Source organism: Struthio camelus, chromosome 5, assembly GCF_040807025.1.
Source record: "Struthio camelus isolate bStrCam1 chromosome 5, bStrCam1.hap1, whole genome shotgun sequence".
In the NCBI taxonomy this organism is placed as follows: Eukaryota; Metazoa; Chordata; class Aves; order Struthioniformes; family Struthionidae; genus Struthio; species Struthio camelus.
In genome coordinates, this window is record NC_090946.1 from 58,844,731 (window position 1) to 58,916,819 (window position 72,089).

A 72,089-nucleotide genomic window follows, 5' to 3' on the forward strand; every position below is an offset into this window, starting at 1 on the left:
GCGAGGACAGGGCAGAGCTAAGAGATGGGACCTGCAGATCTGAGCCCGCAGGAGCCACAGGAAAAGAAACCATCTGCTAAACAAAGCTTGGGAAGCACAGTTTTAGGGTGAAAGGGCAGTAACGGTAAGAAATGAAGATTTCTGGAGGCAGTTTTTAACCACTGGTTTGAGAACCAGCTGTGATTTCAACAGCAATATCAACTAAACTGGACTGAACCACCTCCAGCATAGGAAAAGCCTCCGGGAGAAGATGAAAGGTTTAATTAATTAATGCTTGTAAAATACTTTGAGACCTCAGATGGAACACACTAGAGAAGTAAAAAGACTTAATTATTTTTACCATTGATGTTATGGAGGAGTTAACTGCTTGTTATTGAGATACCATAATCTTTTTTTTCTTTTTGAGTTGGATCTGCTCTACATATGGCCTTTTAGACCAAAAAGCAGCTGCAAAGAATGGTGAAATTATCATCTCAAGGATTTGTCTGGGATCTTTTCAGGGACATATTTGCTTGGACCTGCCATTAAACAGGGATCAAGCTATGGCACCAGCACACTTTAAACTAACCACTGCATTGTGCCTTTGTCTCCTGCCACAGCAGTTCTTTTTCTCTTCATTTTCCTTTACATTATTTTCCAACAGAAAATAAATGCAGCTATTAGCTAAATGGCAGCAAAACATTCATATTGACATTATCGGAGCTAACCCCCTGAATGAGCACAAAGACATCTCGGCTAGCTTAGCAGGACAGGAAAACAGGCTCCAGAGCCTTTCGTCTCCATGTCACTAGGCCCAGCCCAGTCTAGATTGCTAGTTACAAAAATGCCATCTGACAGTTTTTTGGCAGTCTGGACAAAATGAACTGGGCAAGGAAAGGATGGAAAAGTCTCAACCCGAATCCCACTGGGACAAGTATCAACACTACAAATGGCATTGCTTGCCAGCTCAGAAAAGAGGCCATCGCATTCCTCAGACACATTACTTCCAGGATGGCAGGAGGAATAATGTCAGGGCTATGTTAAAGAAATTTGCCCTATCCTGCATGTACCTTTCAGACTCCAAAATTAACTTAGTGTCTTCCATCAGAAAAACATCCACTTTAAAGAACGTAGGACAGTGGAAATCGGACAGAAAAGGAGAGTGTTCTCTACAGGCAGCCTCCTGAGAGCAGCTACTTTTAGGACTGTGCATCAAGAAAGAAATGTGAACTACTGCTAGTAAAAATCTGTCCTAACTCAGCTTAGCTAAAATACTTCTGCACCCTGGCACTGTATCCATCCTGTTTGTTTCCTGTGTGAAACATAGCTCATTTGGGAGAAAAAATGGCTAGACAGAAGCTGAACTCTCAGCGTTACGGTATGTTAGATACCTGTGTGACCTCCCTAAGACACCTCAGCACCACTTTGTGTTTGACATATTTTCCTTACGATATCCTGAGGAGGTGACCCTTCAGTGGCTCTCTCAAATGCTGCAACCACTGTGGATCTTGCTCTAATTGCACATGTACTTTGTATGACAAGCCTGATGTTCTGAACAACTGTTTGCCAAGGTTGTGCATGAACCATGGGTTTCTGGTACTCTGAAGCCAGAGCAAAAAAGCAGAGCAGCCAAAATTCTCTCTGTTCTCTCGTAGTTTGGTGCCTGAGTTAGCAGGGCATTCTGGCAATGCAGTCACAAAGCTCATGTGAAGTATAACATCTCAAAGAATGACAGTTATCACAGGGTATATCATTTTTCTCGTGTTTATGGCGGGTATGCAGGACCTGCTCAGGACAATGAGAATAAGTAGTATTGCTGATATCACTCAAAGACAGATTGGGATACTTCTGTCCCAAAGGTGGAATTGGCCCTAGCAGCTAGACCCAGAGCAAAATGCTGTGCAAAGGTGAGCACGTTTCTCATGAAGCAGCCTGCAAGAATTGAGCTAGTGGCATGTCCTGGAAGCACAGTTTGATGTCCTTCTCCTGTTCCCTCCTGCCATCCCTCCTGTGTTTACCTGTGGGAACAGCCTGTTAGGCAGCCCTGTTTTTTTCCACAAGGTGTAGGACCACAGCAGGAAGACCTTTGTGAAGTTTCTTGGTACCGCAAAAGTCCAAACCCAAACCATTCATGAATCACTGTTTCCTTGCATTTGTAATACTCTGAATCCTGGATGAACTGGAATTACTTTTTGTAGGCTGAGAGGTTGAAAAAAATCACAGTTTAACATTTCAAAGCTCAGACGTGCCAGCAATGGTCAGGCATAGCCAAAATACTGTCTAATCACCACAGTGTCCAATGGAGCAGAAGGGGGTCCACAGCCACATTTCTGTACAGGAGTGCGTGTGCAGCCGGGGCACTGCAGCTTCTCAGCAGCCATGTTCACGAATGGAGCACATGAGGGCGTACCACAGAGCCCATGCTGACATTAGCTCAAACTATAGTTAGACCCTTTTATAGATGAAGAAGTGAAGCATGGAGGAAGAGAGGGCCAGATTCAAAAGCTATTTAGACACCTAATGATGCAGATAAATGCCAGCTGGAATTTTCAAAAATCCTGCAAGGGAGCTAAGAGATCAGTAAAACTCTGCCCTAAATCTGTCTACAACCAAGCAGAAGGTCTGAGGGGTTGAAGACAGGGACAGGTCACTGTGGAAACAGCAAGCTACTGTGTGTCAGCTGCAGTACCTTGGTACACGCCCCTGTCCTTTGGTAAATGTGAGATAGTTTGAGGCAGCTTGTCCCTTAATGAAATGGGAATAAGCTGCCTCAAGTTTAGCATGGGATAAAGGAGTGTAGATGGATGTGTCTCTGCTGGTCTCTGCCTATGAAGAAGACTTACAGACTGAGCAATGCAATGTATGGAAAGAAGTGCAGTAAATCTGGAAAATAAAACATTCTGACCTATTTTCACGTTCATTAACTTACTCCTCCTTTAAAAGCTTAAGTAGGTACCTTCACTTGTTGCTGGGCTCTCAGCAGCAGGTTTTGAGGTTCAGGGAGTTCAGTTACATTTAGCAAAGAAGTATGTTGTGGTGTCCTGGATATAAAGACTGTGTTTCTCACCCCCACCCATGTAAATGGGAGGACTGATAGCTTGAATGCTTCTGCTGCTCTCAGCTGAGCTCAACTTTTGTGAAATCCTGTAATCAGACAGGCAGGTCTCTGAGCACCCGGGACAAAGCCCACTAAATCTTTCTAGCGCAAAGCTAGGCCTTGCAGAGCTGGAGCCACAGCTAAATTTCAGCTAAATCATAGAGTGACCAACTCATTGGGAGTGAGGATGATAATAAGGTAGTGTCTGACTTACCAGGGAGACAGATATGCAGTGGGTGAAGGGGAGTCTAAAAAAGCTGCTGTACTTGACCTCTCTTCCAGGGTCTCTTGACTATTTTCAAATCACAGCCTGTCTGAGAGAACTGATGACCTGGCTCCAAAGATTGGGAAGGCAAGAAGAGATTCACAGGATCTTAAGAACAAAGTGTGTTTGCAGTTCCACTAGAGCTGATGCAGGAAATGTCATTGTTCACAGAACAGGCCATGACCCCAGCAACCTGCTTTGGAGGCAGTGACCTCTGCCAAACGGTGACAGAATTCAGATCTTAGGTTTAGCTTAATCCTGACCTGCAGCCCCACCTTTCAGCCCTTGGCTTCCCAAATAGCTTGAGAAGACACTGAACTCCTGACCTACAGAATCCCCTTTTATTCCAGTCCTGATCTCCCTTCATCTCTACCCACCATTTCATCACTTTGAACTCCATCAAAGTCCACTCATTTTGGATCTGTGGCACCCTTCTTACTCTAATTCTGAATATTAGTTTTAGCAATACCATCCCCACCAGTAACTCCTGTACCCGACCACTGCAAATACTCCTCAACCCTAGCACTCCCCGGTTTTGTGATTCTGTTACCCCCTGCTCATCTAGACCGCCTCTGCTACCGCAGTCCAGGGCTCACCCCTCCTCCAGCTATGTTGATGCACCTCCCTCCTAAGAGGCTCTCACATACTTTATTCATAACAGCTACAGCCTGCAAAGATGCTGAAACAGGAAGCCAAAGGACTGCTGTGCGACCTTGGGAATGCAAATTCCATGTGTTTGTGAAGTCAAAGCAAGCCATTTCCTTCCCTGCGCCCTCCTCCCTCCGCAGGCGTGCAAGCCACAGCTAATAGGAAAACACAGAGGCGCACACAAAGCTCTGTCGCTGCTAATTGCCAGGAGCTGAGGCCCAGCCATCCTGTTGACTAATCTGTCAGCCGCTGCTGACTCAGCACTCTGGGGGAACAGTTTCTCTCAAGCACTCAAGTGCACTGGGAAGTAAATGGCTCTTATTGTTCTTCCCTTCCCTTGGTGCTGGTGTCTGTATTTGTGGACAATTCCTGCCCTGGGCTTGACCTTGGCTTCAGCAGTGACTCAGGGCTCTGCTTGCCATGGCTGGTGGGCCTCTCATTCAGCCCTAACGGGAGGAACAGGCTCCAGAGTAGCGGGGAGACAGGGGGAAAAGTGTGGCCTGGCCTGGGAAGAGAATATGTCCGAGCAGGCCGGAGATGAGGGGAAAGGGCTGACCTGAATTATGCGTGCTGCGTGGAATAAAGACGAGAACAACAAGGAGGCTCTGTCTGGAACAAACGTCCCTAAATCTGTCTGAAACATGCAGGACTTCCTCACTTAGCACTGCCTCTGTTCTCTGCTTAAACAACAGATCTGGGTGTGTGCCCAGGCAGAAGTCCTCTAGCCAAAGGGAGAAAATATTGCGGTGAGCTGCAGATGACATGGCGAGGAGACACGCACATCCCTGGGCTGATGCTGTGTGCAGGAACACCAACACCTGCACCCACTCCATGCAGCGACATGTAGCACTATAGAGTTGTACAACAGAGATGCCACGTGTGCACCTACATTCATACAGATGCACAACCCAGCAACACAGGGATCTGGAGCAGAAAGAGAGGTTTCAGATCTGTCAGCTTAAAGGGGAGCTGAATTTGTGTTTGTGGAAAATGTTTCCTGAAAATAAAAGAAAAAGATGAGAAAAAGAGACCAAAGACAGAGTCCTTTGGAATTCCCTTTTCCGCACACCGTAACTGGCAAACTGTACTCAAAAGGGCACAGGTGGGACAGCCAATACAGCACACACACCTATTCCAATACACACCTGCCAAAAACGCGCACGTTGGCCCCTCACTGCATCACACCCACATGGGCCTGTGCCAGCATCCCAGGAGCACACCTACCCTGAGGACAAACACTGTCACACACTCACCGGTAGCCCCTGTGCACTGATTTCATCTGTACATGGGGCGCCTGTATGGGCATAGCTGTGCTGCGTAGCTGTGTCACGTCCAGCTCTACCCACATCCCTGACCCAGTACATCCCTGCCTCTGCAGACACATCAGGACTTCCAAACTTTGACTCAGCTGATAGCGGCAGAGCCGAATCATTCCTCGGAGAGTGGCTGGCAGAGAGGATTTCTGCAGTCACTGTGGAGGGAGTGCTTGGGTGTGCAGAATACTTGCTGGCAGAAGAGTACAGCCAGGGATTCTGCTGGAGTTTTGTCTAGAGCCAATTAAATAATTCATTATCAATAGGATTTGAATTTTGGCAATATTTTCACTGAACAAATATTCGCAAATACATTTCCATTATTTAGCCAGCTTTGGCTCTGTCTCATTCAATTTAATATGCAGCTCCCAGGTATGAAAATAATCTGGATTCCATAAGACACCTGGATTCCAGTAAGTTTTAGCCAATTTCACAGTCAGTAGGTGGCATTTATACAATTGTCTCTCTATGAGAAAGAGCTTTGCTATGCAATATTTTCCTAATCAGTCTGGGAATCCCAAAGGTGTTTATTAAGAGACCTAGGCAATATGTACAGCACATACAATTTCTGTCTGCACATTTTCTTAAATTCCTTATGTTGTAGCTTTTTCTCAAAAGTAAAGATTTTGGTCTCTTTAATCAAGTCTGCTTGACCTGTGTGCCCTATTGGCTTTGCACAGGCTATTTTGAACGCACATCTCTTCTTTTGGAGAGTATTCTGCATGTGAATAACATGAGTGAGTCCTCTGAAGATAGCAGCCATTTTTCTGCCAGGGTCATTGTTATGACAATACCTTAGAAAACAACCCTTCCAGACTTCTCCTGCTGACTTTTAAAGCCCTTCAAACCAGTTATAAAACTCTGCAGGATAGACCTGTGCTTTCTTCTAAACTTCCTCAGTATAGACTGCTCTGCTCTTGACTTGCAGGAGCATAGATAGCTGTTAGGCTCTTAAAGAATTTGCTTTTATTCCAGGATTTCTTCAGTTTACCTTCTCCAGCTCTTTCTATCCATTCCAGTGCAGTTCCAAATTTCTCTTCTCCTGGAAATTTCTCAGCTATGCTAGTGAGTCTGCATGCTTTTATATGGCTCATAAAGAGCTCAGGGACTCCAGAGAGATTCAGAAGTCCACAATGAATAACTCAAAATCTAATCATTCAGCCTCATAAAAATACTGAGAGGCACTAATTTCTATTGAGGACAAATCAAACAAATGTGGCACTTCTAAGCTAAAGCCATTTTGAAATAGGATGTTCTGACAGATCACTGGAAGACTTTTTTGGAGATATAAACTTTCTCATTTTCCAGACCTCTCCTTTATTAAATGTCTTGTCCAGTTCATTGCAATCTCTCCATATTAGGCATGATACCAAACACTAAAAAATGCCAAACAGGCAGGAAGATGGGCGTGATGATGCTGGGATCTGAATTGTTACAGAAAATTACTTGATGTTAACTTGGATTCATGGCCATTGTCCCATAAAAGTGAATATTTATTACAGAAAAAGACAGACCTTTAGTCTTGGCTATGCTCTATGTATGAATTAAGTCCAAGGGCAGAGGTGGCCTTAAACCACCTTCGGTGTCACTAGTCACAGGGCTGCTTTTGCCATTCTGTTCTCTGGCGTACATTAAAGCGGCCAAATGAATCTCACTGCAGGGGCTAGATTCTTTCCCGAGATGTCGTGATAATCATCACACACAGGGATACAGTCTCAAGCCTCTCTACCTTTTTTCCTCTCCCTGGCAGACAAGAGGATGGGTTTACTTTGCCTGGCAGCAGGCATGTGCCACTGAAGAATTTCCCTCTGTCCCACAGAGATGCTCCAGGAGTCAGCTCAAACTAGTCTAGGGCCTAGTCCAGGGACTTGTACATCCACCACCACAGCATTGCAACCTGCACTTGCTCGGCCAGCTTCGAGGAGTGAAAGCTATAAACCCCTTGTATTGCTCTGTAAGTCAAGGGTTAGAGACGATCAGGCCGTATCTTATTCCTACTGCAAAATTTCTTCCAGTTTTTCCAAACAAATGTTAGCTTTTGTTTCCTTTCCTGAGAGCTGAGAATGTTTCTCTAATGCATGAGGAACTCACAGGAAAGGGTTTCCCTTTTATTTTAATGTGAGTCCTTTCAGGTTATCTATAAATGAAAATAGCTTCTTTGACCATCAGTTTCTCATGTGGAAATTATGATTGCTGTAAAAAGTTGGAGCCTAGCAGAGAGAGATGAGGGCATAACCCTGAAAATCACCAGCCTCTCTCCTCTCTCCCTCTCTGTTTTTTCTTCCTTTTTCTCCCCTTTGCTCTCCAGCTTCGTCCCATATTCTCTCAGCTTTCTCTTTAAGAGGAATCAAGGATTCCAGTTACAAGCATTTTAGCACCAAAGACATCTACTCTAAAAGCTGGCTAGTTTGGACACAGGGCTCTATACCACCCACTTAGCTTCTATTTTACTTACTGCTGACATATCCTTCAGTCTCTGCATGGGATTAAGCACACAGGTTACCAGATGGTTCTGTCCACTCAGTACAAAACTGCATCTCTGGACTCCCACCCCTTTTCTTCCACTTGAGAGAGCTGCAGGCTTCCCCTCCTCCCATTTCCACTTGTGACAGCTTATCCCAAAAGACTTAAGTAGTGCATTGTCCCCTACCCCTGGGCTGAGGAGTTGCTAAACTATATTCATAGGTCCCATTCTGCTCTGAGATGAGTGAAATTAAAGGCCTTTCCTGTCTGAACAGGCTTTTACCAAATCAAGGCGTTCTGCTTCTGTTGTTGCAGTTTCTAGGAAAGCCTTGGGAAGCACAGGCAGAAGGACACAAGGCTCCAGCTCTGCATAATGAACTTTTCTGAAAGAGGGGAGAGAAAAGTGCAACTTCTGCAGCTTGAGGAGATAAGAAAGCAGCTTCCCATCACAGAAAACAAGCAGTTTCACTGGAAACTGCATGGGCACAGGGCTTTATGGTGCCCTTTTCCTTGCCTCACCTGCTCTCTTATTACCTTGACCTGAACACAGAATCCACCAGTCTCTCCTGTCACTTCCCAAAGGCGCCCTAATGAATCACTAAGAGCAACACAAGCTATTTCTCCTTCGGGTGGCTGTGCTTCTGGTAGTGCAACATGGGGGAAGGATGAAAGGTTGGGCTGAAGCTCCCACACAGCCCCCCTTCTGCAAGGCAGTGCAGGAGCAGGGGGCAGCCGAGCTGCACTGCAGAATTGCCTCATTTCTTCTCTGCCGCACATCAGCAGCATTCTGAAGGAAATCACTAGGAACAGCAGCTAGGCACCAAAACAACATTAAAAGGTGGGTTACATTGGTCCTCGGTGCCTCTTCTCCTCTCAGTTCAGTTTTATCCATGCTGTTCTGGAGCGATAGCTTTCTCCTCCTATTTCTTTGCCCCTTGCTACCTTTCTTCTGTCCATCTGCCCTGCTCTCTGTGCAATCTTGGATAACCTCCCAATGCCTCAGGTTTCCCAGCTGGGACTAGTTACACTGACCTACATCCCAAAGGGATGGGCTTGTGCGGGGTGATATTTGGTGATTTTACGTTTACGAGCCCTCTGAGATCCTCTTACGGGCTTGCTAGAGAATAGCAGAAGACTATTTGATTGCTGCTCTTTCTCCTGCAGGCCACCTCTTTGTCTCGGGTCAGTGTGATGGCCCTGCCTAAGCCTCTTGTGTCCTTTACACAGGGACTTGATCGTCCCTGAGCAGAGCCTTCCTCACACAGGTTATTTTTGTATGGCAGTTGCTGTATGCTAGGCTCTCTAAACCCATTGCAATCCAGGAAGAGGTGATTCCTCCTCGGCCTGCCCTGCCCGGAGCAGGTTATCACCTACTCAGTGAACTGGGGCAGACACCTTGCTGCAGCTTTGCTTTTACTTGGGGAATTACATGCTAAGATGGTTCCTCCTTCCCTTCCCCCATATCTCTAGCCATGAAAACAAGCAAGTGCTTGTGAGCTAATCCTGTGCGGAGACTTTATTAAATAAACACAACTGGTACTGGTGGCTTGTTTGTTTGGGGTTGCTTTTTTTTGCATTTGCTATCTTTGGAAAGCTAATCCCCTGGAGTTCACCCAGCGATTTCAGTCACCTCCAAATAACACTTACTAATAATCTTAATAAATCCATCTCCTAAGCATCAGCCACTACTGCTTGGCACTGTAGTATACAGAGCACCTCAGCAGCTCTGCTTCAGCTGACACTCCTCTTTATCTTCATCATAAATGAAAACTCGCACTTGCTCAATACATTCCCAAATCTCCCAGAATGGCTCCTTTGGGTAGTGTGACTGAATATACACAGTGAAAGGGAAGGTGGTCAGGGGGATGTGACTTGCAGGCTTCCTCTCTGCCTCTGCCCCTCTCCCAAACCAGCTGCTGAGTATTTTTCACAAGGCTGCACATTCATATCTGGTATGAGAGCTACGTTAGATGAATCTGTAGCCATAAACCACAGAGAAACTTTTTGATTCCTTTTGAAAAATGAAAGCTCCATCTCGCTAATAAAACAATGCTCCTAGCCAAAGCAGGCAAATCTGGGGGTATATTCTGCACAGTTCTGGTGCCTGGTCTAGTAATTGTTGCAAGTGCCTTGGTGTCAGGACATAAAGAGTCTGTTCTCACCTATTTCATTGACTGGCTCTGTGACATTGGGACAAGCAACAAAAACAGAGATTCATTAGGCACCCAAAATGAATCACAAGCGTAACGCATGTGTCTCAGTCCAAAATTGCAAACCTAACACTCTTCTGAGGTTCAGCAGCCTGAAATCTATGCAGGGCTCTTGTTTTCAACATTACATTTCCCCAGGTGCTTGCAGACCCTCAGGCCTGATAGAGCTGAACAGTTCAGTGCTGATCTCATGCGGAACATGCTTCCTCCACATTGCTCCTGAAATGCCTCAAACTAGCAGGCAGATTCCTACCAAATGAGTCTTTGCACAGAGACTCCTTCAGTAAGAGCCTCAATTCCCTCCAAAACAACTCTGTAAGAGGCACTGCACTGCCTAAGTTTTATTAACCCCTGGTGTCACCGATGGGGAAATTAAAGAACAGTGTGAAGTGACTAGTTTGAAGCAGATGACACACTATGGGATACACCAGGAACCGAGGCAGAAAAAGTAGTGGAGATTTCTTGCGTGTAGATCATCAGTCTGCACACCCCCTTTTGAAGTTCTTTAGTTTAATGATTTAATTGCAGCTTATTATACGCTCTGAGATATTTGGATGATAGACATTATGCATATTACTACTTTAGCTTGTCTATATCCTCATTTAAAATGGCTGACACTAAGGACAGCTCATTGTGCCACCAGTGAAACACAACCCTTGCTACAGTCTGGCTCCACTTTTCCTGACTGTTTTTCAATATTCTCTGTTTCACGGGGGAATGATTGCACAACAGAGCATGGCAGAAATTCATCTTAGCACAAATAAAGAGGGGAAAAAGCTTTTGGGAGAGATGCCAAGGTCTTGGCCTCGAATACACTAATTGAGAAGTGAGACAGTTCGGACCCTCCACCAACAGGAATTGATAGAGGAGGTTTGCACTGCTCATGCCCTGCAACACTGGAACTGGCACAGCAAGGGCTGGGCAGAAAGAGAGAATCCTATTTCTAATACAAGCTCATCCTTACTTACTGCCATCTCTTCGGAGTCAAGGCAAGGTTAAGCCAAACACTAAGAGAATTAAGAGGTTTGCAGTTTTTATCCTACATTAACCATTTGGCCTCACCCTTTCAAGCACCCGATTAGGATTTTACCAGCTAAACCTTCTTCCAAGACCCTTATGAGGCACTGGGGAACTATAGCTGCATGTTGGGGGGGTTGTTTTTGCCTTCATCTCCTGTGTTGTGCTTTCTGAGATTTTGAGTGTTATAGGCAGGGGCAAAATGAAGGGGAGACACACTAACCCAGGCTGTCCACAGGAATTCGCGGTGTTGAGGTCTGCTCTGTGTCAGAAAAAAAACGGAGGAAAAGAAAGAGAAGACTGTGCAAGAATCACACTATGAAAAGGGGCCTGGCTCTATGTATAGGTAGGATAGATTTTATCTGAAACATTTTTTGTTGGAGCAAGAGTTTACAATCTTGTAGGAGAAAAGGTAGGGAAAAGAAAAGAGAAGACAGGAGAAGGCTGCAGACAACAAAGAGAGGAAGAAAGAGAAATATTCTCATTTTCTTCTTCATTCGTATTTGTGAATTGCAAAGCCTCTTGCTGAGCAAGACGTAAATGAAATGTGAGCTACCCTTACATTTCTTTTCCCCTTAGCGTATAGTAAAGGAAAATTCATGCGTGCAGAGAAGGAAACACAACCCATTCACTTAAAAGGAAAAAGACTGAGCAACACAGACGCAGAATGGCAGATAAATATGAAGACATACAGACACATGTGGGCATACAGCCACAGGCGCACAGTGCACACAGATGAGAAGAGAAACAACACGATACACATGTGCATGCAACAGAGCTCCCACAGGCATCATGAAGAAAAGCAGCAATAAAATCCTTCTAATAGTAGTGTTTTGTGCTACTAGTTGGTGTTCACTATAAATTGAACAAAAAGCTTCTCCCGTCAGAGATGTGCTCTGTGTCTCGGCCACCCCAGCATAGCAGCGGGTAAAGGCTGCCGCACGCTCCTTCTCTCCGATCAGCCATGAGTGCACACTCCCAACCCGGCCAAGGTCTGTCTTTGCCGTGAGAACTTGTTAAGTGCAGCACTAACAACTCAGCAGATTTTGCACAGTTAAAAGGCTACCGACCTAATCTTCATGTTCCATTTCAGCTTTCATTCTCCCACTGTTTCTGATTGTGTGCTGATTACATACGGTATTGCAACGCACAGAAGAGAACTATATTTTAGCTATGTGTGCATGACTGTATGTTCTCCCAACATGTGTTTTTCTCAATGACTATGTTGACACAGATCCTGAGTGTCGGGTGGCAAAAGCTGCAAACAGTTTCCCATAAGTCTATTTTTGGTGCAATGCAAGTGCATGAGCATCAGGCTGGATGTATATTTAACTCCACATGTTTTAATCCAAAGAGGTCAGGAAATAGGAGCATGAATGCTCTTGTTGTGGCAGATGGGAATGTGTTGGATTGCCCACATTGTCAGGCAAGGGGCCCTGGGTGATGGAGGTAGTGCTGACATCATTGTCTCTCTCTGGGTTTTGCCTGGAGCTGCAGACAGAGAAAGCTGTGCAGTCAGTAACCCTTTCCTGCCTGAGCTCAAAGCTAGCAGGCTTTTCCACAATCTCTTCTTTGTCAGCGTTTCTGCAGACCCAGCCAACACAGCCATCAAAGAAAATTGCTTTGGGCCTGTTCAGGCTCTGATATTTCCTTTCCAAAAGAAATAAATTGTATCAGCTGCTGCAGGAGAAGGTTAATTGCAATGGTAGTGCATCTCCTCAGCTACAGAAAAACACAAGTCCCAAAAGAAATCCTTGGCATTTATCATGCAAATACACAGATAGGGGTGCACAAGGACACTAACCTTCTGCTATAAACACTCAAGCCTAAGTCAATTTAGGAACTCTATACTGCTTGACATCTTCAAACTCTTGTCTCAAGGCAACCGTACAGACCCAGGGAAAGGAACAGGCTTTAACCTCTGCATCCAGAGCTTCAAGTGGTTCTTGGACCTTCAGGTTATGGCTGGGGCACAAATGGCCCAGTTATGGCGGACATGAACCCGTTGACCTCTGCTCTGCCTCACAGGTACCGCTGTTTCTGACCTCCCCAGGCCCCCCATCCCCACCTACACAACCCCACCCCACCTGAATAGGTACCACAATGTCAGGGGCATCCTGACGTGTCCGTTAGATACCCAGCAACCCAGGGACCTCAGCAGAACTGAGAAGCAAGTGTTAGGTCTGAGAAGTGATGCTGGCAATGTCAGAGGAGTTCAAGGGGTTCATCTAACAGCCATTATAGAGCCCAAAAAGTCAGAGCACATTTAAATGTCGCTGTGTATCCATGCATTGTTCCATGGGTTTTAGGCTCTGTGACAGCTCATCTTCTCAATCCAGACTGATATTAACAGCAACTGGGAGATCCTGAACCAGCAACACCCGTTTAGTAGCTCTTGGGAATCTTTAAAAGCCCCTTTTCCTTGTATATCAGCCTCTTTCTTCACCATTCTTCTCCAAGGTGGCTAGAAACAAGCCACGAAAAAAAGAAAAAAAAAAGATTTTGCAGGAAGCGATTTGATTCTGTGTTTGCGCTGTTCTACAGACAGCAGTCCCCTAATGATTTGGGGTCATTTTCTCTTATCTTTTCCTTTTTATTTTAGCAATCTTAAAAGAACCTAAAACAATACTTGCTCACTGTTCAAATAACAGAGCAGGACAAACTCCTCTTGCCCCAGTAATGCCAGAGAATCCCACAAAGGACGCTGACGTCTCCTTCACTCCCCCATTTTGCCCAGGGATTACAGCAGTCTCAATACAGGCTTGTCCACACATGGGCTGTGATTCCCAATCATCGCAAGATCTTTTATGAATGCAGTTTCAGCCTTAACCAAGTTTCCTGATTTTTCTGCATTCCAGTCAGACCTCTGATGCAAAAGTAGTTGACATGATTAACTCTTTGGAGTAGGAACTTTGCCTTTTTACCTTGTAGATAGGTAAAACTTGTGCTATATGGTGTTCTAAAAGAAATGATAATTTGGTGGTGTGTATGTGTGTGCACTGAACTGCAGGGGAGTGCAGGAGGAGGACAAGAATGGTTTAAAATACAACATATTATCTTATAACAGGAGTCATGAAAATGGGAAATGAGACAGATCCTCAGTGTCACCTGCAGCTCCTCTGCAATACGAATTAACCGCTGCCTCAACTCAGGACTATGTATTTACTCCCTACACACATACACTCAACTCCATATGGGAAAAAGGGCAAAGGCAGAGCATATGGCAGCGCTGCCGCTGGGACTGCAGCAACAAGCACTGTTCAAATTCAGTACATCACTTCAGCTCCTTCAGTTCTGCTGGGATCCACATTAGCTCACAGCTAGATCAGAATCAGAGGAGTAAAAAAGTAAATTTGCAGTCACTTCCTGCCCCTGTTCTCCTAAGCTGCAGCAAATGCACATTTAGCTCACCTTGGACTCTGTTCCCATCTGTTAAATTTGATGTCAAGTGACATTTATACGATGCTTATCCAGTGTGTTCTCTGTAACATACAATTTAGTGACACAAATGCATTTCTGCAGTGTTTATGTCAGGTGCACTTATGAGATGCTTGTATGGATAGTTACACCTAGGTGATATATGTGCATTCATCATGGTTTTGGTTTGGACATATAACAGAGGAATGTACAGACCCCTCAGGTGTCTTCTCCAGTGCATGACACAGATCCAAGGCCTGCAACAGGGACAGAACACATAATGTAGGAGGGACTGTAGCACTAGGCTAGGACCAAGGTATCTGCCTCTTAGCAGGACTTTCTGAGTACAAGGTGCCACTAGATTGCACCTACTCTGGCGGAAGCACAGCGTCCGGTACCTGGTCTCTCTAGGTACCAGACATAGCCCATGAAGGCACCTACTGCCCGTCCACATCCAGTGCCTCAGGTGATGGAGTAGAAGACAGGCCGTTAGGAGGTGGTAAGAGAGCCTTGGCTGCGGAATAACGTGAGGCAGGAAGCCGCAATGTCAGTTTTACACCCAGTGTATGAGTTGGTAGGTCTCCATTATGTGCTGCTGACAAAACCTTGTGAACCTAGTGATCCCCAATCAGGTATAGAAAAAGCTATGGTGACTGTGAAATCAAAAAATTGCCAGTTTGATTATGTTCCCTCCCTTTATCTGCTTCCACCAGAGGAGTTTCACCAGCCCCAGGGACCGAGGGAGAGTGCAGGGAGCCCCGAGTCCCAGCCTCAGTGAGGCAGCAGGCGCTGGGACACCGCACCCTGCCAGGTTCAATGCCTCCCCAGCTCAGGGGGCAGGAGAAGAAATCTGCCACTCCCCCAAAGTGGATGTGTGTGCGCATGGGGCTCATGTGAGGGGCTAGGTAGTTTGCCTAATTTATATGGTGTGGCTTTATGCGTGTGTAAGTATACACGCGTGAGACTGAAGAGCAGCTCAGTTTGTTCTTGCTGGAATCAGCAGAGGGTTTTTTGGCTAGGAAGGGGTTAACTGGAGCGCCCTTGCTGAGCTTCATGTCTCCTTGCATTCCAGGGTAAATGGTGTTTTGCAGAGCCTGGTTACCTATGGCAACAGCAGAGGGGAATATTGCAGGCGAATCTTCTGAATCACAGGATTTACAGCCCATATGTTTATTCTGCAGTGAAACACTTCCAGCTCTCGCTTCTGATGTGAGCTGGGAACCGCGAGAGGGCTTTGCAGAGCCATTTAAAAGGCATTGTGAGCTGGAAGCAAGGCATTTTTAATCAAAGGACTGGTTCAAAAAAAAAAGGAACAGAGCAGAATCAGAGGAGCCTTCAGGATGAGCTATACTACCATGAAGCATACCTGTATTCGTGCTCTACCTTCCATTAATAATCCCCATACAATTTCATGGCTATATAATAACTCCCTGCATCTCCAGCCTCAGACCTCAGCTGTTCTGCAGCCACTTTGGACCGATCGGCAATCTGAAGCGGCTCCGAGGCTGGCACAGCCACCTTTTAATCCCGCCCGGCTGCAGGGATCTCTCAGGGGCCTGAAGGAACCTTATTGTTTGGAGCACTACCTGGGCTAGGTACTGCCCTATAGGCAGCAAGCATAAGTTAGAGCAGCCTGCTTTTAATGTGCACATGGACTCCTGACACACATATCATTCAATGTATTGATGCTTTTCATTGCGGCTCTGCAACACTTTGAATTGGATTTTTTTAAATGATCACGCCTGGAGAGGGTGCTTTAAGTCAGCGAAGGATAAGGCATATTCGGGGCATCGTTTGTAAAGCAAGCATACAAATAAATGTTTTTGTGTATAAGTATGAAATGTCAATGGCGTCACTGGACTAACTGCCTCTCATCTCACCAGTTCTGAGAAAACAAGCAGTTCTAGGCCCGGCTAAAATGTGGAGGGGAGCTCATCTGGGAATTCAGGAAGCTAAAGGCACAAGCCAAGCAGCTGTGGTTGAATGCTTGAGCAAAGACTCATTTCACCTAACTGTAACCCACTAAAAGTTAGGAATCTAGTCTAGGCTCCCTCTATAGTCAGCAGAGATAAATTCAATCATACAAAGACAATTCATCACACCTAAAAGAAATACCTGCATGTCTGAGCGCGTGTATGCAGGTGCACCTTACAGTATCCAAGGCAATAATGCTCTCCCGGTAAAGGCTGAGGGCAGCTCGTTCCAAACGCAGCCAAACAGACACTCATTGAACTCACATGGAAATGTCCAATTTATTCTTTGCTCTCTGGAACTTGAATGCTCCCATATGTTGCCACTTCTTTACTAAGAAATGTGCAGTGTATGCTACATATTAATCTTGCTCTCTGGAAGCTTGAGAGGAAAACACTGTTGTAGCTGAATGAGAAGCTGGACATTTTAAAGGAATGTGCTACTCATTTTTAAAAGAGCAGAGGCAGGTCACTGCAAACTGTACTTGCTGTAACCTAGGAGGGATTTGCCTTGCTGATAAATATTTAACAGTCACGAAGGGCTGGTCTGCGATGCCTTCTGTGGATACCCTTTCAATGGATCCGAGGCAATAACATGCCATTTTTCAGGGCTGTAATTCCAGTTATGCACTTTTTCAGAAAGGGAAAGGAAAGGAAAAAATAAAATACAAAATGCTTGAATCACTGGGCTTCTGTGCGAGCCCTCAGAATTCAGAAATGGGCACATCTGTTTAACTCAGATTTTGGTTCCAATTGGCTAAAAGGAAAACATTTACTTTTTCTTATTATTTTCCTTTCCCTCAATTTAGAAAGGAAAACAGAATCTGAGTTTATTGATCCAGTGAAATTTAGCTGGGAAATTCCTTTGAAGCTGTGAACTAAGATAAACAGTAATTCATGATGTATGCAGCAAATGATCATGCACATCTCAGAAAAGGAGACAGAGGAGGGGAGTGGGAGGAAGAATTCAACCCTTAGATGGAAAATGAATGGTTCTTTAAAATAGGAGACCTGGCAGGCTACCTGTCTGCCTATCTATGCGTGGCTTTTTTAATGCAGCCATCAGTATTGTATACAAGCATCAAATACAAAATTAAAACTGGAATTCGGTTTGCCTATTCGTCATTCCTAGGTTCAGCTACTTTATTTGTTTGGTGGGTTGCATTTGTTTTTTAGCCTTCATTACCGTAAGGCGAATTTCATGAAGCAGCGGGGTTTGCATTATGCAGTGAAAACAGCCTGACTTCAGACGATTTTGGTCAGATGGAGGGAGGGGTCTTTTTCCCTACAAATAAATCATGGCATTTGCCTTGTTGCTGGCTGAGATTGTAAGGTTTTAGGAAAAGAAACAGAGCGGTTGTGCTAGCATGAGGAATTTTGTGTGGTTGCAGAACGGAGAGTAAAAACGATCCTTGGTTCAAACGTGTGTGCGTGTGCGCGCGTGTTAGCTTCTCATTCTCCACCATTTCCTGCAAACAGGGCTTGGGGAAAAAGCACACAGACACATAACATTTTTCCATTAGCAGCGCAAGGAAAGCGGGGGGAGGTAATGGGTTGGGGGAGGGGGTGGTAATCAGAGATCTGCTTAGTCTTCAGAGCAAGAAAAATGCTTGGGCGCCTGCTTTGCCATAAATTGCATCTGGTGGTTGGAGCTACAGCAAGTTATTAAAGCGACTGCATTAAAGTCATAATTCAGCAGGTCAGCAGCACGCTCCGCAGCCCCTCCTCCATCAGGCCTCCCAGCCCCGTTTTCCGACAGGGCTGAGCACCGGCGGCCCGGAGCAGCGCTCACTGCGGCACTTGGGGACTCTCTCCCCTCGCAGGGGCCGCGGCGGGTGGAGGGAGAGCAGGGCAGCGCACGGCGCGGAGGCAATTTGCTTTGCAGAGCCACAGGGAGACGGTGCTGCCCATCCGGGCCTGGCGACACAGAAAGGAGAAATCTCGCTTCCCAAATTTAGCATAGCGCACGAAGCCGCAGCGGCGCATTAACTCCCCGACTCCAGGCCCCCTCACGCGGCTCTCCCGGCTCTCTTACCCAGCGGTGAGAGAGGTGGGCAAAAAGCAACATGTCCGCATATCTCAGGGGGAAAGTGGGGGGGATTGGCGGGGGTGGAAGCCAGAGGAATACGCGCTGCTGTTGCTCGATCTGAGGGAGAGGCAGCAATGGAAACGCAACTGCACACGCACCCAGATGGACGCCGGAGCAGTCGGCTCAAGGGCTGTAAACAGCTAAGTTAGCAGCAAGCTCTCACCACCAAGGTCAGGAGCTGGCATGGAGGAGGCAACGTTTGCCTCTCGTTATGTGCTAGCAGCTGAACAGTTGTCCCCCTCGCTCCTGCGATGATAGCTCTCTTCAGATGAAAGCTGCAATTTCATTTTCTTTTCTAAAAAATCAGGCACATAAAACATTGCTGCTAAATGGTTCGGGAGCCTCAGACAGCCCTTATGATAACAGACTTGCGCACGTGTGATTAACAAGAGAACGACAGAAAGAAAAAATCCAGAAAACTAAGGAGAAAGTGGGTTTTAACCTCGGCATTCCAGAATCCTCTCCAAGCTGTGGCTTCTTAAAAATCCAGCCTCTTTCCTCAGTGCATCACCTTGCAAAGATCCTTCTAAGCATACTTTTGTGGAACTCAACTGCAGAAGGTCACCGCGATTTGATTTTCATCAGTTTTTGTAGATGTGACCATTTCCCTCCATTTCTAGGGGGGCCAGAAGTGCCCTGGAATCAGCCTGGGGCTGGCAGAGTACGAGCTCCGCAGGAAGGTGCTTCGGGGCTCTGTTTTTATTGGCCTGGCTGTGGGGAGAACAGCAGGACGGGCCGCTCAGGCCGCGGGGCGCTTTCCTTTCTTCGGATGTTAAATATTTGCTTAATGAATCTAAGGAGGAACAGTGACGCTGAAACTGCTGAGATGACAAGTAGGTGCATGAGGTCACCCAGCGATGCCAGTTCAAGGAGGATTCCAGGTTTTCAATGCATGTCTGCGGATGTGGGCCTGGAAAACAGCAAGCAAAACAGGGCAAAAGCATGCGCACCACTAGTCTCATAGCAGGGAAAGATCTCTTGCTTAAAATAGGCATACAAGTATCTCTTTTTTCCCCAGATTACATGTATTACAGATACTCTCCTTTTTCCTTCTGTTTTTCACTAGCAGTAAAAATATATACAGCAAACCATGGGGGGGGGGGCATTTTTTCCACTACCAAGGCTTCACAAAATTGTCACACAGTTTCCTTACTGCACAACCACACTTACAGTCACGACTATGGCGGACAAGGAGAACATCCCACCGCCTCCTGGGTCAGGGGAGTTTATTCCCAGTGAGATTTTAGCATAAGCTTGAGATCCTCAGGGAATTAAATCTGCTGCTTGTCTACAGGATAGATAATGGCAGGGCAAGCTTCCCACATCACTGCCTCCTGCCAGTGCAGCTCAGCCTTGACCTGGCTACCATTCACGGCTGGATGGGGTAGAGTTCATTCTCTGTATCCCATTCATAGTCACTGGCCTTTGCAAACAAGGGAGAATTTAAAATCCAATTTGATTATTTTTTTCAGAAGAGAAACCAACCAACAAAGCAACCAGGAATTGAGTTGTGATCCACTAAAATAATTTCAACTAGACCCCCTGTATACAATGTGGATGGCAGCAACTTCTGAGCACGGTTGATCCAAGGAGAGCGTAGAATGAATAACACAAAATTGAAACGCAGCATATCCTGTACCCACCCTGAGCTGCTCCAGGCGTTGTGTGCGTTTAGCATTCTGCAGAGCCACTTCGGAAGGGAAACACTGTGTCATTGCAGCCTTTCTCTCTAGGATTTACTGTAGCAGTAGATTTTTGTAGCTGTGATGGCCTAAGCCTGTAAGAAAAGTAAGCTTTTGAAGAGAGAGCTTGTATGTTTGAGAGCTCATCTGTGTTTTTACGAGAATCAAAAGTCGAAAAAAGGTATTGCCCCTGCCTACAAGCCTTGCCTCCCTAGAGCTTGCCCTTCATTCACGTTTGCAAAGCGCTTTGGAGAGTGCAGCACTTCAGACAAACGCTAGGCATTACAGCTGTGATTGCTGCATTTTTTATTCTGGATACCACAGCAATGAGACAGACACTCCTGTGAGAGGTCTACGATTTTCCCCCAAATGTGAGGATGTAAGTCAAGCTCACATCACAATATGAAGACAGGAGTCTGTGTTATTTCCACTGTTATTTCCAGCGGCAAGGGGGCAGCAGGGAGCCTCGATTAGAGTTTGGACTCGAGCAAGAGCTGACAGGGCACCAACACGGGGTTTAGTTCCTTATGTGCAGCCTCCTTTGGGCAATGATGGAGGAAACCCCATTCCTTGAGGAGTCTGACACTGCCAAAGCCCAGGAGAGTACACGGAATCCTACTCTACTGCGCAAGCAGACAGACCGGAAGTGACCTACTAGGTCTCTTCAGTCTATCTCGTATTAGTTTCTAAATTTTTTTTTGACACACATCATCTTTCTTCATCTAGCATTCATTAGTGTTTCCGGGGCTAGCTCAATTCCACAGGATTTAGACTGCCAAGAAGTCAACTGCTGACCTTTCCTATACAGGGATCTGCTTTGTAAATATACTGGCTCTCACAATTCAAGTGGGTTTTGGGGTAGAAACCACTGTTTCAGACACGCAGGTGCACCTGGACCAGCGGTACAGCATAGCCACTAATGACATTTCATTTTTTATGGGATTTGCTACAGGAAGTATCCTTAGCAAATTTTCATCCCTCTAGCTGTAGAGGTGCTGGCTCTTCACCATCCTCACAACCAATTCGACAGGGAGCCCACAGAGCAAAGCACTGGTGGCAGTCTCTCCACAACCTTCCCTGAAAAGCCATGCACACAAACTACTCGTGAAATGGCCCTGGCATTTTGTAAGCATTTAGTGTCTGCATCTGCAAAGACCACTTGCAGGGCTATTACAGACATGCTTGGGAAAGGCACTAATGAAATGCAGCTGAAATGCAGCAAATTCCTGCTATTTAGGCAAAAATGTAGATTAACATTGGAGGAAACTCTAAAGGTAGCTTCAGTTTAGCCTGATCTAGCGCTGCTGTCCTTCCCTACAACAGGGCTTCTCACTAAATCACAGCAGCTGTCTCTCCAGCTCCAGGAGCAACGGGGAACACAAGGAACCATTTTTTCTCTCTTTCTAGCGTGGAAGCAACACAGGAAAGTCACAGAGCAGCACTGAGTCAGGGCTCTGCGGCACAGTAAATTTCTGAGGCTGCCTGGTATTCTAGGCACATCCTTACAGCAATAAACTCCTCAGCATCATATCCCAGCCATGAGAGAATCTGGAGCAGCTAAAAATACAGCCCCTGCTTCTCAAAAGCTTGCACACAGCAGACGACTGCTTGTGACCTCTGCACCCTCTCCTAGCACACACACTGAAGGCAGGTGCTGGGGAGCCTCAGCCCTCGAGGCAAGGACGAAAGAGAGCACTATACACAGTGACGGGCATTAAACACAAATGCAGGAGTAAACCTTCTGGGTGTCTAGCAAAAAGACGCAGAATTTCCTTTTGCCTACCAGTTTAGCCTGGCAAGTGAGAAAAGGCAGGTGGGGTCCGCGTTGCATTGTTGTTTGAGGGGCGATCATTTCTCATTTTGCTTTACGTAGTGAAATACCCCAAAGATTGTGGCATTAGCAGGCACTATAAATCTCCAGGACACCACAGCTGTGACTGGATTATTTATAGCTCTGCTCTTACACTGCCAGCTCCAAAACATCGCACAAAGAGGAAGGTAATGAAATCTCCACCTCTCCAGCCGTCGCTCTCTAATCTGAAACGGCATTTCCAGGAGCCATTTTCACTCAACCAGGGAGTCTAGGAACAAACACGTTCTCACCCTCCCACTCACTGTCAGACAACCCCACAACTGGCATGCACGTCCACAATCACACATGCCTTCTTTCTCTACCTTTCTCACCGGGAGATGCAGAAAGTCTCATGTATTTGCAGTTTATCACATGCAAACCTGCACATCTCTTCCCTTTCAGTCGCGCAAACACACAAGCACAAACACATTCTGGGCTAAATTCTATTTTCACTTATGGTATGCAAATATAAAAGCTGAATATTTCCATTAAGACAACAGATTTACAACCATGTAACAGAGATCGGAATATGGTGCTGACTCTCTCATACATAAATTTCCATAGTTGCTCCTGAATTTGTCTTTCCTCAGCCGCCTCTCCACGCATTAATCATTCAACATTTAAATCAGCCATCCACTTGCTTCTTTTTGCTTTGTCAATGAAAATTGTTCAGCATTAATTATAACATTCATTCTCCACTGAGGTTTTCTTGGCTTTTTTTCATTAGTGGGTGGAAGTGTCAATTTACAGTCATCTTGTTCTGTCTTCAAAAATACCCTGTGTACCATCTATATCACAGAACACTTTCTCTGGGTGAGCGAGCCTGCGAATGTGTGTGTGAGCTTGCGAATGTGTGAGCTGGTGAATGTATATGCAAGATTGGGAATGCATGTGCATGCATGTGCATATGTAGAAAAGATATGGAGATTGTGTTTGAATTAGAAAGGCTAAATGTTTCTCAGGATTTATTTTACAGTTTGAGTTTTAACCTCTTACTGAATCGGAATCTTTTCATCCTAGTGATACAGATGATTCCAGGCTACAGAGCAAAGAGTTTATGGCAACTGTAAATGTGTTCTGTGCTGTATATCTTCGGTGACAACAATACAATAAGGATCTAGGTTTACATAGCAGTAAAACCTCTCAGATTTGCTCTCATTGTTCATAATCAAAAGGATTGGACATTCCTGGTCCAGCACCCTGTGCAATCCTGCAGCACAAAACTACTGTGAATACCCCAGTGCACACGGTAATAAACCAATGTGCTGTAACCAACAGCAAATCACAGGGCAATAAAATCCATAGGCTGGAGGGTTTGCTTCATAAGGGAAATATTTTAGTGTATGGACTGAATACAGCAAGGAGGAGGCTGACTGAAAATATAGATTCATTAACCAGAAACTCACTGAACTCCTTTTTGCAGGTATAATTTTTGCAATGGTGAATGTTTTACCCAACTATTACAAAGCATGAACTATTCCAGCATGTAAATGTTTTCCAGTCTTTTCATTATATCGCAGTGCTGCAACCTATATTTAATCCAAGGGGAGGGATGTACTCAAGAAACAACTCTCTCCTTGGCAATCATTTCTGTTATCAGTTATATGGAAATGTTGGACCACTTTAGCTGCCAACCTAGGATTACAAAAAGGAAAAAAGGAAGGCAATCAGCAGATAGCTGTACTCCCTTGCAAAAATATATCATGAGACAATGTAAGATCTGAATCTAGATACTAAAGTAATCTCCAGAGTACAACAGAAAGATTAACAATGCAAATGCTTTTCCTCTTCTGGAATTTGGGTACAAGTTGGTCCAGTCCTCGTACACTTAGGGTGTCATCCCCTTCACTAGGCCTTTGCTCTGCCGAGAGCGATGGCTCAGGGAATCAGGTACGTGATGTGCAGACACTCTCCCCTCCCCTCCGATCCGATTTCTGCCCGGGCTGACGGCCACCGAAATACACTGCCCGTTGTGCGTGCTCTGCGCTGGTGAGATGGCCTGGTGGTTTCAGTTCAGTTTCACAGAACTGCTGCCCACCACAAAAACCTGCATTGCAACAGGCAGGAATTGCCTAAACTGTAGAAAATACCCTCAGTAAAGGCTCAGAAAAGATACCGAGAATGAAGTGAACACTAAATCGGGGAGAAACGGGAAGCTGTAGAGAGTAGGAAGTTAATGTTACCCAAGCTATATGCATTCTGTAACAAGTAAGAAATCTTCAATCTCCACAGCTATCAGGCAGTGTTTTTTACTCCTACTGAAAAACTGGAAAATAGAAAGCATCTTTTTACTCTGTGATGGAATAAAAATAAGTAGAAATAACAGAATTTAGTCAAATAATGGATCATCTCTCCAATATAACAGAAGTCGCACTTTAGCTAAACACTCAGCTACTGAGTCGAGAACATAGCGCAGGGTTTTGGTTTATTTACTTGGCACAGGACGCTGCATGTGCCACTCGGATGAAGTTAGCACACAAACAAAGGAGCAAGACACTGTGTTATTTAAGCAGTAGTAACCCTCCCAGTGATAGGACAGCACACAAAAAAAAAAAAAGAGAGAGAGAGAGAGAGTTTGATTCTCACTTACATTAAAACCCTTTTGTACCCCTAGGAGCGAAAAAGGAGCTCAAAGACAATGCGTGAGGGAGCACTTCTCTAGGGTAGGTACACTGGTAAAGCACTGCAGAGGCGGTCAGAGCCTGTACACTCAAGCCCTGCTTTGGCCAGTATCAGGAGCAGGCTCACTAGGAGAGGACACGAAAGGACGTGTAGCCCCTGGTCACCCGTTGCTCCCCATGCAGAGCGCAGCCTTCCTTTCACGGGATGCAAAAGGGATAAGCGACCCTCTTTACCTTCCCCTCCCCACTGGCGGCTGTATCTTCCTACAGAAAGCAAAATTTATTCCAGCTTGTCCCCTTGGCCGTTAAGTGAAATAACGTATTCCAATAAAAGCACAGGTTTGCCATTATAAATACATCTACACTAGAAATTCTTGCTAGCAAAGCTGTGCTGGTCAGAAATCATCTGACATCACACCCATACCAGCAGAGCTATGATGCTGTAGTACAGACCTTGCCTTAGATGGACAAAAGTGTATTTTGTGCCAAATTCTAATTTACACCCATATCTCTTTACAGTTCTTGCCAGCGTAAAGGAACCTTGGAAAGAGCATACATTATATTTATTTTGACTCTGCTTGTGCTTCATCCTAGTGTAAATGAGAATTTGAAATTGTGTTCAAGTGTGCCTCCAAGTTGCTTCTAATTTCTCTGTGGGCTTATTTTAGCAATATTTGTCACCTATCTGTATGCAAATAAAACTTGAAGAGGAGTCTGAGTGATAGGGAGAGAACAGCCTACCACTGTTTGTTAGGCTGCAGCTGATGCCACAGTAAAAATTCCTGAGTTTTAGTGGACGTTAGTTGACTTCCTCACGGACATTTCCTGTCCTTCCACATCATTATGAAAACTGGTAGTGACAATACATCTGATCCCACTATTGGGAACTCGTCAGAGAGACCAATAATGAAGTAGGCCCTTAAGCCTCAATTTTTTTTTTTCTGCTAATCTTCCAGGTCCAGATCTTCCTTCCTTTCCAGATCAGAGCTGAAGCACATGACATGGCAGCACAAATGAAGCTTTTATGTCCCCTGTCCATGATCTCCTTCTCCTCAGGACAGATACCTTCATTCACAAGAACTGTCAGTCCAACTCCTTTTATTGCCATGAAATTAGCTGAAAGAATTTTTAATGCATTCAGTTTTCAGTATTGTACTTTTACTCTTTTCATCTTAGGTTTCACTGTCTGTTAAACCCACCTTAGACTTTAAAACCCACATTTCTTTCTGAGTGATTCTGTCCTTTTCCTTTTAGCAAGTGCCACATTTTTCTGTGATTTCCTTAAGGCATTTAGAGCAGCATGACGCCTTTTATTTACTTAACTCTCTGGACGTTCACATCACTGATAATTTCTCAAGAAAAGCGCACAGCTCCAGGGTTACTGCCCCTGCAAAACATCCGAAGAAGCTCACCTATACTTCATCTGACCTCCAAAACTGGTGACAAATTTTTCTTTTTCTTTTAGTGAAAACTATGACTGATGCAGACCTACATACGCAGATTGAAGTTTTCAGCCTCTCTACGTTTTAGGCATATACTAAATTTGAATGTGATCATTTGCACATGTACAACCTACATTTATGCATGCAAATCAGGCAATTAGGTACAAAATTACCTGATTTGCATACATAATGCTAGAACTGAGCAAGTAATACTCAAGAAAAACATATTCTATTAATATTATTTTCTTCTGTTCAGAAATTTGGATTTGGAAACTGGATTAGGAAATACTGAGGTTTTTCATCACTCAAAAGGATTTGTCTATTTGACGAACATGTCCAGGTCTACTGTTGCGCTGGCTAATTACATCTATCCAATGATTTTTTGTACCATGTTTGATAACTAACCATGAATTTTTTTACATTTAGGAAATTAGGCTTAAAATTAATTTGCACAAGTAAATCTTGAGTGCCTGAATCTTAAAGCATCACAACATAGATACCCCCCAAAATTTGCTTTTGAATTCAAATATTCATTGATTTTTTGTTTCTGTTTGTGCAATCCAGCTGCTTTTCCGTGCATACAAATATGCAGTCGGCAGGTAAAAGCAGTTGCCAGCGAGAACACAGTTCATGGAGTGCGAAGGATATTTCCTACAGGACTGTAGTTACAAGTACGCAGGTCACACCTCACAGACAGTGAAGGGAGACGCTTTCCCTCACACAAGAGGGGTGAGCACCTACCCTGAGAGGGCCCTGGCAGCCTCCTTGGCCCTGAGCTCTGCTCTCCAGTGGCTGTCCCTGCCTCTCGCTGCCTCTGCTGCTCCGCACATGTACCTGCACACTTCCTTTGCTTTGTCTCCCTTTGTTGTGCTCTGTCTTGCCTAGAAGGCGAACTCCGCAGGCACAGACCTGTCCTATTTGTCTTCAAAGTCTTATGCACACTAAGGTGCTTTAGCTGTAGAATAAATAAACAATAACTGCACTTCTGCTGCGGCACAGAGCCACTTTTGCATGTCTCTAACCATTCTCATGGGCTTATCCCCGAACCTCTTTCAACTGCCGTTTTCAAGACAGAGGCACTCTTTCTGACAAGGGCAGGCCTTTGGTTTCGTGATGGCATTACAAAATTCCACGTAATGTTCAACATGCCTTCATTCCTTACGCATCCTGGAGTTTGTTTTCGGATCAGAGATGCCCATTTTGCAGAGGTCAGCTTTCAGTAACCTGTCCAGTGACAACCAGGCCTTCCCCCACATATTTTGCTACGTTTAACTTAAAATCAGGCAAAATATTGAGCAAAATGGTTTTCTCATAGTATGTGTAAACTGCATTTGCCATAAATTTCACCTGCTATTAGCTGTCTCATTCACTTATAACCACTGTGCTAAGTGCTACTGTTTTGAGTTTTTTCCTACTCATATAGCCTTTTCCACTTTTCAGCATCCCCTTTGGTTCTGTCACCTTGAATATTTAAATTGTAAGCATTTCTGAGAAGACCATGTCTTTGCCTTCTAAAAACTATGCTGTATATCTTTGGCTGATACAAAAAAAAACAATAAACATCAAGATATTCAACAAGATCAACATTTAAGTGTTGTAATCTTGTAATACTGTTGCCTTTGATTTTCTGTTGCCTCTCATTTTCAGGAATTTCTCGCTGTTTCTCATTCATTAATTGGTTGTGATGGGCTCCTCACCTCAAAACCTATGGGCCGACTCTCTTATTCATTCTACTTGCAGTGCTTGTACTGCTCTGTAAAGTTATGCAACTGTTTGTCTATCCAGGTTTATCAGTGACTCTTCTGAGCACCTCCCATGTATCTAAAAATAAAAAACGGCAAGTGTGTCTCTCTCTTTTTCTTCCCTGCCTGCTGAAGGGTAGAGCTTGCCTAGTTTTGCTTTCCTCTTAACATTCCCAAAGTTCTTGCCTTTGCCTCTAGCACTTGTCCTTATTTCATCCTCTATTCCAGACTAAGGGTCTCCAGATCTCCTTGATACACATCCCAAAAGAGGTACACTTCCATTTCTTGATCTTTGCTAACAGCAACCATCCCTTCCCACACTCAGCAATTTCATTTTTATAAGGAAATAAATACTGTAGCAAGACAGCACAACCTTTATAAACTCAAGAATTTGTAAGAGGCACTGGAAAACCGTGGAGGCCAAGGGCAAAAGTGCACCTGTAAGTGATATGCACTTCAAACTATGGAGGTAAAAAACAATAGCCATTCTCCTTCCCCTAACAGTAATGTGTACTTCATTCTAATCCTAGCATCTATCACACTTCCAAATAAACAATGATATTTAGAAAGGACTCAGGGCCTTTCATAGTTCATTTTCTCTAGCCATACCTAGTTTAACCTCACCAATTCCCATAAAGAGGCAAAGAAAGTTTTTGTAGCAGATACTATGCTTGTATCATATACCAGTCTTCCCTGAGGTATTTGCAAACAAAATGATATGTGTGACCTACCTCTTTAGGGACCCAGGGATCTGGGGCAAGCCAGCTATGTGAGATTATCAGACCCAGCAGGGAAGGAGTCAGAGGAATTACAGAAAGGACTCAGTAGTTGGAGCAAATGAAATAGGTGAATGTGTGTGGTTTATCTTGCCGTAACAAACAGGCCCCTCCAGCTTGTCCTGACAGCTATGTGCTCAAAGGAAGACAAACTGTAGTCTAAATGGACTTTGGGACTCTGAGACAGAGTAACCCTTCCTGGGTTGGAGAAAGCAAGCCAGAAGCTTGCACGCTATGAAGCACATTGACAGGCAAATGGACTGTATCACTAAGAGAAAAGTGGAGCAGCTACATAAAAGATAATGGCAAAAACAATAGGTAGATATATCTTGTTAGATTCTGCTATTGCAAAGGGAAAAGAGGGAGAACGTTGTTTATGTGCTGCTGAAACAACAGAAGCAGATCAGGCGTTCCTCCTGCAGAGTCAACAAAAGCAACGGGAACTGCAGCTTGCAGCCCAGCAGGAGAGATTCCTGCAGTATATACTGACGTGGGGCCTGGGGAGTCTTGCTGGACCGGTAGAAGATAGTTTGAGCTCGAGTTTCTTAGTTCTTTGCGAAGACAGTTTGAGGTCCCTATGCTGATGGAACTAAAAAATTACCCTCAAGTGTATGTCCGCATCTCTGAATGCCTAGTGCTGCCAGTGTGGAGGATTAAAATTGAGTAGCTACAGAGCACCACCCCAGTGAAAGGTGTCCAGGCGGCATAAAGAGTGTTGAGCTGCTTGGCTCTTATTCCCGCCAGGCTGGGACTGGCTCCAGACATATTATCATTGCATCTGGGCTGAATTACATTCACAGGGAATGTGCCCATTTACAATGACCAAACAGCAAGGGGACCTCACTAGCAATGTCCAGAAATGAGAACTTGCAATAACTTCTGTAAGTCTGCTGCTAGAACTTGAAGTTGACTGCCAATTTGAGCAATCTTCTGCAAGTAAGGTGACGGAAGAAGTAAAGGTGGAGGGAATGAACTTTTGTAACAGGCTGGAGTACTGTGCTGCACAAGGTAAGGAAGAAGTCTTGCAGCTTGCTAAAAAACTTTTTAAAGAGTTATTAGTCCTACATCAGCGTAGAGAAGGTCCCCCTGGGAGCAGGGAATTTCTAGTAATATGTAGCTGGCATGCAAACTTATGCACGTGAAGGGATTGTTCACTGGAGCGTATCTATGTCATGTGCTACTTGAGCCACAGGTGGAGGTCTCTGTTCAACACAGCAGCTGTCTGAATCAGGCAGCCAGAGTAAGTCTTGAGTGGAGAGTGAGGGGCAGAAGCTTGAATTGAGATCAAGTGGTCCCAAATTGGGTGAGAACTCTAATGTAACCCAAAAGGAAAATCAAGAGAAGTGTGGTGACTACATTGCCAGGCTTCCTTAGTGAACAGCAGCCAAAAAGGCTTAAGAAGCTTAGTAGAATGAGTTACCCAGACTGAGTCATCCTTAAGCATAAAGGAAAGCTGGTGTATTCATATGCAAACTTGACAACCTTGAAACAGAACATCCCTGGGAAGTCTGTGTGGTAATGAGGTAGGTCCACATCAAACTGCAGAACTAGTTTGGACAAGACCCTAAGGGTAGTTGTGTTTGTGCTGCTGGAGTTTGAGCTTTGAGCCCTTAAATGCTCGGAGCAAGTCATATGCCAACTCTCAGAGAGCTGGAAAGCAAGCAGGTGACTCTACAAAGATCACCTCTGAGGAGGAAACTGTGGAGCGAGTGAGAGTATACGGTTCCCACAGACTCAGATTGAGATATGAGCACCAAAGGCCTGCTTTGATCAGAGAAACAACCTTGCTCTGGTCTTATTTTATGGTTCTAATCTTTGAAGACTTGCTCTGGTCTTATTTTAATGGTTCTAATCTTTGAAGAAACCATACAGGCTTTAAGCATCACGTCCTCTTTCCTGGGCTGGAGGTCAGGCCTGATGGTTATTCAAGTGCTGGACAACTGAGGAGGAGTGGACAAAGAGAACAATTGCATTTACAGGCTCTGTGCTGAAAGATATACATCTTTTTTCCTTAAAATGTTAAAAAGTTGATCATTAAGTTTATGTAGCTTCATATTTGCAACTGCAGGAAGGAAATGTGGGTTTAAGTAACTTTAATCTGATGTTTTTGCTTTAAATAAAGGTGCTGCATATTAACAGCTATTATTGTTGTGCAGTTCTACAAAGTTATGTTGCAATTAATTTCCATAGCAACATGATCATATATTCTGGATCACAAACCAGAGGGAGAAGGGATGGGAAAGGTACTCAACAAAGAATAGAGAGCAAAAACTGTCCCAATTATTGCTTGAAGCGTGAATGTTTTTATCAGTCCAATTTGTTTAAACAATGTTCATTTGTAGGTAATGCTGAGGATCCAGCCAGGCTGCACCTGCCTCCTCAGGCATGCTCTGACACAGTCTGGGATTGCACATCTGCAAGGGAGAGCAGGGTGGGGTTCCGCCAAATGACAGAACCTGCTGGGAGGAAGTTTCAAGCTGTAACTTGCAAAATACGTGCAACGCATTACAGGAAAAATCAAACCATCAGAACACCAAAGATCTAGGCAGAGCTGCAACTAATCATGCAAAAAGCTGAAAGGAGCTGCTCTTTGTATTAAATGTGCAGTTCTCAGGAAATGCTGTTGTCTCTTCTAGCATGAGGAAAGACAGCTACACAAGAACATGAGAATTTCTGCCTCATTTCCTGGTACTTACCTGTCGTGCAAGATACAAGATATCCTATCAAGGATGCTGACTAATGAATCTATGTTAGCTTGCAGATCCTTGATATCACAACGTGACTAGATGTCCACGGATCGCATAACTGATACCATCCCTTATGGTTCCATTTCTTCCTGCCTCCCCTCCAGGAGAAGTGACGCAATGAGTACAGCTGAACGAGTACAGTTGGATGAGCAGGAGAGCTGACTGCAAAGGGGGAGGGAGGGAGGGACAGAACAACCACTCAAAACCACAACAAATGTTTGCCAAAAACGAGTATGTATACTTACCAAGGTACAGTTCTTGAAAGGCTGCTTCCTTTTGATAAGATATACGGAATAATCTTTCACTGAAGGAGGTGGGATAGAATAGATGCTGCAACTGGTCTTTCTTATCATTGCAGTCTGAGTTCTTCAGGGAGGAATTATCTTTACATGTAACAAAGAGCTGAGCATATCAACATCACTGAACAAATAATAAAAAATAGTCCAAAATTTACTTCTGTACAAAGATGAGAGTTTTTCAATTGTTTTAATGCTAGCTGTTTTGTACTTTTTTTTACAGAAACAAAAGTTACAGACATGGAGGAAGAGAGCTCTAAGACAATCTGTCTAGCATATCAAGACAGATCAAACACGCCTGCATCATCTTAAACTCAGTGGCCTATATTTTCCATTAACAGACCAGATATTCAGGCTTCCCACTCCCTCTCTGTTCTGCCCCTAGCTCTGACACAAATCAAACCTACAGAAGCACACTTTCCTTACCCCGACTGTGTGCCAGTCTGGACACGTTCAGTTGAAAACCTGGGCTAAACTATGATCTTTTCTGCTGTTACTACGATGTGGGCTGTGGAGAATGAGATTGCCTCACATGATAGGTCTTGAAGACAGCAATTCAAAGCAACCCGTCCTGTATTTGATTTGAATGTGCTGCGCTTTCCGTCATAGCCGAAGGGGAGCTCCTACCTCTGACACACAGGTATGCACTCTCCTTCACCCCAGCCCTCAGTATGTTGCATCAGCAAGAACTGCAACAGCCTCCAGCCTTGGGGCTATCTGAGCAAAGGACACTGGCTACAGGCAAATGGCCTGGCAATGAAAGCTGTTGTTCCCAAACACCTGCATCTCCCAAGTGCTTTTGAGTTCAGGCATATGCAAGTCATTACTACAGCTTGCCTCTATCCCAGAGGAAGGGAGATTAGCAGTTGGGGCAGTAACCAAAGGCCACAGTCTCCCTCACTCTGATAGCTGTTTGCTGTGTGACCTTGGCTAAAACATTTTAGATTACCCGTCTGGAAAATGGATAAACTAACACAGCACGTCTAAGAGTGCCTTCGCTCCTTCCGTGGTGCAGTCCTTAACTAGGGTTAGCAAAGTACTTGCCAGCTTTGCTTGAAAAGGCCTGACTTACAGAAGGCCAAAACACTGTTTTGGCTTCCAAACAGCCTGGGGGCCAGTCCCCCAAAGGAGAAGCCCCCCCCCACACACCTCCCCTAGCTTGTCATCTGTGGCCCAGAGGCAGCAGCTGGAGGCAAAAGCAGGCTGTGAGATCAGTGGTTTGCCCGAGGAGCGAGCGGAGGGTTGCAGCATGGCTGCTTTCTCTGCACATTCCTCCGGTGACGCTGCTCATTACCCAGCATGCAGATAACCCTGAGTCAAGGCTTTGGTATGAGCGGCGCTGCCAGGAGCTGCGTGCTCGGAATAGAGGGTTACAGTTTAAGCCGAGGTGAAGCGCCTTCCCCAGCCAGCTGCACCCTGCCTGCCTCCCCTCCTCGGCTCCAGCCCGCCACCCCTTCACCTATTTGCAGAAAAGGAGCTTTCCAGTCCCTCCCCTTCACCCCACCGCTCGCCCAGGGATCATTCCCATTGAGAAGCTCTCAGGCTAATAGTAATCCCGACGAATTTAGCTGCTGCTAATAAATCCCACCCCTCCGCCCCTCCCAACCGGCCTCCATGCAAATCCATTTGTAGGTTACTTGAACAATGGCAGAGCTGTAATCAGCCCTCCCCCTGGCAGCCTGCAGGGAGGGAGGGGAGGAGGATGATGACAGTGGGGAATTCTGCTCGGCTCCTTGAAGCTGCACAGACATGTTTCATGTCCCCGTTCCCATCCCCTGCGCAGAGACAGGCAGGCGGGCGGGGCATCACATGGCCGAGCCGGGCCGGGCCCAGCCGAGCGCCGCTCGCGTCGTGCTGCGGCGGCTCGGCCCGGCTCGGCTCGGCTCGGCTTGGCTCGGCCCGGCAAAGGGAGAGAGACAAAACGAAACGCCGGTAAAGCAGGCTCGGAGCCGATCGGCCCGGCGCCGCCGGTCGTTGCCGAGGGAATAGTGCCAGCTAGAGAAAAAGTTGCAACTCCCCATTGTTGTTCGCACTGGGGAAGGGGAGAAATGCAGCCCCCTCACCCGAATCGTTATTACACCCGATCAGTGAGGGAAGGGGTCGCTTTCCTGCCAATAAGTTGTGATTCATGGGCGATAGTAGCTCACACCTTTCTTGAGATTTCTTTGCAAAGGGTCATAAAAGCAACAGCGAGTGCATGTGGCCGTGCTGGGCTGCAGGGGGAAGGGCTGCGAGCGGATGCCAAATCAGCTGAAACCTAAGAAGCTTGACCTTCCTCACCTCCACCCCTGCTCCCACCTCCTCCAAATAACCTTACAAGGGCGCATCGGGAGGCAAGGCGCGCAGCAGCGAGGGGAATGCAATCCCAGCCCGTCAGCAGGCACGGCTCGGGGCGGGGGGGCGGTGAGAAAGAGAGAGAGCGACGTTTTGGGATGGCTGCAGCCACCGTCAGCAAAGCACATTCATACCAGCACGGTTCATTTTCCCAAGCCAAGCACGTTGGTCGGACTGTGCAATCTTGAACCTACCTAGCTCCGGGTTGCGCAGCCAGTCCGACCAGTTGGGAGACCGCACGGGCTGGACAGGCTGGTGACAAGCATCCTCCTCCTCCCATTCACATGTCTAACTGCTCTCTTCTGCTTTTCGCTCTACAATTCCCTGAATGGCTGAGGGGGAGTGGGTTTGCTGTCAGAAACTTGAAATGACATGTAATCTCCCGTGTTTCTTCTCACAGGGGTAGGCGAGCCTGTTCCCAGGGAGCAGAGCTGGCTTCCCGCAGAGCCTGCGGCCAGGGCCGGCGGTGGGGCTGGCTGCCCTGGGGCAACACGCCGAGAGGGAGACACTCGCCCAGCTCATCAGAGGAGCCGAGTGGTAGCCTCACTCAGCGCGCACGCACCTAATCCTTCTTTTAAGACATACACCAGGAAGAAGACCTTGTCTGCAATTCTTTTCACACCACCCCATCAGCAGAGGCATTCCCCTTCCCAGTCTGTATCACAGGCTTTAATGCAGGGACTGCAACAACAAAATCCCTGTACAGAGTTTTCAGAGACCCTGAAAATAAACCCAGCATTTTAATGCAGGGTCTGTTTCTACACAGGATGGCATGACTATGCCCTCTGCTTCTTCCAGGGGATGACTGTAAGGACAACTATATAGGTATAGAGCTATGTTTTGGGTAGAAAACGCATGCTGTAATGGATTCTGATGGCTGAACGCCAAGGGGGAAGCTGTTCTGCTTCAGGAATAGCCTTACAAGAGTCAGCATTACAGTGACAGTTCAGTACTCTGCTGCAAATCTACAGGATATGTCACTTTGGCAGAGAAAGAGGCTGCTAATGCACAACACACACCACCCTACTATGAATGGAGAATGGCTGCATACCACAAAAAAGAAAATGGCAAGAACTGGAGCAAGGGGAAGCTGCAAAGCGACTACTGCATAGTAAGCTGGGAAACTAGGAGCTCGGAGGAGACAAAGCCCTTTCCCTCGAGGGGAAGAAAAACTCATCTCGCAAGACACGTAAAGAAGACAACCCTTTTCCAGTGACTACTGCAGCTTTGCAAAAGCTATGCTGGCAGCCAGCCTACTTGAAGGGATTGCAGTTTCAAAACAATGTTAGTCCTGACTAGTTTGGAGCTCAAATGTTGAAGGGGGGGGGGGGGTAGGGGGAAGAGCATGCTTGTATGCACAACGTTACTAAGCAAATAAAAAAGATAACAAGATTTGCACTAAGTGACACCAGTTAGCATTGTGAACTCAAGGCTCCTGATGGAACTGCGGAGTATTTCCCCCAAACGGACATATCATCTCTCTGCTGCACAAACACTTCCAACTCCAAATCACACAGAGCTGCCAATGCTTAAAAACACAAACATCCAGTAACACACGTGTCCTAACCCATTTCTTAGAAAATAAGGCTGCAAGGCTATTAAAAGAAATGTCAAGAATAATCTAACCGGGGAGAAAAAAAAGGACTACTTGGGAAAATAAACCATTTAAATACTTCCCTATTACAAGAAGGAATGAGAGCACAACAAATGACCACCTGGGCAAATAAGCTCACATACATGATTTATTCAAGCAAACATTTGGCTTTACCTTAAATAACTGGCAAATATGGGGGAGGGGAGCATTACTGTAAGATACGGATATCGACTGAATCTCTGTAACTGAGATCACTCTAGAGCTCCCCTTTTCCTCTCCTCGAAAAAAGGTTACAGCTTGTTTGTCAACTGTGGGCATCTTCAAAAAGAGAAAAGCCTATGGAGTGGGTTCAAAGAAATGCTGGCTAATATGCCCAGACTGGCTGCTTAATGAGCCAGAGTAAAAGAAAAGGTCACATGGTTACAAAAAAACCCTCCATACAACAAATGCCCTGTAGCTATGGTTAACTTTAATTAACTGCAGTATTACAATTTACTTCAAGTTTTTTTTCCACATTATGCCCACGGCCCCTTACCTTTCCTTCGCCTGCTAAAAATCCAACTGATGAATCTCACAAGTGGGCTTATGTTTTGAAAATTCTGACTCTTAAAAGCTTTTGAAGATGCTCCTCGGTTAAAGAAAGCCACCAAAACGAGCTCTCTATAACTCTTAACTATTGATGACTGATTTAAAGATTACAAGAGTAGTTCTGATTATATAAATTAGGGTATTCACATTTCTCTGACATAATTAATGGTTGAATAGCCAGTAGCTTTTCTATTTTGATGGTATTTGCAATTCACATATGAATATTACTTCTCTCTCTACTAGGGTTAAACTCGAATTTCATCCTTGTGTAGGATTTTTTTTCTCTGTCAGTCAATAATGCACAATTTAAACCCCCTATCTCTCGATTTAGAAATGGAATTGCTGTGTGGTTAACTGCATGTTTAAAAATAATTTAAAATAGGATCAGCACAACACCATCCTCTCCAAAAAGTATAGTTTGTATCCTATAAATGACTCAAAACATTCTTTTTGTGCATTATGCACTCAAGTTCATTACATCAGAACAACAGGTTATGAGATTTTAAGCACCTGTGTATCACTTGGCAGAATTAAAAAAATACAAAATACAAGGTCATTATCTGAAAACACAAATACAGAGATGTCAAAGAACCAATCTCAGAACATAAGCCCTCCTCACACACGCACAAAATAGCTGGACTCTGTACCTACACAAGCGAGCAGAGATCCAAATGCACGCTAAGCAGACAAGGCTTCCACTACTCCGTTTATCCTTTCCACCAGGAACACAAACAAAAAATGCCTTATTAAGAGCAACCAGATACCAAATGTCATCTAGACTTTTTAAAAGTACCTCTTCATATCACAGTGGGATTTTTTTCAGGGATCTTAAATATTCAATAAAACCCAGAGCTCACAACCTGTGACACTCTTGCATCTGGAATATCTCTGTATTCTGTTAGTCAAACTGCAAAGGATTTGTGTACTGCTGCTGTTTTTGTTTAGGGTTTTCTCTCTTTCCTCCATTTCCCTCACTGGGAAGGACAAAGTTCACACTAGGTTTGTTTGCATTTTCTAGCCAATGTGAGGCCTGCATATTTACTTTGCCTGTTGATCACCTAGTAAGTATTCCATGGCTCTCCAATCTCCAGAAAATGCAAATGTCACATAAAATAGTTAATTATACAAAGAATCACAGACGACCCTTGCCAGAAGGAATGCATTTCAATTCAGTGCTTTAAGGAAGTTTCCTCCACCTGAAAACACAACACAACCCCTGAACTGTTCACCGACTCAGCTTATCAGTCTGAAGTCATTGCCTAGAAGAGGTAGCTACCCACGAGCTGCAACACCAACTGCAGAAGCTGTCAGCCCCCACTACCCATTTTTGCGTTGTGCTCAACTACAGTCCCGCATTATCAAGAGCCTAAGGCTGACACTGAGCTTCAACAACCACTTTTAAAATCAACTAAAATTATTAACCACGTGATGCTGGTTTTTTGGAAAGAGGGTTTAATCTCAAATCTCAAGCCTTATTAAATTGCACGGGCAAAGGATGCATCCTGTATTGCAAACACTGTTTGCAGCTGGAGAGCTTGGGGCGGAGGGAGAAGGGAGGAGGAAATGAGATGCAGAAACAGTAAATAGAAAATGCTTAGTCAGCAACTGTTACTGCACCATTAAAGGTGAAATGTAAATAGGCACAGTGCCAAGATTTAGATAAGTTTGATAACACCATCAACATCATCATCTTACTACATATATGTGGAAGTGTGCATACAAGTGCCACAATTATCACAACGAACTGCAGGCTCTTGATATAACTGAGACTTTAAAAAAGGCAACATGGCTGGCATATGCTGCCTAAGCTCTGAGAGAAATAAAACTTGCTACTCAGGAAGTATTAATATCAATTGAATTTATTACAATTTACTAAGCTCCAAGGCACATTACAGTGTTCTGTTAACTACAGAAATGTATAAAGGACAAACAGAGCATGTTTTTCATGTACAGCATTTTGCTCTACTGTTCAAAAGCATCCGTGCATCAATAAAAGCAAAAACAAAAAACACATGAAGATTAAAAACGTTCAGATCAATAGAAACAAACTGAAACATTTTCCTTACAAACTTGCAACAAAAAACACCCTCCCCCCAGAGCCACCCCACCGTTTTGCGAACAAAAAACAAAAACAAAAAGAAATAAAGTGAAAGACTAACACTCAGGGCTTGTAAAACATAAGCTGTCACCATTTTTGTAGCAATTTTTAGGCATCAACACTGGCCTTGGCAAAAAAAAAAATTTTTTTGTTTTTTTTTTGTGTTTTTCTTCTTCTTTCAGAGAAGTGCATACATTTACAAAAATACACACCAGCAGCAGGTAATCGCTAAGGGCTATTAACTTTGTACCTAGCCAACACACTGCCAAAGAAATGAGAACAGGTATTATGTAGTAACCAAACAATATTATATTCTGTTTAACAAAAACCAGCTCTATCCTTCAAATGAAGAAGAGTACATACCTTTGTTTCAAAATATAGAAACATACGACGAAAATAATGTCTATACATAAGACTAACTTTTGCAGTTTGTTATATTCACAATTCTACATCTTCAGGAGTCTGAAGGGATTGGATTTCCTATTCAAGGGTCTCTCTCCTTTTTCACTTTAACGTCCCCAGCTAAAATGGTAGCGATCTCGCCCTGCATAAATGCCCAAGGCACATTGGAACCTACTAGGGGGCATTTCTCTCCGCTGGGGCAGTAGACTTCACCAGTCGCCCCTTGGGCCTTGATGCTCTCTCTGGAACAAGGGAAGCAGAACTTGTGGCTGGGCACAGAGGGGCACTGAACAAAGTGGGTGTCCTCCAAGCGTTCGTGGCAAATGGTGCAGCACAGGGGCCCGCTGTTGGCCATGGGGGAGTCCGGAATGTTTTGGGGGTGCACTTGGTCCATGGCGGGGTGGGCGCTGGGGGGAGGAGGGGCCACTTGCAGGTTCATGTCCCCGTTGCGGGAGGCCAGGCGGCGCTGGCCCGGCACCGAGGCCGGCGACACGGGGCTGCTGCTGTTCCTGCGGGTGGACGTGGTGGAGTGCACCGAGCTGCCGTCCTTGGGCGAGTGGGCATTGCCCAGCGTGTCGGCCACCGACATGAGCGCGGCCATGGGGGACTGTCCGTTCTGGGGGGCGGACTCGGGCGGCGTGGTCCGGTTGGAGTGAGGCCCGAGGGGCGGCGGCGGCGGCGGCGGGGGGCCCCCGCCGTGCACCGCCCCGAAGCCCCCGGCCGACATGGTGAGCTTGAGCGCTTCGCTCTGGCTGGCCATCCACTGCTGCCGCTGCTGCTCGTCGCTGAGCTTCAGAGCCCCCTCGGCCGAGTCCGAGGGCTCGGGAGACGCTTTCCTCTTGCGCATGGCCCCCCCGCCGCCGCCGCCGCCGCCGCCGGGGCCCCTAGAGGCTGCGGCCGTGCCCTGCGCCCCGCCGGCCCCGGCGCCCGGCCGCGGCAGGCTCACCAGCGCCGTGGGCAGCATGGGGCAGCTGGCGTCCAGGTAGGGCTGCGGCAGCATGTCAGCGCCCACCAGCTCCTTAAAGAAGCGCACGGACTCGGGCAGCAGGTCCCCCAGCAGCCGCCAGTCGCCGGAGCCGTGCTTCTTCTCGTACTCCAGGTACTTGAAGCCCGAGGAGAGGCCGCGGCCGAAATCCTTCATGCAGTCCTGGTACATCTGCTTGGCCACGCCGGAGGCGCTGGAGAAGACGGTGCCGGAGCCGCTCGGGTACTCGATGAAGAGCTTCAGCTCATAGTCCATGCCCGGCTTGGAGACGGCGTCAAAGGCAAATACGCGGCCGAGCAGGGCATGATCCTTCTTAAAGCGCACCTCGTAGGGGGTGCAGCCGGCCAGCGTGAGCAGCGTGTCCCGCACGATTTTGGGCTTGCTGGCCCATTCCTCGGCCCGGTTCCGCAAGCTCTCGCTGAGCTCGGCCAGCGCCTCCGCGTTGCGCTGCTTCTCCTTCAGCTCCCGCTCCTGGTCACTGCTGGACACCGAGCCCGGCCGCTTGCCGCAGGCCTCGGAGGACGAGCCGCCGCCTCCGCCGGCGCCGCCGCCGCCGCCGCAGGTGCCCCCTTGGGAGGAGGCGGAGGGAGCCGGGGGTCCCCCGCCGCCGCGGCCGCTCAGCCCCCCGTGCGGCGGGGGCAGCGCCACGCCGGAGGCGGCCGGCCCGTTGAGCAAGGTCTGCGGCAGCAGGTTGGGGGGCACGTTCATCTGGGCGCCGGCGGCCCCCGGGGGCAGGCCGGACACCAGCCCCCCGTGCGCGCCGCGGCGGGAGGAGGACGAGGAGGATGAGGAGTTGGGGCTCTGCCGGTTCAGCTCCGGGGGCCCGTCCTCAGGCGGCTTGGGGAAGCCGTTGGGCCCCCCCAGCCCGTTGGGCAGGCGGGCACCGTGGCTGCCGCCCAGGCTGCCCGGCGGCGGCGGGTATTCGAAGCGGCTGCGCTGCTCGGCCGCCGCGGCGCTGAGCCCGTAGCGGTCCAGGCTGGACTGGGGCAGCCCCGCCGAGGCTGCCTTGGAGGAGGCGTCCACATGGTTGAGCTGCTGCTGGGCCGCCGCCGCCGCCGCCGCTTCCTTGGCAGAGAGCGGCACTGCCTTGACGCCGACCGGCGGCGGGGGGCCCGGGGAGCGGCCGTCCTGGAAGCAGCCGTGCGCCCGCTTGAGCTGCCGGGCCGTCTCGATCACGAACTCGATGCGGTCGGCGCCCTCGTAGTTGACGCAGCCGCGGCACACGGGCTCCGTGAAGTCCCAGATCATGGCCCAGGGCATACGGGGCAGGTCGCACAGGTAGCATGACTGTCTCCGGGACGACGACACCTGCGCGGCGGACATGGTGCTGGTGGCCGGGGGAGCTCCTGCCGCTGCTGCCGCTGCCGGCGGCGTAGGGGGCTGGCTGAGTCTTCCCCCCCCTGGGCTGTGGAGGGGGGGCTCTCCGTACCTGGTCCTGTTGCCCCTTTCAGCAGGGGAATCGGCTACGTTTAACTCACTCCTGCTGCCGGAGAGGGCTTCTTCTACCTGGTCCTGACACTGCTGCCCCGGTGGGGTGGGGAACCGCTTCTACTGCTCCTCCGGGGGGCTGGGGTGGGGGTCGCCTTCTAGCCGCTTCTGTTTCCCTGCGCTCTCTAGCTCTGCGCTGCTCCTCCTCCGGGAGGAGGCGGGGGTGCACGGAGGAAGATGGGGGGGTCACCTTCCACCCGCCGCGGCTGCTCGCACTTCGCTACGTGCTGATCCACCGCTGCGAGCGAAAGAGGGGCACCCACGCGGAGCTGTCCACGCGGGAGCGGCGGCGGCTTCCCCGAGCGCTGGGCGCCGGCGGTGCGGGAGCGGCCCCGGGGCAGCGGCGGCAGCAGCGTGGCGAGCGGCGCCGCCTGCTCCTCACTCACATCCTCGCCGCTGCTCGCAGTCCGAGCGCGGGGTGCTGCGCGCCGCCGCGTGTGCCTGCGCGCCCCCTCCTCCGCGCCGCGCCGCGCTCCCCCCGCGCCGCCCCTCCTCCGCGCCGCGCCGCGCCGCGCTCCCGGCCCGGCTCGGCTCGGCTCGGCTCGGCTGCACCCGGGCGGGGCCCGCGTCACCGCCGAGCGCCCGCCCCTCGCTCCCCTCCCCCCGGCCGGCGGCGCGGAGCCCACTTGTTGCGCGGGGCGCGCATGCCCGGCGCCCTGCCCGCGCCCTCCCCTGCGCGCCCGGCAGCTGGAGCGCGGCGGGGCACCGCGGGGCGCGCAGGCGGCCGCACCGCCGGCTATGTTTGGAAACTTGAACGCCAGATCGCGCCCTCGCCCTCCTCCCCGGCCCGCGCCGCAGCTCCTCCAAAGCGAAAACGCGGCCAGGAAGCACATGCACAATCCTTTTTTTTTTTTTTTTTTTTTCCTGGCTGGGCTTTCTAAGTTCAGATGTCTCGTTTTCAGGATTTTTTAAACCCGCGGATTGTTCCGTTCAGCCTCCCTGACAACTGCGCGGCATCCTGCCACCGAGGCTTTCGGTGGGATTTCCGTGTGCTCCGGCGGCTGAGGCAAACATGTGGGGGATCCCACGTTAATATCTCATCTCGTGTTTCTCTTTCAGTGATCCCGGTGACAGAATGACACAGTTTCAGTAAGCCCGTGACTACATCAGAAGCTCTTCCACTTTTGATTTGTTTGAATCAGCCATATTTGCTGAGTGTTTAAGGTTGGGCTGGGAAAGATAGTGCTGTGCGTGGCTCAAGGGTGTAAGGGAGGCCAAGCAGGTGAGCAATCGCTGTGATCTCATCTCACTGATGCAAAGGGACATAGGATTTCCCCAGAGCTGTGAGAATACACGGCTTTTTCTATTTCGCCTTTTAAACAGCTTGCTACCATTTGCATAACAGTGGTAACAGGCAAATTACTCCAGACAGCGTCGGCTCATGCAAATAAGTCGAGAATTCATTTCACAAGGAGGAAAACAAAATAAGAAAAAGCAAAGCCTCTTCTCCCGACCGCGATTCCGAAAGCCGCCCGCTCGCCGCCCGCCTCCGCGGTCACGCTGATGCCCGTGCTCGATAGGAGGGGCTACGCGCAACCCATTTTTATTCTCGCTGCAGTCGGTTTCTGTTTTTGCAAACACCGAAATTGCTGTCCACTTCCAAAGAATAATAAACTTTCCCTGCTGGGACTCGATTGCTAGGGGACCTGCCCGGCTGCTCGGCACGCTGCAGCCAGCATTGCGTCACTCGCACATACTTGGGCTCACGCAGGGTAACTCACTGCCCGGTGAGTCAACTCTCACCGGGGAAAATGTTGTTACACTCGGTGAATGTGGCGGCTCTTCCAGCTGGGCTGTGTTGGATAGATTTCTTTCTTTCAGTATTTCTTCGTGGTTCCTTTGTTGCTGAAAACACCGAAAAATGTCCATTACTGTTTTCCCCTCTACGTTTTAAAAGGACTTCGGATTTTCATGGCATGGTGCCACATCTCCCCTATATGCGTATACACGCACTCCCTCCAGCGATTTAGCACTGAGTATAAAAGATACCTTGTATTCTGTTAATGACATTTCAAAACTCACATGACAAAACGTTGTTTCCTCAAATAATTCCATTCCCTTCATATCGCCAATGCGTCTCATTTCCATTTTTAAGTTGTTTAAAATGTTTTATATGTGTCTAGTTATGATCTATAAAGCTGGCAAACGAATTTGATAGGTATGTGATCTGAATTCTTTTAAAGGGAGAACTTAATGAAATGCATACACTAAAGTTATAGAAATGGTAGAAGCAGGTAAAATACAGTGAGAAAACCAATTCTGACAAAGTGACTTTATTTTTTTATGGAATCTTGCAGAAGCAGCAGGTAGAGATAGAAAAGTCTTTGAATTATCTGAATCTCCTATACGCAAATTGGCTGAAGAAGATGAGCTGAAGGAGACTGGATTTCACACTTAAAAATTTCACACTTAAACCGTGGACATTATAGATGCTTCGCAGAAGAAGCAAGCTTCTACTAAAGCAGATGAAAGCAAGCTGGTTAAAGTAAAAGTCTTTGCTTCCAGCCATAGTGATTTAGTGACGGCAGTAGGATTTCTACATTAGTATGACTTTACTTGACTAAACAAGCATGTGCTCGCTCTGATTCATACTAGAAGGTCAGCTCCGCTCCTTTTACTGCCCTGTGTTGATCTTCATATGAGAAGCAGAACTGGGCTCTGGGAAAAGGTCAGCCCCTGCTTAAAAAACTCAGGTTGAGAGCTGAGGTTTTCCCCTTCATCCTGAGTGTCTGGAAATGCAGAACTGTAGAATATCCCGACTCTTATTTCAACCCCCAGCTTGTACAAACCCAACAAATGACAAGGCACTCTCTGTGCTTGAACCGCCCCTCACCCTGGCTCCTCACTCCACTGAATCCTGCTGCAAGAAAGCCCTTTTTTGGTAACACTCACCTCACAGTAACAGACAGACTTCTTGGCTCACAAGAGCAGTCTTTATAGTGGGTGTAAATAATAATCACCTTAGATATAATCTAGCCCCAGAAAACCATTTACAGGTGCTGTCAACTCCCTTTACAGTTTGTGAATAGAAAAAGAGCAGAGATTAGCATCTGTGACCCGACCAAACTGCCTTTACTTTTACTTGAAGGATACATAGTCGTGGAAATATGTTTGTTTTTCCGTAATGATTAAACCTTGATTTAAACTTTGGTCATGGGCACGTACTGTACCATTACGCAAGCAGCACTTAAGGATGAAGTGTCAGCATAGCAACGATATGGCTGGCTAGCAGCACTGGTGATCTCTGCAAAGCTGATTGATGAAGAGAACTGCAATGTAAATGCAAATAAATGCCACGCTGTGGCACCTTCACAGGGAACGAGTTGTCAGTATCAATCTAATCTGTTAGGGGAAAATAGATTGAACAGTGGCAATGTAACAAAGCTAAAATCTATGGCAGTACTCTTCCTGCAAGGGTAGCAGTGTGCCTTTCTGCTCACCTTCCGTCTTTCCTGCCCTTTATCATGCGAATGGTGGGGCAGGAGCAATCCAGATTGGTCTTGCTGGATTTATACTCAACATATCTGGTGTTTATTTAGCTCTGAAATAATCCAGGAATTAAAATTATGTTTGGAGGAGGAAAAGAGGAAGCCCAAACAATGAAACCATTCAGGTGCCTGATCTGTCTAAATGAAAGAAAGAAGCAAGCAAACAAAAAACAACATGAGAAAAAACAGACAATAGCTTGTTTAATAAGAGGGAGGGGAGTGCAAGGAGGGACCAAGCTGGAGCAGTGAACAATTGATACATATGTATTTCTTTTTGCACAGAAACGCGAGTCAGCACTTTAGATGCAGCATTAGGGATTCTGTGTAGATTGCCCAAAGTTTACGACCTGCCAGCAGTCCCAATGGCCAAGGAATATAATTTCCACTATCTGAGGTAAAATCTACTAACTCCTTCCTTTCAGTGCTACGATAAATATTACTGTCCAATAATTCCTTTCCCTTTATTTCTATTACCCACTTTAAAATAAAGTACACACACGCACACACACACACATCCGCATAACAGTAAAATAGCAGGTGAAGCTGGGATTTAAAAGACGGAAGGAGTGATCAGAAGAAGCACGGAGTGCGTAAATACAAGCCGACCAGCACCTTTCTTAGCGCAACTAGCAGGTATGAGAAGTAGAGGGTGCAATGCACCATGAAGGAAGAAACAACAAACCCATGTAGCATATGCCTGACTAAAAGCCAGGTCAGCTGGGCTTTGTTCTGTGTCATTCCTGTGCATGAGCTTCCAAAATACTGGGATTACTATTGATCTCGATGCAGAAGGAGTATTGTTTATTATTGATCAGCAGTCCAGTGTTAATTATGCAGCATATAGAACAGCCCCAAAGTTTGCAAGCAGTAGTAATTAGGAGCCCATGATCTCGGCAGTTTGGGAACAAATGGTCTTGCTCTAAATGCTCACAGCCTGGGAATACGTTTAACTCTTTCCTGCTCACTTTATGAAGTTTTGGCACGTAATCAGTGTAGCAGTCTCAGCAGCTAGTTCTTCTGGAGGCGCTCACCTACAGAAATGGCTCTTTCTTCAGTGGTGAAAACTACAGGCTGCAAGCTACAGCTGGAAAAAATACAAGAACCAGAAAGGAAGAGCACTGTTGAGAGTGTGATTTACATGGATCTACCTCAGTACAGCAAATAAAATAAAATCCATCAGAGTCAAATTACTGGCTTCAAAACAATGCCGAGATTAGCAATGAACAGAGCACTTGGTAAAGGGAATGTATTCATGAAATCAAAATACAAACACTTCAGGAAGGAGGTGCAGAATTTTGTCAAATTAAAAGTTAAACAACATTGTCTTGTAGTTGGAGCTGCCAGAAGTGTCAAAACACCTAGTTACAAAGAATAGGAGTGTAATTACGTGTTTCTGTTTATTATTTCAGTTCCTTTCACATTATCGTCCCTTTTTTCCCTAATATTCTTCAGGTATTGAGTCTTGTTGATGGAAGAAGAACCTATCGCTTTCCCACATAGGAATTCTTCCTTCCTTTTTTTCTTTTTCTTTTTTTTTCTTTCTTTGACCTGTAGCAATGCCACATTTCTTAACCGACATTTCCCTGTCATGTTCTCTGTTTTTAGTGTTCTCATTTCTCTTTTCCACGCTTTACTGTGCTAGACCACACAGCATGACTCTTGCTCGCTCTGGGCACCTGGCTGCCTCAGGTCGCCCTGCCCCGGAGCCCTGCTGCCAAGGAGGGTGCCAGGCTCTGACCCACCTGCAAAACCGGGATAACTTTGCAGCCTCATGACCACACAAATCTCTCATTTCTGCCCCGGAAAGTTATGGTTTCTCTTGGAGACACACCTCGAACCGATTTTTGTACAGCTGTCTTTATGGTTTTAAAACTTGCCGGTGAGCCCAGATATCTGTATGTTAACCTTTGCCAAATCTTACAGTGCAAAAGACGACACCTATGATTAATTCTGCTTGCTCTGCAAGGGACTAAGTGACTGGATAGCACGTTTAATGCTGGATATGCAGAGGATGGGTTCTCCACTGTTGTTATTTTTGCTTTATCCCTGTACTGTTTTCATCTTACATCCTGTGGACATAGTAAACAATCAACAATAATGAATCAACTGAATCGGTACATTTTTAAGGCTATTCCCACTGAGAGCCACTTGCACTTTCGTGACAGTTAAGAATCTGCCAAACATTAGCTTAGTTACCAGCAAGACAGGCTCCCCCCTCCCTTCACCCCATACACAGATTGTTTATCAAAACGTGCTGCCAAGAAAAATATCCCTGCTTTTGGCCTCCACCAGTGATTAATAACACTTGAGAACTGAACAAAACTTTACTGTGTTTTCCAAAAAACTGGGGGAGGTGGGAAGGAGGAGGGGGAAAAGCCAAATTAAAAAAGGAAGAGAAAGAAAGAGTGAAAGAAAGAGAGAAAGAAAGAGAGAAAGAGAGAAAGAAAGAAAGAAAGAGAAAAGGAAAGAGGAGAAAGAAGGAAAGAAGGAAAGAAAGGGAAAGAGGAGAAAGAAAAAGAAAGAGGATAAAGAAAGGAAGAGGAGAAACTGCACTATCTTAAGTTATTTCACATGCTATAACCTCCTTCTCCTCTGTAACTAGGCATCTGAAAGAACTAAACCACTTTTTCCTCCAAGACCATGTTACAAACGCTGATTAATACTGTTACTGAAAGAAGGATGTTATGGACACAGGATGAGGGTGAGAATACAAGGGAGGAGGAAGGCAGTTCTTTTATTAGGACATATCAAGATGAGCTATGGGGGGAAACAGAGAGGAAAAAAAGATCATTTACTTTCTTTTCAAAGACTGTTGGTAAAATTCCTAAGGGAGACTAAGTGCCAAAATTAACTGTCTTGGTATATTACTTTTAGACACTACTGCCTGGGTGAATTAAGTCAAGTCTTCAAGCAGCAGCCAAAGATAGCTGCAAGCTGAAAAAGAGGCACTACATTTCCTTGTTTTGTGGTGAAACTCTCAAATTTGTGGAGATTGTCTTTGCTCCAGGGTTTTTCCATCTCTCTCTTTCTCTTTCTGGGCTATTTTTACTATTTTATATTTGGCACTGTATATGTGTTTTGTAATGGGAAGGTAAGGTAAGAAATAAGCAATTTTTAAAGAAAAACAAGGAAAGAAAAGTTAAAAAATGTGTTCCTATGTGCTTGCATATATGCTGTATCTATTTCTGTGTAAACACAGGTGTGAGAGTATACATACATCTATATCTCTCATATAAGGTATCTTTCATTACTCTATACTCCAGAAGATATTATTTAGTAAAAGATAATAAACAGCTCTTGAACAGTGGGATATAGACGAGTGAAAACAGTTTACTGAAATTAATGATGCTGGATTGAACCAAACCTTCCCTTTGGAATTAGTGCCAGACATAGTTTTCCTGAACCCTGTCCAACTGCCTGAGCGACAGACAATTTTCATTCTATTTGTGCTAAAGGCTTATGACTAGTGCTGGAAAATGAAGCCCTTGCCCTTGATCTCAGTGCAGATTAAAAAAAAAAAAAAAGCAGAACTGTGCCAATTTGTTTCCTTCGCCAATAGAAGCCCTTGTGCTTTGGGTAATGCAGAACAATAAAAAGTTCACATGAAAACTCTCAATTGAAAGGAAACCCACCAAGAGCCATGCATCTCTGCTACATTCATCAGCCAGTTTCCGAGATTCTCACAATGTCAGCAAAATGCAGAGGGTAAGGGCAGAAAATATTTTCAGCCAGCAATACCTACTCCTTTTTCTATTTAATGATTCACTGTTACGTATTTGATGATGATTGCTAAAAAATGCTCCACTGTAAATAACCATGCTCCCTTTTCCGCTAGCACTGATCTCCCAACACTCTCGTACTGCATGCAAAATTTGGGTTGTGCAGCCCCTGCTGTCAGAGTTGGTTCTATTTCTGACAGATGAAATACACATTTGACATACACACACACACGGAGTTATAAACAGTGGCTATACTGTACTGCTGTCAGCCAAATAATCTGTGATGGCTTTTTCCTAGATTATTAATAAAATCAGAATCCCAAGCAGAAGGCGTTTGCTTTCATTGTACAGTCTGCACTTGTGACATGGTACATGTGGAAAATTTTGAGTGCACTGCAGTGAATGGTCTGGGGGTTAGTTTTTAGCTTCCGCTAAGTACCTGGCAGGCTGCCACAGCTGAAGGATTCTGGGAACTGAAAGGCTCCCAAGTACAAACTGCCAGCATTAAGCAGTCCTGACAGCTCTGCTCCTTCCACACTTGGCAGCAGTTCAAAGTGCTCTTTCATTTGAAAGGCTGGAAGGCTGCCATGTGCAATGCAGATTTGCTGTGCCTGCTCTCATAAGGAACTGATAAATGCCGTTGCCGTTGCCATGGGGACAGGAGGCTATCAGAATGGCCTTGTGATCTGCAGCCTCTCAGCTCGGCAGGGCTTTTTTTTTCTTTTTTTTTTTTTTCCCTGAGATGGTGAAATAAATGTTCTAGAGAAGGTTAACTCTTGAAGGACAGGAAGTGCGGGTTTGAAAGGACAGGGCGAGGCTCTCTGTCGCTCCTCCAAAGTGCTGGGAACAAGATTAACACATACCTGCCAACTGTCCCTATTTGGGAAGGACTGGGCTTGGGAATTTTTTTTTAACGCCAGGAGGGAGGCAGGCAGGCAGGCAGGGAAAAGGAGGAGGAGGAGGAGGAGGAGGAGGAGGAGGAGGAGGAGGAGGAAGAAAGACCTCCTTCTCCCCACTCCATCCCTTTAGAATTATCTTCCAGTTCAGGATCTCCCAGCACGGTTAAAGGGCTGCCCCCTTTCTTCCCCTCAGTAGCCCCACACAGAGTTTTCAGATGTTGGTGGAAATGAATTAATTTACCACTGGATCTTGTAACATGCCAAATGCCTTTAGCCCTCATTAACATCACTGGACAGCTAGCAGGATTAGACCCATTATGTGGACTCCATGTGTGGTTAATGTGGGTAAGAAGAATGAACAGTGTGATATAAAACTGCATGTTTAAGAGATCTTGGTGACAATGCAAGTCCTGAGAGTGAATCTCTGCTCGTCCTAGTTCCCAAGATTAAAATGAACACAGCCGTGAGCTAGGTGCAGTTTGCATGTGTGTATGAATGAGTGTGCATATCTCCTTCTGAAGATACAGATAAAGACACAGGTGGCAAATACCTTAGCCAGAATTTACACCCATCTTACTATGCATTCTTTTTTACATGCTATTTTTTTTTTTGTTTCGGCTACACCAATAAATCCGGGTTCCCTACAGACATCTTGCTGCTGCCCAGTAAACTGCGCTCTGTTTAAACGAGGCGAAGGCGGCGCATGACATCACAGCGGCGAACAATAGCCTGTGTCATGCCTCTCCCAGACCACGCAGGAAACCTCAGCGTAGCGTTTAAAAAGATCAATAGGAGAACATTGCTGTGTTTACAGAGCATATATAAAAGCAATACACATACATATAGTGGTATAAAACAAGAAAGATCAAGCATTGGGGGAATTGTGTTTACATACTGGATCGTTTTCAGTTTTGAGGGCTTTGCTTAAAACGGGGGGGAAAATCAACAACCCCCCAAACGAGCAAATCTGCCCTCCTCTTCCTTCTCTACACGGGGGTCTCTGCCCTTGAAAAATCATATGTTTTTATCTTCCCAGTATATGAGAATGGTGTTATATGAAATGGCATGTGAAAACTGAAAAGACAGAAGGAAGTGAATCTCTACCCCACAAGCTTCCAACCCAAATTTGACAAATAATCTGGTTAACCAGTTGATGGTAATCTGTAGCTTTTTCAAATAAGTATAATCAATCTTACTTATTTTAGTTTCACTTCACTTTAGTTTCACTTATTATTTAGTGGATTCATCGTTTAAAAGCTTTTTGCAAGATAATCTACCAAGCTAAGGTTTGAAGGAAGAAAGCGGTCTTTTGAAAAACATACAAGGGAGATGATTGTTTCAGAAATAACACAGAAATACACATACACTGGCACACATATGCAATTTTACCTTTTATGAATTCCACTTTAGCTGCTATTTTCAAACAGATTAAGGCATCTGTGATTCTGAGTTTCATATCTGACATTTAATTCTGCTGGTTAAACAATCTGCATATGTAAATCTAGATAAAAGCTACTTGTATATATTTGCAATTTCAAACAAGACTGTATTTCACAAGCCTTTGCACTAGACTGAGGTAGGCCAAAGGAAATATTTCTTCCTGACTGCTTAGGTTTTTTTTTTTTTTTAATAAATAAATATGAAGTTAACTGTAATTCTACTGTAATTTCTCTACCTGATTTTCTCTGGGTTCTTGCCTACGGTTGTCATGGCAATTTGATAATTCTGGCTTGCTCTCTGCACGTTCTGTTTGTCTCACTGGATTTCCTGATTATTCAGAAAACTCTTTTTAAAAACCCCTCAAGTCTCTCCCCCTCTGCCCCCATTCTGGGCTCAATCCTGCTTTTTCATTGCTCTAGCATAGAGGAATGCATATTATTTTGTTACAAATCTGCTAGGGTGAACCTGTTTGCTCCACTTACCTGCAAATGGAGATAATGAGATAAACATACATACCAGAACACTTCTTACGTTTTCTTTCATAGTCCATGACAGGATATAGAGACAAAATGTGGAAAGATAACTGTGTACAGATTTCTTCTAAGGTTCTTGGATCTTAATCCTATAGATATTATTTAGGGTTTAACTGCTGAATTTCTGACAGTAGAAACATGTATGTAACTGTTACTTTTTCAAACATGACAGCTACATTTGTAGGTAGAGTGAGAGAGTTAGAATATATTCTTGCAATATGAGGGAGTGGAAGCTATATTTTTATTCAGGAATTCAGGTGACAATTTATGCCAGAAGAAACAAACTGATCATGCTGTGAACGCAACAGTGAAACCCAAAGAAAAATGGACGCTGCTAAGTAAAATTTAGCTTGGGTGTGTTGTAACAAAAGGTTAAATATTTAAATATTTGTGCATCTTTTAAACGTACTCAGTGTTAGACTATGTATGCATACGCGACATAAATTTATATAGATACATATATGAAAGTAGATAAACCTGCTTTATTTTTCGGCAATTGTTCTCCCACAGCCACTACATGTTTTTGGGGATAAAAGTACAGAGCTACCATATGCACCTATGACTACTTTGAACAATTTGTTTAAATATTCCATCTCACATTCTTTCCTGTGTCTGATCCTTGTACGTTTAGTCTATTTGCTCCTCACGAAAAGGTGTGTATTTTACTGTGCTAGTCCATGCCTCACACAACTAACCCTCGACATCATTAGGATCTCAAAGAATTATTTCAAGGCAAATGATTCACCACTCAAAAGTGAAACTATTGTCCAACTTATCACTGTTTAGATCCAATAATTTCCACCATGCACTGTTTTTCTGAGAGTGTCTGTATCACAGCAATCTACAAATTCTACTCTCTCTTCCTTGGTCTCTGTTGCTTTCCCCTTCCTTCTCTTTTTTCATTGGAAGGCACATTTGGGATTTCTTTCTAAGTCATTTTGATGCAATCATGCTGCTGGAATCCGTTAAGCTCTGTGCGCATTCCAAGCGTGACAGCCTCCTCTGCCCCAGCCTATTGCCATAACCTAGGATATCTGTGATATCATCTGACAGCTTGTGACATCACCTGCAAACCGCAAGACCAGCAAAGGTTGCTGTTCCTTAGTCACCGAGGATTTAAAACAGTTCATAGCTAGCATTTGGCACGTGACTGCAATGTTTCTGCTTGATTTTAACTGGGAAAATGCAGCTAAAATAATCCCTTTGTACACAGAAAAAAGCAACTATAAATCTAGTTGGAAACTTTTCAGCCATCAAATCCTACTTTCCTCCTACTTCAGTTTTGAAATTTCCATTTTCAGTAAAATAAAAATGACAAATTTTATCCAGTTCTGAGGCAGTGTAATAAATCAGTAATGAGCACATTTTCTGTTATGTGCTAAAAAACACGTATCTTCCATCACTACTCAAAAAAGAAAAGGTTTCAGTAAATCACATTTGGAACATCTAACGTTAAAAATGTCCTTAAATTGACTTTAAATTCCTTTTTTTTCCCATGTGTTTCTGCAATGTAGACACAGCAGAACCACAGTAGATCCTATGCTTCATAACTAGCACAAAAACGATGGCCCTTCTCTCCTCAAAAAAAGATTGAACAGCGAAGTATTGTATCTATAGTTCATTCTGTTAACATCTCATTATTTTTACAAAATATAGGCAATTACATTTATTATTTCATTATGAGTGATCACAAATAATTACAAAGAAACTACAGTCTTGAAAGCAACCTACATGCCAATGCTTTTTTGCTTTTCTTAAAATTTTGTTTGTTTACATACCTGCTAATTGATAAAATTCAGTGATCTGTAGGGATCCTACTGTTATTAGTATAAATTAGCAAAGTCATGCCACACAAATTACCAAAGCTTTGCCATGCAAATACAATAGGCTCAGCTATTCCTTTTAAAAGTCAGTGTGCTCTAGTCCATTTTTTTATTACTGTTATCTTTAGTTCTGTGAAGCCTTGGAACATTTCCCAGGCTGGATCTATAGAATGTTTCCCGGGAAAATGTATAAAGAGTCTGTGTTCTGATTTACTCTGTGTTGGCACTGCCTGTGTGTTTTTGGTGAGCTCAGTCTTTGAAGACCTAGCCCATGTATGGCGTCCAGTCAGGCTGAAAAATTCAGCAGTTAAGACATTTTACAATCCAAAATCTCTTTTAAACAAAGGTGTGGTTTAGCAGGACTGGCTGCTTCTGACCTCTTTCAGTCTCTTATTATTGCAGCTGCTATGATGTAAGGCTGAGTACGGTGGAGCTAAAGTATCTGAGGCTCACGGAGAAATGCTGAGAACAGCTGTTTTACTGTAAACATTAACAAGGGTTTGACTTCATTTGCAAGCTGGGAGCATTCACAGCTTTTGCACAAATAATACTTCAGGAATTTGATCTAGATGTTCACAGCACAAAGAAAAAAAATTATCCCTTCTGTATGTTACTGCAGCTTTGAATGAAGCAAATTCTCTGCACAGACATGTATATACATATTAAAATTAACAGGGAATTTTTCTCCAATGCATTAATATACAGCTTCATACAGATAATACAGATGCACACACACAGGAAAAGAAGCAGCAATATTTATCTGCTTTAATTATTTCTAAAGTTCACATCACATTGGTATCTAAGTGCCAATTAGATACCAAAAATATTCGATTGCAGCACACTGATGTCTGCTGATTATTGCAGAGCTACAAACACAGTCATACCCAAGAGAGCAGAGAGGGATGTGAATGCTTTCCCTCTAGCTTGGTACTGCAATTCATGGATGTTAGAAAACAAATTTCAGACATCATTTCCTTCATTACATTCCTGAGGTTGCTTTACTCTGAAGCAAGTGAAAAATCTCAGACAACGTGACCTTTGCAGTAACTGACATCATATACATAGCATAGGCACACACAGTCATTTGGGCCAGATCCTCCAGACCTTGAAAGCTGTTTTGTGCCACATTATCAGTACAACAAAGCCCACAAGGCAGCTCAGCCAGCTGCTTGGGGATCAACCAGTGCAGACACGAAGGAGCTTTTAAGCTGGTTTGCAGCCACTGCAGTGACAGCTATGGCTCTTCATTTCCTAAGTCCTAGTGAAAGACATAGTTCAGAAATGGCTAAAACAAATGGCTAAAACCTGTTTCTCACATATCCCCAGGTACTGGACTAGTTTCTTGGTTCCAGTAGTAGCTAGTGCAAAATACAGTAGCCTTGATGGTGTTACAGTTTACCCTGGGGACCATGCTGGCAGGGAGGCAATCCCAGGATGATGCAAGGATGGCTTAAAGCTGCATTTTCACCACCCTCTTCTGAGGCCTGCCAAGAACAGCTTGGCCAAAACTTGGGGTCTGGGCAGCAGTCCCTACTTACAGGCTCCTTCCAGAAACACCCTATATTAAATATAAAGCTATATAAATCGCAACTATCTTCTCCATTTATTATTATTATGGTTCACAGACTAAGTAGCATAAACTCTGGTCAACTCTTTGATCAAAGACCAAGGAAAACTCGGGGTCCAGATAGGCTTGTTAAAATTCATCACTTCCAATGAAAATCTTAAAGTTGTGCCTGTGGAGTTGGATTTGGACCTCTCTGAATGAGAAATAATATTAATCAATTGAACATCTGACTTTTTTAGAGTTCCCAAGGTATTTCCCACAAATCTAGAGGTATCAAATTTAGTATCTTTTTAAAACTCAAAGCTAGCCAATTATATTCTGCTTCTTTAACTGTTTGTGTTTATGCAGGCAAAGAGGAGTTTTTTGGTTACTCTCCTGTTTCTAGCATTAATCTGTTGTGCAGTTGAACAGCTACCGCCTACTCCTTGAGATGTGGCTAGATTTCTTTCATGATTTCTTTCTACATTTTGGGATGGAGCAACATAGAAGCCTGTCTAACTGTTAAAGCTGTAACTTTTGGTTCTCTTTCATTCTTACACATAGTGAAAAATAAAAATATTCTGAGTGCCAGATATTCCTGACCCCAGGCAAGCTCAAATCTGCAACTAAAGTTTCACTGTCTTTGTGCAATAATTGAGGCTTTGAAACACACCTGGAAATGTATCTCTCCCTTTTTCCTTCCCTCCAAAAGAATTTCAGAACTCTGAAATCATATCTATTGTGAGTTGCCTTTCTCCTAATTACACTTTTTATTGCATAATTCCTCAAAAAATACTCTGTTTTTTGCCTAGATCTTGTAACCAAAACAAGACTCCATCCTGTCCTATTCTATTGCCCAGGCATATAATCTCTTCTGAAGCTGAAAGCTGAGTGGGGTTAAAGCCAGCATACTGTGATTACATTTGGAACCAGGTTTCATCCAGGAAAATGATACAAATGAACCTGGGAAGTAAGTTGCAGCTTGAGAAAGTAATAAAGCATGTTACAGCGCTCTTATGTAACTGGAGACAGAGGAGCTGCTTCCAGACCAGGGACTGGAAAGGACACACTGGCACCTGTTTAATTTCTGAACCACTGAAGTTAAATTCTTCCCTGTCTGTCCTGGCAAGTCCAGAGACCAGATGAGATGCTGTGGCCTGGCCAAAAGAGATACCGCTCTCTGCTTTACATAAACCTCTTCTATAGCTGACTCTTCCTGTGATAGCAGCTCTTCTCACCACCACCTCCAAAAATGCTCCCTGCAAACAACAGCCCCAGTTGCGGTTCGTACAGCTGAATGAGGCATCTGTCACCAGCAGTAGAACCATCCAAGCAAACAGTGGGACAAGGCACCTCATAGCACCAAGCAAGCAGAGTGACTTTGCTCTAGGCTGGCAGCACACATTCAGGCAGCTGTATCAGGACACGGTAATTCTAAAAGGCACTGCATGCTAATGACAAAAGCTCCCCGAAAAATCAGGTGCACTGAACAAAGTTTGAATTTTGTACTGAAATTCCCCACAAAAAAACCAAAAAATTCAGCACAAAAAATTTTGTACTGAAATTCCCCTGTACAGCTCAAACATTTGGTTTTGTTGTTCCTTCCCATTCACTAATCTCACTAGATTACTAGTCTACCTGAAAGCAGGTGAAATCAACAAACTCATCACCTTGATAATTACTAACCTACATTTTTTCCATTTTAAAAATAAGATTGTCAAGGTATTTAGAGGCCCTAGAGAGGCATACATCTCCTAGTAAAGAATCCAAATTGTAAATACTCTTTTTTCATTACATCTGTTCCTCAACTGCTCAGAACTAAAATCTTATTTCTTAAATGAGACATTATTTGAAAATCAGTACTTCATTTCTAGCCCTCAGCACTGTCCTGCAACTCACACACTGCTATCATATCCCACTTCCAAATATTGCTCATTCCAGTGAGGCATCTCCAGTCATGAAGAACTGGACGTATATCCCGCCCCAGCCTGCCAGCAATGCTGAAATGGTCAGGTTTAAGGAAATGACTGCAAAACTGTAAGGAGTTAGGCCAGAAACCAAACTCCCCAGGAAGTCAGTCAAACTGAAAATGGATGACAACAAATGGATGGTGGAAACAAGGCAATACTGTTTGGTTCATTCCATTACAATCAAGATACACCTTGGCAGTTTGATTCCTTTCTGACTCTTGGGAGTACAGAAAAGAAATTCCGTCCTACATCCTCTGACCTGCCTTTAGAACAACATCAGAAGCAGAAAAGATCCCCAGAGCACCTCAGTTACTTTCCCAGTCTTCCCATACAAATGAGCTCTAAGGATGAGAATGGCTGACACACTGGGCAGGAGGTTAGGGCATGACTGAAAATACACACATAGCTTCCAGTTTTACTTTTCACTTCTTGAAGTGAAATGCCATTTTTGCCATGCTACTATGATCCTTTTTTGTATGACCAACATGGATTCCTCACTCTACTTCTTTTCTCAAATGAATGTAATTTTGTAATGATGAAAGGTGATGGATTAACAGCTGCAGTAAAGAAATTCCACTACTAATCTACCTAGCAGGATCAGAAGAGCAGCAAAGCAAATCATTTCCATATTGCTCACACCTATGCTATAATGTCCTTCAATGCCATTCTATGAAGACTACCTTTTGCAATGTAAGGCTAGTCTCCATGGATCGTTTAAATTATGAATTTCTCTATAGAAGACATCAACTACTTAGCATACAAGATTGTTGTTGTTGTTTCCTTCCTTGTTTCCTTCCATGCCACAGGAATCCAGATCTAGAGTTCCAGTTCATTTCAGACACACTAACAAGCAGCCTTCAAATGGGAATGAGTTTGGGTCACTGCAGAGTTGTGCAGTACGTAAATGCCATTTTGTTGTGATATAGAGTCATAATGAGGAGACGGAAAAGAACACTTCTGAACTGTAGAATACAGTCAGACTGAACAGTGAAATGTGAGGAACCAGGCAACCATTCTCCATGTGTTCTGGTTTGCCAAAAAAAAAAAAAAGAAAGAAAGAAAGAAAGAAAGAAAGAAAGAAAATCCTGTGATTTTCCTCAAACATTTTCCGAAGTCAGTTTTCCTCCAAATAAAACCTAAAACTTCAGCTGGTAGGTGTGTGTTTATTTCAATCCAGGCTGTCTTTTGTGAGAATGTATAAAACATTGAACTGTATCACAAATGTTTTTGATTAGAAAAACAACTCCAAACAGGCTTATTAAAGTTATCTGAAAATAGGTTTATCAAGCTTCAGTAGCCTGAAAATGGCTGCATTCTCTAGCAAGTCAGATACAAAATAAAGTATGTCCCCTAACCAAACATAAAATCTGACCTGATTTTTTCTTGCTTTTATTTTAAAGATATCTGGAAGAGCCAAAGGAATAACAGGACACTTGTAAGAAAGAATTTTAAAAAAATGTCAGTGCGAAATTCTCCAAGAAAAGAAAATGTGATGGAGAAAGTGCACCTCTAAAACAGACTTTTGAGGTGACAACCTGAGGATCTGGTCCAATAGGGAATTAGCTACCTAGAACTTAGACCCTGCAATGCCCAAGTAAAAGGCACTTGGTTCCTAGAATGGAATTTAGAACCTCTTGTGCTGTGTCTAGATTTCCTATATAGAGCATGGGAAAAATTAGGCACCTCTGAATATGGTATCCAAAACATCTGTTTCTCCATTTTATCCAGTGACTATTTATATGAAATATTTAAGAAACAGTCCTGAATGCTGGAAAGGGAATCTAGGACTGTTGCTGCCAGATGGGTGCCTAAACCAGTACAGTCATGCTTTCTCTTACGCTTTCTCTGCTCCGTGTGTGTGAGTGTGTGTGTGTGTCTCCCTCTCTGGCTCAATGAACTTAAATTATTTTCTGCAACATGGCACCGTTTCAATAGGAAGGGTGGAGAGTGCCTGCCTTCAAAACAGCCTGTAGTTTAGTGGTCAGGCCACTCTCCTGGGAGGTATGAGTCGGAGTCTCCTCACGCACAGAACATTCCTGTGTTCACAGACAGGAAATGGTGAGGGTGCACTTGAGAACTTACCTTGTTTTTTCTAATCTCTAACTTCTATTATACAGATAATAAAAGGAAATATTTAACAATAACCATGAGAATTACTGACACTTATAGGCACCTTTAATCTTTGAGATTCCAAAGCAAACAATGGGTTATGCTGAAGCAAGTTTGCCCTTTGAACCCAGTAGAAGCACCCAAGAACGCAGAGATGGGCTTTGCTGTACTTCTTAAAATGTTGTAATACATGCTTTTTTGTGTACTAGATCCACTCCACAGGCTGAGTCAGAAGAAAATTTTGCTTAAGCAGTTTCCTTGTTTATCCAGTCTACGGAGACTAACACCATTTCAGCTTTAACCTCACTCAGCTCCTTCTGCTTTCCTAAAGCAAAAGTACAGCAGTTGTATTTAAACCCTGTGTGGGAGCTCAGAGAGGTGAGTCTTACCCACATGAATATACATTTGAATCACATCGCTTAAATGCAATTTTTCATGCCTTCTGGCATGATACAGCAACACTGCACAAGCTTAGGATAGGATAAGAAGAAAACTTCTATATCTTAGTGAAAGTGCAGAGAAGAGCTTCAGGGACGCAGAAAATTAAAGAAAGTGCACTGGATTTTGACCAAGAGAGTAAGAGTTAATAACCTGACTTTCAGCAGCATACCATGGGATCTACCAGGACCACAAGCTCAGGCAGTTGTCTGCCAGGTTGTCAGTTTCACATGGATTTGACAATTTTGCAGGTTGATCCCCTTTGAATCTACCTTAATTCTCACTGTATTTAAACAAAACAAAAAAGAGAAATTTCTCAGTCTGCCCAGCTCCTGCTGGCAAAGCTACACAGAGCTCACAGAACAGTAGGAAGGGAACTTTCCAGAATATGGACGTCTGTTTTTTCAGCCAAACCAACACTTGCTGCTTAGATAATGAGAGCCAGTTAGTCTCAGGCTGCCTCTATGCTACAGCCAGCCATGAGTCCTAGCAGTGCAGGTCCTGCTTCCAGGGCTACAGGGCTACTCCATCATCCCTGCAGCTCCTGTACTTACAAGAGAAGCCGTTATACTGGCCCCTTGCTGTGCCTCCACTTGAGTAAGTCTTTCTGTGTCAGTTGCTGTGCGTTAATAGACTCTGCATACTGAAGGAACATGAGACAATCCGCTCTCAGTTTCTAGGTTTTTGAGTTAGGAAGTTTATCCAATGCAGGAAGTTATGATTTCCCAAGTCCTTTCCATAAACAGTGTCTTTGGTTGGCATTTTGCTCCTTTGTGACCCAATGAAATCAAAGGCATTTATTATATAAATAATTCCAAGTCTATATTTAAATATTTTGCTGATCTGGGCCTAACTAAAGACGTGTTTAGCGATAACAGCAGGTTTCTAAAATTATGTACTTAGAATTTTTGTGCCTATCTCATAAAATGAAGAAATAATATTTTCTAATAGCTTCACTGATATTCTATATTAAATTCTTCCTTCTCCTATTTACATGTAGGGTATTTAAGACTTGTAAAATATGTGGCTTTACTATTGGGATTTTGTTCTGCTATAATTTTTACTTCTGCATATTTTGCCATACAAAAGCATGTTTTCTTTTCTATTTTATGCATCAAGAGTATCCAGTCTTGGCTATGATAACAGAGGACCTCGTTTAAAAGACCTCCCTCTAGCACAGGACAGGAGAGAAAGAAGATTGCCACCTATTCCGTGTCAGCCAAGATTACATCCTACAACCTCAGAATGTGTTCTTTTTTTGCCTGATTCATACAAATTCTTGTTGATGCATCTTATTATGACATTAAATAATTTGCGGCTTCAGATGTTGAATATAACTCAGTTTTGTTTTTTTTTTCCACAAGCAAACACACATAGATACACATATATGCAGGCGTACATTCTCATCACTGGTAATTATGAGTCTTTATCCCAACATGAGAACAGGCAGTGAAAATTTATGGCATGCAGAGGCTATTTTAACTTAGAGTTTCTTTTTCTTCCTGAGCAGTACCAGCACAGCATCCCTGATGATCTAACTTATGCATACTGTTTGAGCCTTTCAGACTTTCAGCAGGATTTTCAAAAGTGCTATGCATTGGTCAAATCCTACTTCCATTGCTGGTGACTACACAAGGAAAAATATATCTTAACTCAAGACTTAAAGATTACATTTTTGGTAGGTATGTTACAGAGTATCTTATATAGCTGGGCCATGTGGTACGGACTGCACATACTACTCAAATTTGAGGGCCTTCTGAGGAGACAGGTTGTGTGCCTCTACCCCCTGAGTGTACTGAACAAGCAGCTAAGAACAACAGCACGAGAACTATCCCATGGTTCGGTGACCCAATAACGTGAATCCCTAAAACATGCCACTCCACTGACACACCGGCCTCACACATAACCTGTGACCGTACGAGCATGGTCTATGACAGGGCTTCAGCCAGACACTGTCCATGAACCTCTGCTTTGGAACTTTGACGCATAAACATGATGGCTCTTGCGGCCCTTTCCACTGTTGCAGCTATTGGTTTGGATGGGATCTGACTTTGAAGGACTAACTTGGACACAATGGGATGGGACTCAATGGTTCTCAATGGCCAGAGCAGAGTTTGGGATTGTAGACCTCTCCCTCACCCTAAATAAATGGGGCTGTTCCATCTAGTGCAGTGCTTGTTACACCTCTGCCAAGCATCAGTTAAGCTTACATCTATAGCCCAGTCTATCAAATAGAAACCTCTTCCACAGTAAATGGCGGAAGGGAGAGGGAGGGAAACAAACAAGCACTAGAAGGGCTGCTTCATGTTCTGCGCAGGAAGAATAGACAGTGACTCCAGAACTTTAGGACAAAGAGTCACTCTGTCCAAACTAACTGTGCTCCATTCCGCACTTCTCTTAACTGCTTTTTTTTTGTCTTCTCTTCCATCAGGAGCCAAACCTCCCATTGCTCAAGACTAATATCTTATTTGCCAGCTCCCTCCATGGGCTTCAGCCCCTAAGAGGAAGCCAGAGGCTGGAGAGCACAACTTTCCAGTCACTGGGTCTGTGTGCTTAGCAGGAGCTCTCTTCTCCTCCACTAGAAAAGCTTCTAGAGGAGATAGTGCTTATCTGGGGGCACTCCATTCCCTCAGTCCCATCCTCAGTGCTCTCTGTACATACTACCTGTACTTTGTGCATTCTGGATCAATGTTTCTCCCTCTGCATAGGATGCCTATCTTGGCACACAGCTGAAGGCCCAGGAAGGTGAGGGGAACAAGACGGATGAAGAAAGTACCAGTGCCTAAAAACACAGAAAAGGTAAGAAAGAGGACAAATCATTCAACTGCACCATTTATTTTACAACTAACTTTTTTTTTTCAAAAAGGCCCAAACAGAGCAAATAAAGTAACTGGCGGTTGGGGCACCAATAAGAATATAGAAAAGGTTAGGGGTCCTGTAGAAAGACCTTCATATGATGAAAAGGTATGTAAATACCTTTACATTTTGCCATCTCTTCTGCCATCAAGTCTTGATCCCACTGTCAATGCCTAATTAGCCTGAACATGGGGTATCTGCCACCTCACTAAATTCTGCTTCAGAGTCCCTGGGTCTGCTCCCCTTTTTACTCCTGGAGTAGGAAATAGGGACATCTGTCACACAGACTGCAACCCCTTGGGCAGAGTTTCGTGCCAGAGCCCAAACATCTCACCTTTGTAGTCTATCCCACTCCCTTTTCTAAAGTCTTCTACTTCAAGGAGTCACAGTGGAAGGGGTACCTTGTGCCCTGATGCTTTCACAGAGGCCTCACCTGGTGGCTGGCCCTCTGACTTGGAGGATATTTAAGAACACACCCCACCCCATCCCCACCTCCCTTTGCTAGAGTGTCAGACCCTCAGCAACCCTGGCTCGCTGCATGCTGGAAACTCTCTAGCAAAGGGATATCCATGGAATAGGAAAACTGTGTAACCAGAATAGTGGATAGATATTTCCTGATACTGAATATTTTAGGCAGCCCATGGCTCGTACAGAGACTGGAGAGAGAGAGAGAGGGAGGGAGAGCTATGCAAAGGGAACATCACAATCATGTTTTCACCTGAGTTGTACCATGTAACTCATGTTACATGTCCTGGCAGCTGTTGCTAGCAAGAATGCAAAAGGAGAGGAATGGGTATGTATGTGCTGTGTTCCTCCTACATGCAACACTTTCAACAGAGCCAGCTTGGCTGCTCTAACCAAAAAGATGCGGAAGGGGCATAACCAGGTGCACACTTAGGTTTGGATTTCTGGAATGGCAAACTCCTTAGGGAGCACATGTTCTTTACCTGACGTTATGATCAAACTTCTTGTGGTTAGCCATGAGTGAGCCAGACTCTGGCACAGTTTGTTACTCTGACTGCCTGTTCCTGCAACACAAAGAAGCAAGGCAATCCCTTTCTGTGAGTAGTACAGAGCTTCTGAAAGGTTCTTAGGGTACAGCATCCTTCCTGCCTGGGCCATCTCCTGACTGCCAGAAGGTGAAAGCCAGCCTGTGCCCCTGAACACAGCCAGTGTGCTCTCCCTTCCCACCTGCCAGAATGGCGTACCCATGTCATGACAGTCACCAGAATGCCTCGTACTACACTGGAGGGACGTCCTTGACCAGTCAGTCACTTCAGTCCTCAAAAGAAGGGAAGAAAGGAGGGTGCTATTACAGCTTATGAAGAAGGTCTTGGTACTGGATCCTTGACTGCCTTCATGGCTAGAGGGACTGGGATGGAGGCAAGGCCATTGGGCTCTGGAGGCTGCATAGGGAGTGTTAGCTCCAACCATAAGAGGTGACAAGAGGCTCTATCAGCAAAAGCTCTGACTTTGCAAACGCTCACCAAGGCCCTTGTCCTTTTTCTTCTGTGAATGTGCCACAGCTTGACAAAGATGCATGCAAAAGAGAGGAAAGCTCTCTTACCTACGAGGTATATCTTTCTTAGAGCAAGAAGCCATGATTGCTTGCAAAATGTCTGGACTAGCAAAGTCAGAAAGTTTGTGAGGATATCTCTGGAGATCTGGAGAGTGATTGGAAAGCCAGACCCGGCACAGGTTGAATCTGCATTATTTGCACCAGTGTGACCCTGAAACATACACCCTGTAAATTGAAGTAAGTTTTCTCTGCCCCAGTTCTCTTTAGTTTAGCTCTTTAGCAGACCTTATGTATTATTTAGCTATGTATTCAATATAGATGTAGATGGCTGAGAAATGAGACCCCAGTGTGGAACAGAGGGTGCATCAACAGCATCGTACAGATACACCCAAAACAGAACAGGGAAGCTCTAATTTTCACACAGGTCAGGTAAACTATGCTGTTATCTCGGTCAGGTAAACCATAAAGGGAGGTCACAGGTTAAGCTTAGTACTCCTCAAAAACATCAAGAAATATCCAAATTTGCCTCTTCAAACTATTACATGAACTGGTAGATCAATTTCAGATTGAAATAGTCTAGTGTAAAGTCATAAAATCAATTATCAAATTTATAATGATTTTAGTGGAAACACAGGCTAATTCCTAGAACTTTTGAAAATCCCACCTTACATGGGGAATAATACTGTACACTGAAATAGTGATTTTTTTTACAGGAAAAGGGCTGATAATGTATCTATTTTTAAAATTCAATTACTATAGCAAAGTGTCTTTGAATAAGTTGTTAATAAATCATGTAAAGTTCAACAGCAATACATAATTGTTAGTAAATTATAAAAGACAGAAACTGATGGAAATTGCTAGATACAATTGTTCAATTTCATATTCGGCATCTGTGGTTTTGCTTCCAGTCAAAAACCAAAATAAATGAATTATAAACAATTGTTTTGTTACAAGCCTGTGTTTCATACTGAGGTCTTCATGACTCTCACAGTTTATACTGATTAAGAATGCTGAAGTGAGATGGTCAATACAAATTCTGTTTTTTAAAAAAAAAAACCTCCCTTGCTAACAAAATCTATGCTATTGAATCAAAGAAAACTTTAAAATATTATTTTTCAACAATTAGGCTGCTTATTTTGTTTATTGATTTCCCTAAACATAGGCAGTGAAACAAAACTCATCTGGGTAGGGTTATTTCTAATCTGTTTTCACTTTCCGAGTCCCATATATCTACATGTATTTCCTCCATTAGGGTTTCAGACCTTGCTGAGAAACGTTTGCATTTGTCAAGAACTGGTACAACACAGTTACAGCTACCTAACACTTTCCATTATAAGGCCTTGTTTTATTTGCTTGTAACTGCCAAACTTTAATCATTTGAATTGAAATTTTCTCTATTGTCTGCCTCAGGCTGACACTCCGTTCAATTTCAGCCTAAATGTCTCTACCTTTTCTGAAGAGTATAGAAGAGTATACTGTTTTGTAAATGATAAAAAATTCTTACACTTGTTTTCAGAAGATTCAGCACCTCTATACTTCAGAGCAGAAGACTAAATGTTAGGGTAGCCCTGGGTATAGGGAGAAACTTTTCTTTGTTTCCTAGGTACTTCATGCCAGTAAGGCGGAAAACAACCCGAAACTGTAAGGTCTAGAATGGCTAGCTGTGTACACTCAATGCATATAAGGTAAATGATAGGTAAATTTCCCGATTATTTCATCCACACTGAGCACGTCCTACCACAGGCTAAGCTGAGCTGACAGAGGTTTCCTTTTGCAAATACAGAAGAAGATGGACTGAAGAGAATAAGAATAGAGGGACTGTAGCCTTTAGCACACACCCGGACAAGGCTTCCTGAGTCCCATCATTCCTCTATTGTTAGCAAATAGCCATGAAATCCCTTGGCAAAGGGCTTGTTTCATTTTGCTTTTAGAGGCTGGTTTGCCTAAAGGATAGCAGCCTGTTGTTAAGGTCAGTTAGCTCAAATGGTAGAGGTCTGTATGACATATCTTAAGTTCCAGCTCTCCTAATGATCCACCTGACGCTTAATGTGGTTCCACATGATGGAATTAACACAGGAAATTACACATAAAGAGATTATGTTAACAGACTGCTACGGTTACAAAGACAAATAGTCCAAAATTTAAAATGCCAAAATTCACATTACCATGAAATCTTAATTCAGTTTTTCTTGGTGTATACATAACACACAATATGAGCAACATGGTAAAACTTATGGGTAAGAGCAGGCTCCAGGAAATTAGTTGCATTACCCAATACGTAGCAGAAAGCACGTACTTAGTCGTTTTGATGAAGAGGTCCCTGAAACTAAAAAATGAGGACAATGACATTGATCTTTTATCAATGATGCTTTATTAGCCAACCACTTACCATGTAAATATTTGGAAAAATAAAGCTTAGCTTCATGAGTGCTACAAATCTTCCCTCATCAAAGGTGCTTCATGATGGGCAAATTTAGGCCTCTTTCTCATCTGTGTTTATCTCAAAGAGATAGAAAATGAGTTCATGTTTTCAGGAGTGTTTCAGTCCCAACAAAATTAATAGTAAGTTGTAATTATTGTGTTATGTAAATAATCAGGTTACTCTTCAATCAGAAGGTGGACTGCAAAATAAATTGTAAATTCACAATGGAAACAGGGTAGATTCTAGGTTATAAATACACAGCAGCTTAATCCCAAGAAATCCACCATTCATAGTATCACTGCTCCTCCTTGACGGAATTATAGCTTTCAGTTATAGTGGTGATTATTGTTTACACATAAGTCTGTATGCAAATAATTAAGCTGATAATTCTGGATTATATCTGATTGATCAACAGGAAAACCCAACACCTCCAGAACCTTGGAAATGTTAGTGACATTACAATTGATCTTTAATTGGTCATTTGACGTTTTATTCCAGGATTTCTTCATCATTGTTTTCTCTTTACCATTTATTGGACAGAACTAGCTATTCACTGAGCATCCGAGTAAACTTTCTGAGATCAAAATGCTGGGTTCTACTTCTAATAAAACGGGCACTATTTGAAATAACCTTTCTGCTGCTAATAAAAAAATATAGGCACTGCAACTGCTTACTTAGCTGCCTAACCCTCATAGAGGAATAGGGATCTTGGCTGTCTATGCAGTGCCAGGGGAAAATCAGACGCCCCAATGAGGCAGTTAAAAAGCTGAGCTACATAAAGCTACGCAGAGCTACATAAAGGAAAAGAATGTGAAATGCTGTTGAACCCAGGAAATCCATCTTCAAGGTGAGAACTCGAAGTACCAGGCTACCAAGTCATGCTCCCTCCTGTCTGCCATTCTTCGGGAACCATAAATCTTGAGTTCCTTTCAGCACAGAGCTAAGAGGAAGAAAAACGCTGCCCCTACCTCAACCGGATTGCTAACTGTTAGGGCAGCCTTCTGGAAAGCAAGAAGATCGCATAATTGGACTTCCCTAACTAAACTAAACTCAGAACCCCAAGGACATTAAGTGCTCTAACAACTGGCTTAGATGGTGAGGCAAGAGCCCTAGTGTAAGGTAAGGTAACCGCTGTATATAAGGTGACCCCGACCTCTCATTTTAAAAAAGAAATTAACTATGATTCCTTATTTAAATTTCTATCCTAAAACTTTTGCATAGTATAACAATGCACTGTTAAACAGCTGCTATAAGCTAACCCAGGAGTGGTAGTATTTTAGCTATGAATGAATAGCCACCCGGGATACATATAACTGTAAAAGAAAAAGAGGATCTTATTATCTATGATACAATTTTCTATCATTGAGGATGAATGAGAACAGACAAATGTAGGATTTTTTTCTCCATAGTTTCATACCTTGTTAAAACAAAACAGATAAGTCATAATAACATCTTACATTTCCTCATCTTTCTTGTTCTTTCTCCTGATTGTAAGTGCACACATTTACAATGTGCTTAGCTTTATAGTCTTGATAGGGAGCCATCTGCCCAAGCAGAAAAACAAAAAAATTAGCAGCAGAGTGGATTGTTATTTGATACTATGACACTTTTCATATTAAAGTCACAAGCTATTCCTTTAACAAGTCCAGAAACAATAAGTTCAACAGGTAGTTAGTATTTGAGGTTTGGCTTCCTTTTCTTGTGACTATCTTAACAGATACATGTTTTTAAATTTAGTGAAAGAATGACTGGCTGGTAATACAGAAGAAGATACTATATCTTGGCTAATATTTCCAGATCCACTTTATTCCAACACCGTTTTTAAATTTAAAAACTTTGCAAAATCTTTTTTTCTTTCACTCTTTTCAGTTTCGCTTGCGCCTTCTCTTCCCTAAGTGGTATTAATCAGAGGAGTGGACTGAGAGCTGTCGCATAGAGGCAGCCTCCCTCAGTACCTGCCCTGCATGCTAATTAACTGCTTCCACTCCGCAGGCTAGGACATGGACTCAGTCTTACAAGCCAGCCCAAGGCTGAAAATGAAAAGCTATAAACCTCACTCAGCAAAATAGAAAGCATAAGGTGGCTAGGATATTGTCTTGTGCAAGTTACATTCATGAATACAGTGAAAAAGACTAAAAGAATCTGCTGTGACAGGAAATGCAATGGATTAGAGGGATTTCTTAGGAGAGTCAGGTCTGGATCTGAATTCCAGCTACTGATTTACTTTCATGTCGTCTGCAATATTTGCATCTCATCGTTCATCCCCCTTTTTAGATAATTTCTCAATATATTAAACAACACAGTATTTAGTACTGTACTTTGTGGCGCTCCACCTTTTGTCATATGGAAAATCTAAATCTAAATCTAAATCTAAATCTAGTTCTGCCTTTTAAACTGTATCTAATTTATAAAAATATTACCTCAGATCTGTGACATTAGTAACTTTAATAGCTTTGTCTGAGGTTTTGCCTGTGAAATTAACAATTAATGAAGGAGTGTCTCCTTTCCCCATATTTTGAATAAAGAGAGAGACGATGGGAAGATTGATAACATCAGACAGCCAGGGGTTTCCTGTGAGAGTTTAATGCAAGGAAGCTCAGATACAGCTAGGGGAAGTTAAGGCTGAAGGCTGGGATGAGCTGAGTAAGAACGCAGCCTTGCAGAGGTAAGGCACTGCCCTCAAACGCTGTCTAACTTGGTTATTAGGAGTGAGTGTGTTTCATTGTCTGGAACCTGAGAAGAAGAAGCCAGAGATCTCGTTTATTTACCTTTTTCTTCAGTTGTTTCTGTCTCTTTCTCCAGCAAAATAAGCTCTAGTTGCCCTGATATCTGAGCAGAAGCAGCTTGAGCTGAAGGCTTTTGTCTCTTGAAGAAAAAGAAGATGACATTTTTCCCCTTCAGATGAGGAATGTGGAAGAGCTCTGTTAATGCATGTGTTCACCTCAGATCCAGAAGAGGACATATATCTCTTTTGATGAGCTGTTGACAAACCAGACGTAATATAGAACCTTGGTTCCACCTCTAGCGGCTCTAGAGGCCTCAGGGGTGAGCCTTGCAAGCAGACTGCTCTGGAATTAAGGATCCTTTCTGTATAAGCTCATCTTGCCGTTTCTTGATTCCTAAAGCCCAGGATCAGATGTCCTCCAAATTTTCTTTAAAGTGAGAAACTCTGCTGGAATGAGCTCATTTCACTCTGATACTACTATTATAACAAGCTTTGACTGGTGCATAAAGAAGCACCTTACAGCACGGATACTGAAAAGGGGAGCTGGTAAAAGGAAATGGTAGGCCATGGTGTACTACTGATTGCAAAGTTTTCTTTGTCTTAGCATTTGTCTCCAGAAAAACATTTAAGACGTGCTGCATTACTTGGACTAGCGATCATTGGAGCAGCTTGAGAGAAAAGCATCTGCATGGAACTATGTCTGATCAGTACTGGATTATGCCTTTCATGTGCCGATGGAAAACGCACCAAATCCAAACTGCAAATGTTTATTTGGTGCATTAAAAACCCTCTAGCTCCTGTACAGATCACATCCAACTCCACACCATCCAGCAGTATAAAATTAAAAAAATAACATATCCTGGGTATTCTATTGTGGACATAGCTTGATCTCCTGTCCACATTGAATATTAGGAGCTGTCCAAGAATATTTGAAACAAAGCCCTTTTTGGACCTTAGGTAGCATCTGTCAAGGTAAGAACCTGAAATGGGACAAAATAAAATCCTATTTTGACAGGAATTCTTCAAGTAGTAAGTTCCCCAGAAGGTATGAACTACCCTACTGCAAAAATGATCTCTATGAGTAAGTTCTCTAGATAACTAATGCACCTGGAGACATTAACAACAAGATAAGACTCAACCATTGCCAAGCATTTAATGATAGCCTAAGGACTAATGAAGATCTGAAGGACAGCAACTTGAAAGGCAGTGGGCACAGCCCATCAAGAACATAAAGTACTTTCTTGTCTTATTGAGATGTAGGTGAAAATAATTCAAAGGCCAAGGGCCCCAAATGCATCCTGGATAGATTATTCTCCCCAAGCAAATATGACTTTATGTAGAATTTCCTTTTGCGGAAGTATTTGTTCAATTTGCAGAGATCCAAAACCAGTATGTATGGGCTGTATTTTGGAAAAAGAATACCAAAATTGAAACTCTTCCTTCCGGTAATGTCTTCTATGATACACATTTTCACCAGGGCCAAGTCATATCTTCGGGGGGGTTTCACGCACAAGATTCCTAGAATGGAAGGGGACAAGATGCACATGCTTTAGTGTTGCTTCTAGTCAGAGTTACCATTCTTTTGAGCTTTTCAAACCTAATGATTCAAAGAAAAGGCAGGACAAAGAAACACCACAAAAAGAGAAAGAAAAGGACCTGCTGTCTGGCTTTAGATCCTTGTAGCCGTATTCATATTTGATACCTAGATTCAATTTCGGCTTTAACTTTGGATTTCAGGAGAAATTTTGATTTCTTTTTGGAGGGGTCAGGGAAGGGGAAGAGAAAGAAAGTGTTCTCCTTTGATTAGGATTGGCAGCTTCTTGGGGACTTTGCAGGTAATCAGTTTCTAAAAGAGGACTGCTACAGTTGTCACGTACAGAACAGAAAAGATTTCTTGCAAAAACAGTTTGATTCAAGCCCTGAAAACTGACTGTGAACTCTGTTGCTTTCAGCTGTTCCTTGTCTGCCTTGAGCTGCAGAGATCTGAATGAATCCAGTTTTTCAGATGATCAGAAAATAAATTCTCATCTCTCTATTTAAGTTCTTATACTAGCCCCATCATTGAGATATGAGTTGGTAATATCTCCCAAGGGAAACCACAATGCCTAAAGACTGCTGGCAGCACAAAATATCAAAGAAATCTTGAGGAAATATTTGGACACCTCCTTAGCTTTCCTTGAACAATTCCAGATAGTTCCGAACCCAAGAGCCAACCATGAACCACAGAGAGTCAGTGTCTGGCCATAACTACTCAATAATTGGCAGCTCCATGTACTGAGAGAGCCAAAGAATAAGCCTTTCCTTCAAACACGTTCAATTGTTTGGACACTGTCCCTAGAGGCCGATGACTCTTCTCTCAGTTTTAGATTTGTAATCTTGCAGCCAAAACCACAACAAGACAGGGTAGGATGTAGGAAATAAATTGGATGCCACCCTTTTCTGGAAATTATTTTTCTGCAACCACTTGGCAACATTCTTAGGCTTGTGGACCGGAAGGTTGATAGACTGGAAAACTTAAGAGACAGGGAAAGGAACAAGTTCTATCATCAGAGCTGTCGCCCCTTCCTGCCCCTATTCTCCCACCCAGCCTAGTACCTATTCTCTCTCCTTCAGGGCTTTTTTAAAGTTATCTTTGGAATGCTAAAGTAAAAGATTGGGTGATGAGACAGGACTGGATGATATCCGTACCACCATGTTCAGATGAATCTTTAACGTCCAGAATGTGATCTTAAGATTTCTATCAACATTTATTAACAAAGTGGTATTGTGCCCAGCTCTCCCACAAACTCTTCTCTGCTCCTTCCTATCTTCCTTATGTTTGCTTTCTGTCTAAAAACGGTTTGATGCAGGCAGCCAAGACAACCTCAGATTTGCACAATTCTCGGTAAGCCAATGACCAGAAAGTAGTGCCTTAAACAAACTGGAAACTTTCCAAAACTGCAAAGTCTTCAAGTGTCTAAGAAGAATGCTAGACCTGCCATTTCCCAGAAGTTAATCTGTATGCCATGACAAAATGAAAGCTACATTCACCCTGCAATTTTTTCTTTCTGTGTGTCTTCTTTTTTCTCATGTAAAAAGCAAAGCAACCAACAACGCAGGACTGGCATCCAATAGTAGCAGTTTAATGCTATATAAACTAATTCTCTCTAATCCTCCACTGTTTTTTATAGCAAAGACACTTAATACCATCTTTTAACATGTTCCATAGAGCTATTAAATCTAAGTCTACGTAACAGGAAGAACTGTATGTAATGAAGAACTTACTTAGCTTCTTATTTTATTTCATTTTATTAGTTTCAAAACCCTTTCTCCTTCTTTCTGTATCTAAGGAAATATGAAAAGGTTTTAAAAGTGGTCATTAGCAAGAGGAGTATACCTGGATGTAACTGCACCTACAAGGTATGCAACAAGGCACTCTGGAACCATCTAAAGAAGTATTCTCCTGAAAGGAATGGATGTCTGAATATTATGCTGAGAGGTACAGGAA

The 72,089-nt window shown here is 44.3% G+C and overlaps 1 protein-coding gene and 1 long non-coding RNA gene across 2 annotated transcripts; both read right to left on the reverse strand.

Annotated features, from left to right (window-relative positions):
- Positions 1–16,643: 16,643 nt before the first annotated feature.
- Positions 16,644–31,732, reverse strand: LOC138067505 (uncharacterized). The gene is made up of 3 exons (XR_011141596.1): positions 31,576–31,732; positions 20,112–20,245; positions 16,644–19,378 (listed from the first exon to the last, which is right to left on the reverse strand). It is a non-coding gene; the product is annotated as an uncharacterized lncRNA (long non-coding RNA).
- Positions 31,733–37,983: 6,251 nt separating this feature from the next.
- On the reverse strand, positions 37,984–41,592 carry IRF2BPL (interferon regulatory factor 2 binding protein like). The gene has a single exon (XM_068946648.1). It carries the CDS (start codon positions 40,948–40,950, stop codon positions 38,725–38,727), a length of 2,226 nt encoding a protein of 741 aa, XP_068802749.1. The 5' UTR covers positions 40,951–41,592; the 3' UTR covers positions 37,984–38,724.
- Between the last annotated feature and the right edge of the window lie 30,497 nt (positions 41,593–72,089).

What these genes read in the sequence shown, in the direction of transcription:
- IRF2BPL (XM_068946648.1), bottom strand. Translation starts at nt 40,950, where the DNA reads ATGTCCGCCGCGCAGGTGTCGTCGTCCCGGAGACAGTCATGCTACCTG.